This window comes from Eulemur rufifrons, chromosome 6 (genome assembly GCF_041146395.1).
Source record: "Eulemur rufifrons isolate Redbay chromosome 6, OSU_ERuf_1, whole genome shotgun sequence".
Lineage (NCBI taxonomy): Eukaryota > Metazoa > Chordata > Mammalia > Primates > Lemuridae > Eulemur > Eulemur rufifrons.
The window spans coordinates 61375526-61447011 of record NC_090988.1 but is presented as its reverse complement, the minus strand read 5'-3'; the positions used below and the strand labels follow the sequence as shown (position 1 = coordinate 61447011).

Genomic DNA, 71486 nt, shown 5'->3' with positions numbered 1-71486 from the left:
GTCACAGCTGTGGAGAATATTGCTACTTGATCTAGTAGGTGGAACCCAGGGATCCTCTAAACATCCTAAAATGCACAGGACAGGCTCCCATAACAAGGAAGTACTTGGCCCAAAATGTCAATAGTATTGAGGTCGAGGAATCCTAGCCTAATTTTAGACCCAAGTCTTGTACACTTAGCCCTGTGTTAGAATGTCATAACTCACCAATAAGTTCTAAAATAGGACAACTCTATCAAGACATCATCCTTTATTATTTCTGCCAATAGAAATCTCTTTCTCTGCCTTCATTAAAGCTATATTCATTTATAGTCTCCTAACAGACCTCTTTTTTTATATACATTTATACATTGTCTCTCCAGCAAGGCTATGAGCTCTTTGGGAACAGTAAACCCATCTCACATATTCTGTAGCCCTGTTGTGTATAACAGTATTAACCTATCCATAAAAATAATAAAAGAACCTTGATTCAGACAAAATCTTTCAGAATGCCCCCACTTTCTGGACAAAGGTCCAAAAAGAAAAACGATAGGATGTTTCCCTAACTGCAATATTCAACCTACTTGAAGTCAAGCAAGTCAAATCTTGGCTTCCTGGATCTCCATACATCCCCACCCATTCCTAAGCGTTCCTGGTTTTTATCTTGGCTTTTGATTTCTTTCCATTGACACCTTCTCTTCTGTTCATCTTTAACTGCTCTCTTTACTAATACCCGTAGCACCTTGTTCTTCCTCATTCATAACACATCACACTTGAATTTTTTTTTTCAGTGTCTTTCTTCCCCAAAAGACTTTTAGTTACATGAAAGCAGAGACCATTTCTACCTTCTTCCTTATTATATTCCCAACATCTTAGCACAATGGCTAGCACATAGTAGACAGTCAGTATATATCTATGGAACGAATACAGCAACTCTGTCTGGCCCCAAGTTATACTGTCTCACATTTCCCTCTGACCTATGGTAGTAAGTAACAAAATTTACTTCCCTTGTTGTTAGTGCATTTGAAATTTTTTTTTCAAAGTAAGTTTTATTAAAACATACTGGATTCCAAAAGGAAGTTCGATAAAGAAACTACAAAAAGGAAAATTCAAATTTCCAAAGTATAGCTTTCTATTCTAACACAGACTGATTAACGCCTAGGCTCCTGAGATCTGTTTCACAGCCTACTTGACTGTGCCACTCGCCTATCATATTCTTCCTTTGTCCCCTTTCTTACCTAAGGTCTCAGATAAATCCTGGGAAAAATTGCACATGAATGGGATAATGGGCCTTTTTTTGGATTAACTGCTGGTCTTATTCTCCTCCTGGTGCCTAATATCAGTTTGTCTTTCTGTGCCTTTATCTGTCATAGTTGGACTAAGGGAGATAGCAAGACTCTTTAGTCAATGAGAAAAAATAATTGTGTACTATTTTTGTCTAATCAGAATCATTTCTTACTAATTGTCTTCCCTAGAGAGATCATTATGCCACATAAAACTGAAAACTTCATTCAAGTCAAGCTAAATTTCATATATCACTTCCCCTTCTAGTCTTTCTATTATAAAGGATTGGTTTGAAAGCATATTATACTGTTCAGTCATATTATATTGTTATATATATATCATATTATATTATACTGTTCAGTCATATTATACCGTAAACTGGGTAGCCTTTAAACTACAAAAATTTACTTTCAGTCTGGAGGCTGGAAAATCCAAAATCAAGGCACCAGCAGATTCAGTGTCTTGTGAGGGCCTTTGCTTTGATTCATAGATGGTGCCTTCTCACTGCATCTTCATATGGTGGAAGGGGCGAACAAGCTCCCTTGGTCCTCTTTCATAAGGGGCCAAGGGAAAGCTCCCCTTTGCCCTCTGAAGATTTGTTGAAAAAGCAACTCACAAAAGGCAGATTAAATGGAGAAAAAAATATAAAAAATTGTATTAACGTGTACATGGGAAGAACCACAAAGTAATTACCTCCCCCACCAAAACGGTTCAGACGCTTAAATACCATCCTGTCAAAACAGGTCATGGGAGTAAGGAGAAGAGGAATTCCATTGAAGGAATTACTAAGGAGAATGAATGGATCAAGGAACAAAGATTAATTTGTAAATAGTTCTCTTTAGAATTTGAATGAGCCCAAGAGACAGACATTATCTTGTGAAAGGGTCTGTTCAGGTGTAATTACATTCTTGGTCTTACAGAGAGGGGAAGAAAAAAACAGTTCCCTTTGGTGGGTCTGGATCTTAGGCGCATAAAGGAACTTCAGCTTCATCTTGTACTTTGGGAGAGACTGTATAGGGGCTGGGGGAAGATCAGAGAGACCTTGAGGCTTCTTTGGTTCAGCATATCAAAGTGCCATATTTGGGGTATTGCCTTCGGAGCCCTAATAGGCACTAATCCCATTAATAAAGGCTCTGCCCCTCATGATTTAATCAGTTCCCCCTCAAGGAACCTCCACCTCCTAATACCATCACCTTGGGAGTTAGAATTTCACCATATGAATCTGACGGGGGACACAAACATTTAGACCATAGCAGAGAGGGATTTTTGTTTGTTTGTTTTTGTTTTTTCTCTGCTTCATCCATGTAGAGAATAGGGATTGTTTTTTAAATAGCTGTGTTCATTATTACTTGTCAGTATTTATATAATTCCTTTGATCAGAAGGAACTGTAAGGCTGGTGGCGGGCACCTCTCCCCTCCCTAATGAAAAAAAGCAGCCCACGAGACTTGCCGAAAACAATGCCTGCAGGGCCCAGCTAAGTTCAAGAATAGCCACACCTGGATGGTAACCCTGATAAGGGTCTCAGTTCCTGGAATCCATACATACCACCAGCCCCTCCTAGTTCTCAATACCCACCCTAAAACCATAACAGAACAGAAGACCCCCCACACCCCAGCTCTAAAACATATATAAGCCCACACAAAACTTCTGGGCGGTGCGACTTCTCATGCCCCTCTCTCTGGGGACCCGTGAACCTCGCCCAGGCCCCTCTCTTGAGACCCATTACCCTGGCCCGGGAGCACTCAAATAAAGCCTCGTTGCTTACCCCTTTCAACTCTGCTTGTCTTTCTTTCTCTGGCGCCAACCATCCAAAAACCTTACAGGAACAAGGTTTTTTAGCTAAGAGCAGGATTTGAGGGGTGGAGTTAGAGAGAAGCTTTAAAACTCCTTTAATTTAAGAATGTTGCCACTACAATTGGTTCATTAACTTCTGAGCTTGGGCCGGGTGTGGTGGCTCACGCCTGTAATCCTAGCACTCTGGGAGGCCAAGGCTGGAGGATTGTTTGAGCTCAGGTATTCGACACCATCTCTGAGCAAGAGTGAGACCCCATCTCTACTAAAAAATAGAAAAAAAAAAAAAAAAAACAGCCAGGCGTGGTGGTGCACCTGTAGTCCTAGCTACTTGGAAGGCTGAGGCAGGAGGATTGCTTGAGCCCAGGAGTTTGAGGTTGCTGTGAGCTAGGCTGAGGCCAGGGCACTCTAGCCCCGGCAACCGAGTGAGACTCTGTCTCAAAAATAAAATAAAATAAACTTCTGAGCTTAACCTCCTGGATCCATCTGTTCCCCATCCTATCCCCCATTTTGTCCTTGGCTTTTAATCTTTCTTTCTCTTCCTCCTCCTCCATATTTTCTCCATTTCTCTCTTGCTCTTGCTCTCTGCAATTTCTGCACAGCATAAAGAAACCCAAGGGTTTACGGTCTTCTGAAATCCATTGCTAGACAACCAAGTTGTCTAGTAACCAAGCTGTGGGTATAGGTGAGTGTGTTTGCCCCATTTTTTTTTTTTTTTTTTTTTTCTGAGACACAGTCTTGCTCTGTTGCCCGGGCTAGAGTGCTGTGGTGTCAGCCTAACTCACAGCAACTTCAAACTCCTGGGCTCAAGGGATCCTCCTCCCTCAGCCTCCCAAGTAGCTGGGACTACCTGGGTGGGCCACCAAGCCCAGCTAATTTTTCTATTTTTAGTAAAGACAGAGTCTTACTCTTGCTCAGGCTGGTCTTGAACTCTTGGCCTCAAGCAATCCTCCCACCTCAGCCTCCCAAAGTGCTAGTGCTAGGATTACAGGCATGAGCCACCGTGCCCGAGCCTTACCCATTCTATAGGCTGGCAAGGGCCCTTCCTGATTCCCAGGCTTAGTTTCAGCTAACTCTCACTATATATATGTATAGAAGTAACTCCTCACCTTGGTTTTTGAATCAGGCAGGTATCCAGCTCTGGTTTAATGTATTGTAACATATTGTGGAGTTACCCTGGGGCTCTTTCCTGTTTGACCTGAGATCAATGGTGGTATAGCATTTGGGCTCTAGACCCATACTGCCTAGTCTCAAATCCCAGTTCTGCTACTTACTTATTTCTCTGTGCCTCAGCTGCCTTGTCTATGAAAAACAGAATAATATTAATAATATTGAGAAAAGAAAAACAGCTCAGAGCGGTCTGAGCTATGTGAGGTATGCAGGCCCAGGGAAACATGAGTATGGAATTTCAGTTATTCACCATCACTTGTGCCTGGGGGCAATTGTTTAAAGTCATTTTGTTCCTGACTAACTACTTCACCCATTATCTTTATGTTCCTGGAATTTGTGATACCAAGAATAACGTATAGCTAATCAACAGCTTATTTTATTTTAATATAAATTCTTGGTAAACTCAGGAACTGCCACTTGAAACTATCCTCCTGAGTTTCAATCCTCAAGCTTTGCCCAAATAAACTCTCTACTTATGTTAATTTTGCCTCAGCTTCTTCCTCTTATGTTGACAATATCAATCATCAACTAAGGTTGGTGTACACATGTAAAACACATAGAACATACATGAAACATGGCAAGCACTTAGTGTTTGTTAATTATTATTATGAGTTCACCCATGCCCTTGTTGGGGAAAGACCCATGTTACTTCTACCATACTAACAATTCAGCAAATGTTTACTGAATGACCACAACATGCCAGACACTGCTAGGAAGAACATAGAGATGAAGCAGAAACTAATGTTGACTTCAATGAGCTATATTTGGTCTATTGATACTAATGATGGCAAAAGAGTAGCTGTTTATCTAGGTAGTCATTTACAGTTGCCTCTATTGACTCTTGAATACAAGAAAGAATGTTTAACCTTTGACTTCTAATATTAGCTTATATTCTGTTTTCTTCAAAAGGTTGGGAGCACATTTTGTAATCATAGATCATGATCCCCTTGTCTCTCTGTTAAATTTACCAGAGATAGTCAAAATTATATCTTTTCCAATTTTCCTATAATTATTAATAGAAAGAAACAATACCTTGTCTTTAGCTGTAAGCAGAAAGGCATCACTGAATTTACCACTGAACGTCTGTGCTAATTTAAGACACTTTCTCACTAGTTAATTCTCAGATTCAGTGGATTTTATCTCTGACTTGTGATCATAGTGAAAGAGTGCAGAAAAGAGACAAACTTTTTAAATGTTCTGTCCAGAAAAGAATAAGTGAAGAACCCTAATCTAAAAAAAAAAAATAAAAATAAATAAAAAAAATAATGAAGTTCTAATAAAGATTATGCTTGAGAGGGGGAAAAAAGGATTTTAAAAGTTCCACTGAATTAACTAAAAATAAAGGACAATTCTTTGTTCTGGTTTATCATTCTCCGTGAAAAACTGAGGCATTTTTTATTTGGTTTCTCTGACAGGTGCTTTCTCTTATAATCGAGGGAAGGAGTCATGGACAGGCCCTCAGCTCAGCTGTAGGAATGTGAAAACGGAGAGGTATAGAGTTCTGGGGCAAAGATTAGTCTCTGAGATAGCATTGGGTGACTGTGGGTCAGCATTGTTTTACCATAGTATGTTTGCTTTCTGTTTTGAGTTCCTTGGTGGTTCACAAATAATCCCTCTTTCTCCACTTTTTATCTAATCAGTCACAATAAAAAGTAACTGTCAACCAGAAAACCATGTATTTATTGCCAAGGAAAATACATTGGTATGAAACTAGAAATCAATAACAGGAGAAAATCGGAAAGTCTGCAAATATGTGGAAATTAAGCAACACACTCCCGAACAACCAATGAGTCAAAGAAGAAATGAGAAATATCTTGGGACAAATTAAAATGGAAACACAACATACTAAAACTTATGGTATGTAGCAAAAGCAGTTCTAAGAGAGAAGTCTACAGCAATAAGTGCCTACATTAAGAAAAAAGAAAGATCTCAAATAAACAACCTAACTTTACACCTCAAGGAACTAGAAAAAGAAGAACAAACTAAGCCCAAAGTTAACATAAGGCAGGAAATAATAAAGATTACAGCAGTTCTCTCTCACTCTCACTCTTTGTCTCTCCTTAAAAATTAAAAAAAAAAAAAAAAGATTAGAGCAGAAATAAATGAAATAGACTAGAAAAACAATAGAAAAGATCAGCAAAATAAGAGGTTTTTTTTTAAAGATAAACAAAATTGACAAACCATCAGCTAGACTAAAAAAAAAAGACAGAAGACTCAAATAAATGAAATGATAAATGAAAGGGGAGACATTACATGGATACCACAGAAACACAAAGGATCATCAGAGACTACTATGAACAATTATATGCCAACAAATTGGATAACCTAGAATAAATGGACAAATTCCTAGACACATACAAATTACCAAGAATGAACCATGAAAAAAAGTAGAAACTGAACAGACCAATAATGAATAAAGAAACTGAGTAATCAAAAATATTTCATGTCTGGTAGCATACACCAGTAAAGCTATCTGGTCCTGGGCTTTTTTTGATGGGAGGCTTTTTACTACTGATTGAATGTCCTTACTTGTTATTGCTGTATTTAAATTTTCTCTCTCTTCATAATTCAATCGTGGTAGGTTGTACATGTCAAGGAATTTATCCATTTCTTCTAGGTTATCAAATTTGTTGGATATATAATAGTTATATATTTGGTCACAGTAGAGTTGTTCATAGTAGTCTCTTAGGCTCTTTTGTGTTTCTATCAATTGTGATGTCTTCTTTTTCATTTCTGATTTTATTTATTTGTCTTCTCTCTTTTTTTCTCAGTGTAGCTAAAGGTTTATCAACCTTGTCTAACTTTAAAAAAAAACAACTCTTAGTTTCATTCATCTTTTCTATTGTTTTTCTAGTCTCTCATTATTTCTGCTTACTCTATTAAGAGATGAAGCATAAAGTCAAGGAAAGACCACTGGAATAAAAGTTTAAAAAATAGATATGGACAAGTGATTTCTACCAAACTTCAGTTTTCTCATCTATAAAATGGAAATAAGAATATTTCTCTTACATACAAAAGCACTCTTTAAAGTACAAACTTGATCATTTTATATATTATTACTGTGCATAATCTGTGCTGTGGACATGTACTTTCTGCCCTCCAAGCAAGATTAAAACTTGTTTTATTGCACTTAAATGTCTATATTTCAGTTCAATAATTTGGATTTTCTAGAATAATGATTCTTCAACTGTGTTGTTTCAGCACATTTTGTTCAATTTGGTTATATTATAAATAAGTATTGTCACTGATAAAAATTATACAGTACCAAAGTTTGAAAATGATTTTCTTTTTAATAAATGATAATATATGCAGTATTATCCCTATAGTAATATTCTCACTAACTGGCATTCATATATGCTTTATTACTTTGGAAAGAAAATAGTAGGAATTGCACATTACTTGAAGCCTAACTCATCTAAATTGCTGCCAGTAATTGTAGTCACCTTTCAGGAGTGTTTCTTACAGATGAACATCACCTATTCTCTACCTTAAGTTTTTTAAAATTAAATAAATTATGAAATACAGTTGACCCTTGAACAATGTGAGGGGTTGGGATGCTGACATCCTCCCCCCTACTCAGTCAAAAATTCACATATAACTTTTTCTTTTTCTTTTGGAGACAGGGCTAGAGTGCAGTGGCACAATCATAGCTCAGTGCAACCTCAAACTCCTGGGCTTAAGCAATCCTCCTGCCTCAGCCTCCAGAGTAGTCAGGATTATAGGAACACACCATGACACCTGGCTAATTTTTCTGTTTTTAGTAGAGATAGGGGTCTCACTTTTGCTCAGGCTGGTCTCGAACTCCTGATGTCAAGCAATCCTCCCACCTCAGCCTCCCACAATGCCAGGATTACAGGTGTGAGCCACCGTGTCCAGCCTATACCAAATTTTTAGTAGTATAAAAAGCATGTACTAGGTGCTCACCAAATATTTGTTAAATGAATGAATGAAAGAAACTGGCCCATTAGGTAGAGTTCTATAATAAGAATACTATGAGCACTATATTGGACTGAATGATGACCACCTGAAGATATGTCCATGTCCCAATCCCCATAATTTGTGAATATTATCTTAGATGGCAAAAGATGTGATTAAATTAAGGATCTTGAGAGGAGGACTTTATCCTGGATTATCTCAGTATAATCATGTATATCGTATAAGAGAGAGACAGAGGGAGTTTTGTGATGCACAACACACACAAACACACAGAAGAAGGCAATGTGAAGACAGCAGCAGAGATGCAGCCATAAGCCAAGGAATGCCGACAGCCACCAGAAGCTGGAAGAGGCAAGAGATGGATTCTACTCTAGAGCTTCTGTAGGAAGTAGGAAGTGAGGCCCTGCCAACACCTTGATTTTGGACTTCTGACCTACAGAACTGTGAGAAAATAAATTTCTGTCGTTTTAAGCTACCCACTTTGGAGCAATTTGTTATGGCAGCCAAAGGTAACTAATGCAAGCACCTTACACATGCAAAAGTGATTTTAAAAAAAGAAATATCTCCATTATCATTATTCATGTAGCTGTTGGGAGGGGGGAGACTGGTGTATTTGGGAAAGTATGAGATTCTGCCACATATTAACTGAGTTATGTTGGAAAAGTTACCTAACATTCAATTTCCCTATATATAAAATGGGGGAAATGACACATCCCTAATTTGCCCCAAATGGTTTGAAGTAAGACTCAACTGAAAGAATGCATATTCCTATATCATATAAATATTATTGCCTCATATATGCCAGGAACTATTCTAAGCTCTTCATCGCTTGTTCTCCAACACATTGCCTACCCAGAAGCCAGTCATCTTTTAAAAATCTAAGGGACACAACATGGCAAGGTTCCTGCTGTCATTAAGCTTACATCGTAATGCAGTGAGCAGACAATATACAAGAAAGAATGCAAAATATCATTTCAGATAGCAAGTAGGACAATGAAAAAAATTAAGTGGGGCAATGTGATAGAGTGCCTAGAAAAAAGAACATTATTACATAGGGTAATCAGGGAAGGCTTTTCTAAACAGGTGGTCATTCAAGCTGAAATCTAAATTATTTTTAAAAATGCGTCCATGTAAAAAACTGAGATAAGAGTTTTGGGCAGTGGCACTTGAAAAAGAAGTAGCCATAGCTTTTGCACATTTGAGAAATAGAAAGCCTTGCATAAGCTTGACATATTTGATGAATAGAAAGGGGCCAGTTGACTGAAGTACAGAGATCAAGGGAACCATGGTAGGAGATGAGGTCAGAGTGATATTCAAGGGTCAGATCATGTAAGGTCATGTAGGCCATGAGAAGGAGTTTGGATTTTATTGTGGATATAATGTATATCCATGATCAGAGGGTTTTAGGCATGGTAATGACATTATCTGATTTGTATTTTTTCCCTTTTATTTATTTATTTTACTGTTCCCAGGATCAGCTAGAAATGATATATATATTTGTTTTGTTTTTGGTTTTTTTTGAGACAGCGTCTCACTATATCATCCAGGCTAGAGTGCAGTGGTGTCATCATAGTTCACTACAACCTCAAACTCCTGGTCTCAAGCAATCCTCCTGCCTCAGCCTCCCAAGTTGCTGGGGCTACAGGCTTGTGCCACCATGCCCAGCTGATTTATATTTTTAAAAGATGACTGGCTTCTGGGTAGAGACTGTATCGGAGAGCAAAAGATGAAGTTGAGGGACCAGTTCTAGAAGGCTACTGTAGTAATTCAGGCTAGAGATAATGGTGGTTGGATTAAGGTGATAGCAACGTAGATCAAAAGAAGTGGGCCAATTTAAGACATATTTTGGAGACAGAACCAATAGAACTTCTGATGGATTGGATATGGAAAATTAAAGACAGAAGAGCTAAGAATGATTCATAGGCTTTGGGCCTTAGCAACTGGCAGATGGTGAACAATGGAGGAAAAACTGGAACATGTTAAATTTGAAATGCCTATTAGATATTCAACGGGAAATTTCAGTAGGCAACTCAATATAGATGATATACATCTATGGCTTGCATGGGAGGAAGGGTGGATCAGAGATAGAGATATGAATTTGGAAATCATCATAATATAAATGGTATATAAAGTCATAGGATGAATGAATTACCTAGGAGAAAACTACTCAGAGGGAAAAAAATAAGGCCCAGAATAAATCCTTGGTAGTACATCAATATTTAGAGGTCAAGGTCAAGCAGAGGAGAAGAATCTAGTTCAGACTGAACTGAATTGATGAAGGAGCCAATTGAGGTAGGAGGAAATCCTGAAGAAAAATGAATGAATAATGTCAGCAAAATAATATGCACAAATATTTTCTCAGTTCCTGTGTGTGCAAAGAACTCCACTGGTAATACAAGAGGAGTACCCCATCTCAAGAATCTTATGATTTTGGAAGGTAGATAAAAATAAGCCCCATTTAAAAAATGAATTATATAGCCTTCTAACTGATCTCCCTATCTCCAGATTTGCCTTTCAATCCATTCTACACAAGCTGCAAGGTTAACTTCCTTGAAACAGCACTCTGATCAATGAAACTTTAAACGAAAACTGATCTAAGTTTGGATCAGCAAAAGAATTTTCTTTGTCGGTATAGTCAAGCCCCAAATCATCATTCTAGCACTCAAGGAAGGATGGCCGCAGCCTCATCTCCCATTATTTTCTTTATGAAACCTCATAGCACTTTTTTCTTGGTTGTTCAGTTTAGCATTGCTTCTACCCTTCTCTTCCTTTGTATGTAATTGGTGTGTTTATCTTTTCTTTGTCTAGGTTGTGAGCTCTTTGAAAACAAAGATTATGCCCAACCTCCTTGCCTAGCTGTTGGTATATTCACTAACTTTATTTTTTTTTCTGCCAAGTGGACAAAGACCACCAAATTTTAGTCCTATGTACTATACACCACTGGTGTTAGTCAAATCTCCATTTCTGATCACCCTTCCCCCCATGCAAGCTATACATGTATATTATCTATATTGAGTTGCCTACTGAAATTTCCCCTTGGATATCTAATAGGCATTTCTAATGTAACATGTTCCAAACAGTTTTTCCTCCATTGTTCACCATCTGCCAGTTGCTAAGGCAAAAACCTATGAATCATTCTTAGTTCTGTCTTTAATCTTCCATATCTAATCCATCAGAAGTTCCATTAGCTCTATCTCTGAAATACATCTTAACTAAATGGAGCAAAATTTGAGTACCATACAACTAGATTAGGGATAACCACAGGAATGAAGGAGTGATATACCTAGGAATAGGGAACTAATCTAAAGCCAGATGACAAGGGCCTTTTATGCCAAACTAAGGAGTTCCATTGTTATTCTGGTAGAGGAGAACTACTGAGGTTTTTGAGTAGGGCTCTTATCTACTCATCCTATGCTTCAGGAATGAATTGGTAGATGGAATAAATGAGGCTATCCTCAAAATTGCAAGCAATAGAGTATTAGTAGCAGTGAATTTTTAGGGGCAGCAATATCAGCCTTACTAGTGCCATGAAAGAAGATTGGGTATCTGGCCAACAGAAAAGGTAGAGTAGGAACAGAATATAAAGGGCTTGAAAGCCAGGCAAAAGCATATGAACTGGGATTGTTGGGTTCTAATGCCTGTTTCCCTACTTGGGGAAAGTCCTTTATCTTTTCTATAACCCAGTTTCCTTTTCCTAGGTTTTACTTCAGCTGTAAATATTATAATTTTCTATAATACTCTGCACTAAAGTGGTTCTCAAAACTTGACTGCACATTGGAATCACCTAGAGACCTTTAAAAGCTATCAGTGGCTGGATCCCACTCCCAGAGATTCAGTTTTATCTGGTTCAGTTGGATGCAGCCTGGACATTGAGATATTTAAAAGGCCCCAGGTGATTCTAATGTGCAGCCAAGGTTGAGATCAAATGATATATATATTTTTTTTTTTTTTTTGAGACAGAGTCTCACTCTGTTGCCCAGGCTAGAGTGAGTGCCGTGGCCAAATGATATATTAAATAGAAAATACTGAAGCACTAAGATTCTTAAGCATGGTAATGATATGTTTAAAAGTGTTTTAAGCAAGCCTAACACGAATATACAGACTAAAAGGAGAAGAGTGTAGAAGACCAACTAGAATTTTTCAATATTTCAGAAGAAAAATATGCTAAGGCCTAGATTAGCATATACACAATGATGTTGCAGGGAAGAAGATGCATGCAAGAAACGTTTAGAGAGAAGTAACACCAGGACTCAGTAACTGATTGAATATTAAACCTGATCAAAAGGAAAGAGAAAATGTACAGTCAAGTTTCTAGCATAGAAGAATAGTGGGATCCTTAGCAAAACAAATAGTTCGAAATAGGTGGTTTATCAATATTATTGATAATATGGAAACTAACATTAACTGCTATGTCAGGGTCTATGCTATGTGCTTATCTCATTTGATCTTTACAACTCTATAAATACTGTTGTCATGCCCATTTTACAGATTTAGAAACTGAAGGAGAGAGAGCAATTAAATAACTTGCCCAGGCTGGGCACGGTGGCTCACACCTATAATCCTAGCACTCTGGGAAGCAGAGGTGGGAGGACCACTCAAGCTCAGGAGTTCGAGACCAGCCTGAGCAACACTGAGACCCGCCCCCATCTCTACTAAAACAGAAAAAATTAGCCAGGCGTGGTAGCCCATGCCTGTAGTCCCAGCTACTCGGGAGATTCAGGAGACTGAGGCAGGAGGATTGCTTGAGCCCAGGAGTTTGAAGTTACTGTGAACCAGGGTCACCACGGCACTCTAGCCCAGGCAACAGAGCAAGACTCTGTTTCTAAATAAATAGATAAATAACTTGCTGAAAGTTTCACAGTAAGTGGTAGAGAAGATATTTGAACTCACCTGGTCTAACTCCTTTTCCTTATAATAAATTTCCTTAATAAATCTGTTGAGTTTGAACAAACAACTTTAAACAGCAAAATGGCTGGAGGGGCCAGACTGGAACATAAATGAGTGAACTAAGTGAGATTTAACTGTGGAGAAATTAAGAGAAAACACCTAGAGGCAGTCCTACTCGGCTATACTTGAATGTTGCCCTATAAGAATTTCAGGCACAGTATTACCTATTTTAAGATTTTTCATGAAAAGTTGGAAATCTGGATTTGTATATAAAATCTCATAATATTTGAATTCAACTAATTCAAATGTCAAAACTACTGTGTGGCCCAAACTAAATATGGCTGCAAGTCTGCATCTCTGATCAATAAACTGTTGGAAGTTCAGAATTGGATTTAAAATGAGATATCTTGCCTGGAGATGTAGGATTAGGGAATCTTTAAGCACAGAAAGGATAGCAGATGCTCCAGGAGTAGTACGTGATAGAATAATAACTAGCATTTAACATTAGTTAAAATAATGCAAAAATGTATGAGTTAACAAGTCAGTCAAGACTCTTAAGAGTTTTTTAGTCTTATAAACTGATAAAATAGAAACTTATAAACTGCTGAAATAGAAGTGTAAAACTAGAAGGTTTAAGTGGGTATATTCAAATTCAATTTTCTGCGAACTAAAAGCTAAATTCTAGACAATGACTTGAATTTTCATGTCCATAATGTGATGCAAACATTGCAAAATTATGAAATGTTTATTTCTCCCACTGATTGGACGGTAATTGAGAGGATGTATTTTATGAATATTTTTATTTTTCCTCCCTGGGGTTACTCCCTCTCAGGCCAGTTTCTCACGTACACTCATACCTGCAAAGCCCATAGCAGAGGGAGGGGTTCACCATTAGCAAAGATTAAATAACACTTTTTAAATTTTTAATTATTGAATTTCAAGTTTCTTAATTATAAGAACATTCAGCTTTTAGAGTTAGGTGAATATTCTCTTTGAAGTCTAGGCCAGAGTAATGGGGTTTTTTTTTTTGTTTTTTTTTTGAGACAGAGTCTCACTGTGTTGCCCAGGCTAGAGTGAGTGCCGTGGCGTTAGCCTAGCTCACAGCAACCTCAAACTCCTGAGCTCAAGCGATCCTCCTGTCTCAGCCTCCCGAGTAGCTGGGACTACAGGCATGCACCACCATGCCCGGCTAATTTTTTCTATATATATTTTTAGCTGTCCATATAATTTCTTTCTATTTTTAGTAGAGATGGGGTCTCGCTCTTGCTCAGGCTGGTCTCGAACTTCTGAGTTCAAACGATCCGCCCACCTCGGCCTCCCAGAGTGCTAGGATTACAGGCGTGAGCCACCGCGCCCGGCCGAGTAATGGGTTTTTTAAAAAAATTTTTTTTTTATTTCCTTCCTCGTGCCACCTTGTCTAAGATAGAGTTTTTGAACTCCACTCTTCCTATAAGACTAATGTATTCATTATCAGACATAAGGAATGTAAACCACTTATGTAAAAATATTACATATATTAAAGCATTTTTGCAATTTGTAAAGCCCTACAGAAATTAGAAAGAAACATTATTCTGTTGTTATCTTGAAGCTAGAAGAGTCCTGAAATTACAATGTAAAACCTTTTGTATTTGAAACAAAATTTGTACCTTTCCCAAAAATAATCATTTCCTTTTTTAAAAAAACATGTAACTAACTCCAAGAGTGAGAATAAATTTTCTAGTTCTTAAAAATAAAGTTCAAGTGAAATTGATTTAGTAGCAATAATTGTAGTAATAATCAGGTGGGGGAATGATCAATCAATTCCAGCATCTTTAGGCAAAGACTTAAAAATGTTGGAATTGTGTTAGAAACCTTCAGAGTCACACCATATCCTTCTATTATCAGATTTAAATGTCCTAGGAAAAACTATGCAACTTTCCTGAAAATTGTCTCAAGGACTAGGTGATTTCAACACCAAGAGCTGTTTTGACATGTCAAACTTAAGTTTCAATCTTTGAAAATCATGCCCTTCATTGAAGACTTTCTTTAAAAGTCAAGCATGTTAAAACACACACACATACACTTTCTTGCTCTTGATTATACATTGTATCAAGAACAGTATGTTCAAAATGGAGATGGGGACATTTCTGTTAAGTATATGCAAACATGACTCCATTTTTTGTACTAAAAACGGCGCAAACGATGGAACACAGTATCTATCCTTTAAAATATTACCTGAGAAGTATAAATAGTTTGACTTGCGGCTTAGAAAAGCCTAATCCTACTTCCTATGATGGACCTTACATAAAATGAAAATACACAGCTGACAATGTTTAACGTGCTCTTTAAAAAAAAGAAAGAACAAACAAAACCCAGGAGCTAGCAATTTAAAATCCACCAAACGCCCGCGCTCTGCAAACACTTCTTCCAAAGAAGTCTAGCATATTCTGAGTATTCCTCGGTGACCGCTGGCCGGACATTCCTTTGGGGGAAACTGTTTCTAGTGTGAGGTACAAAGACAGACACTAAGCCCCTTCCTTTCATTCACCCTGCAGGAGGTGGATCAGTAAGGAGCTGAGTGAAGCTTCTTTTTCGCTTTGGGGCTCTCGTCTTTGCTCCTCAACCCTACTCTCTCGGTTCCCTCACCCTGAGGCTGGCCAAGCCAAGGACCTGCAGACAGGTAGTGATTCCCGGCGCTGCGCCCCGGGGGCGCCAGGCCTCAGCCCAACAGGCCAGTCCCAGGGAGCCCCAGGCACGCGACAGGCAATCACAGCTCCGTGGGGGCGCCAGGAAAATCAGTGCTCTGACACGCCACGGACGGAGGTCGGGTAACGTAGCAAAAGGGCGCGTTTTCTTCCCAAATTCCCGGTGGAGAAAACGAGGTAGAGGGAGAAGGGGTTTGGAGAACTCAAGCACGGGGTACAGACTCAGGGAACAAAGAGACTGTGGAGGAAGACGAAGCAGGCACTCCAACGCAGACTCAAAGGGGCTCTCTGACTTTACGCAAGCGGCCCGAAGCTTGACAGCTCTCAGCTTCCCTTACGCCACTGGCTTGGCCTCAGAGCCTTCGCGAATATGGCTTTGCGCACTGCGGCGGGGCTGCGCCGCAACCGAGCTTGGCCCTGTGGCTCCTCCCCGCCGCCCTGCGCGGATTGGTGGCGGACGACAGCCAGGCTGCTGATTGGGCGGCGAAGGAGCCATTCGGGGCGGCTCTGGTGGGTTCGGCTGCCCTAGAGTGATAAGTTCGGCTTCAGACACGCCTTAGCGCCAGCAGCGAGTCGGAGCTCTATGGAGGTGGCAGCGGTTACCGGGTGGTGGCTGCAGCAGTGACTCCTCTGAGCTGAGAGTTTCCAGCCGTCCCCGATTCCTTCCTCCCCCTTCCCTCCCCCTTTTTTGTTTTCCGTTCCCCTTTCCCCTCCCTTCCCCATCCCCGACGACCGGATCCTGAGGAGGCAGCTGCGGTAGCAGCTGCTGAGTTCTCGGTGAAGGTGAGTGGAGACGCCGCCGCAGCTGCCGCCGCCGCCGCCGCCGAGCGGAGCGCTCTAAAATGGCCGCCGTCCCTGGCCGCTTCTTTTTCAGCGGTACAAAATGGCGGCCGCAGGCGGAGCCGGGTGGGGCGACCCTTTTTTCGCGTTTCGTCTGCACTTCAGGCACCTGGAAAGTCTTGGTCTTTGTTCTCCCTTCACGCTGCTTACGGAGTAGAAGGGAAAGTGCGGCCTTGGCCCGGCCGCCGTCCAGCCATGGCTGGGTGGCCGTCCCCTGCGGGGCCGAGGCCGTGGCGGACCAAGGCGCGGGGGTGCCCGGAGCGCGAGGGAGCGTGGCGGGGGCCACGCGCGCCGCGACGGGAGGGACGCGGGTCGGCGGGGAGGGCCCGGCCGTTGGCGCGGGACCAGCGAAGCGCAGGAGTCCCGGAGCCCGGCCTCCAGGCGAGGAGGAGGTGTGTGGGGCCCGGTAGCGGCGGGGCTGCGTTTCGTGGGGAGGGAGGAGAGAGTGAGAGTTTCTGCCCCTTTTGTCAGTCTAGGAAGCAATGGCGAGGCCGCTGTCAGACCCGGGGGGATTTATGGGGTGGGAGGGGGCCGGCTTGGAGGCGGCCGGTGGGCAGGAGGCCGCCTTCCTGCCTGGAGAACAAAGAGCCAGGCGCTGGGCTGGCGGGGGCGGCCTCTGCTGCTCCTCCCCGCCGAGGGACCTGCGGCCTCGTGGGGCGGCTGTCGGAAGCACTTCCCTAACTCGAGCCTGGGTGGGAGGCATCCATCGCTCTTTTGTTCCCAGGAAGGGAAAAACGGGGTGGAGGTTCCTGCTGCCATGTTGTGGTCCCGGTCTTCCGCCTGCCTTGGTGCCAGCCGCTGCACACTCAAGCCCCTCTCTTGCTTGTCTCTACAAGCTGTCCATGGAGAGCGGTTACAAGGATGGAGAGTGGAGGAAACCACTGAACAGTCTTCAGTGATACCTTATCCACTCTGATGGCCTCATCGTTGAGGCAGTAAAAATTAGGGGAGACATTTTTCACATGATACTGCCCGTGTCGATAGAGTTAGATTTTTGTTTGTATTGAGCTCAGTGCTCAGTTTTAAAGGCGGTAGAGTGTGGCTTTTTCAGATTTGTTCTTAAAAGTTTGAGATGTTCTTGCATTTCTATGAAGGCTGTTCTTTGCATCTTTGAACACTAGGGAATTTCTAGGTGGCTAAACAAAATGAAATTTTATTGTCTGTCTGTGTTTTGAGTACATTTTAGTTTATTCTTAGGAGATCTGCAATGCAGTGAAAGTTCAATCAACTGCAGTGCCAGGATCTGATATAAATCATAATTGAATGAAGGTTTGTAGATCTCTATGTTAGCAGTATCTAATTTTGGTGCTCTTTCTCATTCTAGGTTTTTCATTTCTCCCATACCCTCCCCTCCCCACCCCATCCAATAATATTATTCTTTTGAAGATTCTTCGTTGTCAAGCCGCCAAAGTGGAGAGTGCGATTGCAGAAGGGGGTGCTTCTCGTTTCAGGTATACATAAATTTAATTTTGGGAGTCCTTTTGAAAAGGTCGGTCCTAAAACCAAGAGTCACCAGGCCAAGTAATTCTTAATGGGCTGCGATTTCAATTTTTAAAGTTCTTAAATTTTCGCTGGCAGTCTTCATAAATAATTGCCATCTGACAAATGGAATCACTTGTTTGGCTTTCCTTTAGGCCCAAGTTCAGTCTTCATTTGTGGTGTGATATCTAAAATACAAAATAAAGAAACCCTTTATTCGAGTGACATGTAAGTGGAGTATAGTAAAAAAAAATTTCTTTTAAATAGTGCTTCTTCGGGCGGAGGAGGAAGTAGGGGTGCACCTCAGCACTATCCCAAGACTGCTGGCAACAGGTATGGTAAACAAGTAAAAACAATGTGTTTTATGAATAGTAGATTTAAGTTAAAAGTTTTCCCCATAGACGACAGTATAGTTGTGGCAATAGATTATTAGGAATCCTAGTCTTAAGGGGCACAGTTTTTGATAGATATCCAAAATACAAAATATCAACTTGGTTATTCCTTAGCCATATCGTCTAATATAAGTTGGGGCCCTCAAATTGTTACTTTTTTCCTCTTATTCTTGGGATTATTTTTACTGATTTTATTTCTGAAATCAGTTATTACCTCTACCAATTGGTTATTGAGTAAAGTGGTGTGCATGCAGCACGGTCATAAGACGTTAGAAAGTGTTGATTCTCAAGATGTGGTCCCTGGACCCACAGCATTGGCGTCACATGGGAATCTTTACTAGAAATGCAAATTCTCAGGCTCCACCCCAAACCTACTAAAGCAGAAACTGGGGGTGGGCCCAGCAGTCTGTTTTAGCAAGCCCTTCAGGTGATTCTGATACTACTGTTTATAATCAGCGAGTTCCTGGGGAAAACCCCAGGGCAAAACGCTCAGAAATGGATTCCTGCACGAAGCACTAGACGAGATGACAACTCCGCAGCAAACAACTCCGCAAATGAAAAAGAACGACATGATGCAATCTTCAGGAAAGTAAGAGGGTAAGTTTCAAAGACTGTTTTACTAAAAGGAGGGAAGAAATATGAATTAGCTGTATTTCTCCAGTCTAAGAATTATCTTAAAACTGAAGAGCTGCACATCAGTATTTTGGGGCTTACAGTTGCTTTCCACCATTGGGTTATAATCCACAAGCCTATTGTACTGGCACTTCCCCTGGCTTGGTTATCTAACCTGTCAAAGCATGGGATATAATGGTCTAGCCTTGATAATGAGGCACTTTGAGCTTCGAAAAAGTGAGGAAAGGCCGGGCGCGGTGGCTCACGCCTGTAATCCTAGCACTCTGGGAGGCCGAGGCGGGTGGATTGCTCAAGGTCAGGAGTTCGAGACCAGCCTGAGCGAGACTCCGTCTCTACTAAAAATAGAAAGACATTATATGGACACCTAAAAATCTATATAGAAAAAATTAGCCGGGCATAGTGGCGCATGCCTGTAGTCCCAGCTACTCGGGAGGCTGAGGCAGTAGGATCGCTTAAGCCCAGGAGTTTGAGGTTGCTGTGAGCTAAGCTGACGCCACGGCACTCACTCTAGCCTGGGCAACAAAGTGAGACTCTGTCTCAACAAAAAAAAAAAAAAAAGAAAAAGTGAGGAAAGTTTCTTGTCAAACAGCTGTGTACTCCCAGTCTGGAACAGGTGTTATCAAAATAATGGGTTTATTTCAACATCCCTTTGGTTAGATGAGTAAGAAGACATGTCTTGATATTAAAGGTAGCAAGTAGAAGGAAAAAATCAACGTAATTTAAGAGTTGTTTTTCAACTCAATTTTGTGTATTGTCTGACACTTAAAATGGGATTTCTTTTTCCCAGCATACTAAATAAGCTTACTCCTGAGAAGTTTGACAAGCTATGCCTTGAGCTCCTCAATGTGGGTGTAGAGTCTAAACTCATCCTTAAAGGGGTCATACTGCTGGTAAGTTTTAAATGTTGGCTTAACTCAAAGGGGGGAGGAAACTAACAAACTTAAATTTTGTTGTTTTTTTCTTTTTTTTTACACTTCCATTATTGCTTAAAACCCTGAGATGTGAGCTAGATACGTCTATGTTTTTGAATACTGATAGTTATAAAAACAGAACCACTAACTTTTAATAGCATCAGATTTAAGAGGTGAATTTTAAGTTCATACTATACTTTTTTTTAAGAGTTAAATGAGGCCAAATAGCAAACTATTTGTTTTCTTTTTGTAGAGAACACCATATTTTGGTCTTGAAAAGGAATTGTATGACAGTTGATAAAAGATTCCAGTGTCTTTTTAAAAAGTTTTGCTATCCAAGATGTTTTCTAACACCTGGGGGAGGGATGTTGACTAGATGAGATGTATAACTGGGACATTTTTGGGATACTGTAATGGCTAATTGTATTTTTCCAGTCTGTGCCCTAAGCACTTAACTTGTATTACCTAAATTAGTTTACACAATAAATTTTAAAATAGAAGTGTCTTATTTCCAAATTTCAGATGAGATATAAAGAACTGTCAAAGTTGATAAGAAATTTGTCATGAAATTTAAGATCCTTAAGACTACAAGAAAGTATTAAGTTACAAAGGAAGAGTTCTTTGAAAAAATTTTCGTATTTAGTTTTTAAAAAAAGACATTTTTTGTTATAGCAGCACAAAAAAATTTAAAAAATGACATTTTTCTGTAGATTGTGGACAAAGCGCTAGAAGAGCCAAAGTATAGCTCACTGTATGCTCAGCTATGTCTGCGATTGGCAGAAGATGCACCAAACTTTGATGGCCCAGCAGCAGAGGGTCAACCAGGACAGAAGCAAAGCACAGTAAGTGGTAGTTTTTGTTTGTTTTATTTATTTTTACACCTACTCTGTATCGTTTGCTTGTTTTAAAGTTGATTTGAAAGAATTAAAGTTTGGCAAATGTCTTACGTTTGCAGACATTCAGACGCCTCCTGATTTCCAAATTACAAGATGAATTTGAAAACCGAACCAGAAATGTTGATGGTGAGACTTTCTATTAATACTAAGTAGTACTGTGTATTTTCAGCTAAATTCTAAATGTTGACTTTGGTGTTCTGTTTTGTTTTGTTTTTTTCTCCAAGTCTATGATAAGCGTGAAAATCCCCTCCTCCCCGAGGAGGAGGAACAGAGAGCCATTGCTAAGATCAAGATGTTGGGGAACATCAAATTCATTGGAGAACTTGGCAAGCTTGATCTTATTCATGAATCTATCCTTCATAAGTGCATCAAAACAGTAAGTATGACTGGGAATTTAGACTTAGATGAATGTAATCGATGTGTACATCACTGAGGGAAATGAGTCGGTTGTCCATCTGAGTGGGTGTTGGCCAGTGGTCAGCAAAACTTAAAAAACGTTGATAGAACAGTATCTAATAAGGAAGTATGCAGTGTATCTTACAAAGTAAGGGTAGAACTGATTATACCTATGTTAAAATTGCTAAGTTTGGAGGGATTTTTTAAATACAGACCGGTAGAAAGCACTGTACTAGATGCTGTGAACTGAGTGAATGCAAATGTAAAAGAAAAGTACTACATCTAAACCAGAGTAACTGTAAAATATTGTCAGCACCTGGTATTTCTTTCTTTTGATAGCTTTTGGAAAAGAAGAAGAGAGTCCAACTCAAAGATATGGGAGAGGATTTGGAGTGCCTCTGTCAGATAATGAGGACAGTGGGACCTAGATTAGACCATGAACGAGCCAAGGTATGTATGTTGTGGAGAGAAGCGATATAAGCAGTTTGTCTTAACTTTGTATGATCAAGCAACTTATTTTTGTGATGTTATAGGGGATTGCTATATTTAGTCAATAACCTTGGTTTTAATCTAGAAGTCTTAAAAGCCTTAAATTTATACTTTTGCTTTAGCTCTTGCAGTTAATGTATTTTTCTCTTTTATCAGTCCTTAATGGATCAGTACTTTGCCCGAATGTGTTCCTTGATGTTAAGTAAGGAATTGCCAGCGAGGATTCGTTTCCTGCTGCAGGTAAAACTCATTTCTTTAAATGTGTTGGTAAACTGAGTTTTTTGTTTAGGAGTATTAAAATAAAATTTACATTATTTTTTAAATTAAAGGATACCGTAGAGTTGCGAGAACACCACTGGGTTCCTCGTAAGGCTTTTCTTGACAATGGACCAAAGACGATCAATCAAATCCGTCAAGATGCAGTAAAAGTAAGATAGTTTTTTTTTTTTTAATCAAGTGTTACTGTAGTAACACAGGATCCCCTATCCCCCTTAACACTTAAGACTGTCTCATCTTAACATGGAGCTTAATGTTTTTAGTGTCTTGTATGCCATTTTTGGAAGAAGCTATTTACAGAAATAATAATAGTCTATTGTAGAAGTTTTTGGTTTTCCCAGTATATAAATTTCAGTTTTAAGTAAAACAGTATACAGAGACAAAAGTTCTTGTTCATTTCTAAAGGATCTAGGAGTGTTTATTCCTGCTCCTATGGCTCAAGGGATGAGAAGTGACTTCTTTCTGGAGGGGCCATTCATGCCACCCAGGATGAAAATGGATAGGGACCCACTTGGAGGACTTGCTGATATGTTTGGACAAATGCCAGGTAATTTTGAACAAAGTGGTTTGTTCAAACTACAAAAATGAGCTTAGATTTTTAATTAGTAGAATTAAGAGTTGTCCATGTATGTATTTTAAGGTAGCGGAATTGGTACTGGTCCAGGAGTTATACAGGATAGATTTTCACCCACCATGGGACGTCATCGTTCAAATCAACTCTTCAATGGCCATGGGGGACACATCATGCCTCCCACGCAGTCGCAGTTCGGAGAGATGGGAGGCAAGTTTATGAAAAGCCAGGTAAAAAAAAAAATTTAAAAGTGTTCAGACAACAAAGTATTAAATTCTGTAATATATGTGATTTCATTTCCCTTTTTAAAAAATAAAACTTCTAGGGGTGTGTTTTTTTTTTTTTCCTAAACCACATTTACATCTGTGACAGTTATTTCAAACTGAGTGAATTGCTTATCCTTAAGATTAGTAAAGTATTAGTAAAATCACATCACTTTATTTGACAGGTTAGATTTTATTCTTCTCTGTTTCATCTTTTACTTTCTCTGGGCAATTCATTTGAGCTTTCCTATGGCTTGGCTCATCCCTTTGGTACTTGATTACCATAATTTGTGGACCCCCTTTTTATCTAGACTTTCTCTCTCCCTTTCTGAAATAGGGGCTAAGCCAGCTCTACCATAACCAGAGTCAGGGACTCTTATCCCAGCTGCAAGGACAGTCGAAGGATATGCCACCTCGGTTTTCTAAGAAAGGACAGCTTAATGCAGATGAGGTACATTTGCCTATGTTATTTATATACCATAGTTTGTCAATTCAGAAATTTATTGCCCGATGATTATAAAAAGACGTGTTATTAAGAGGACTAATGCTGGAATTCTTCACCCTTTTCTCTCTTTTTCTGTACTACTTTTTCTTGCTTTGGATATCCAGTGTCCTATGAGCGAAGATTATGAGATATGAGGGCAAATCTCTTAAAGTCTTTATTAGTTAGAGCAAGGAAAATGGTTGTCAAGATATTGTTGCAGTTTCTCTGTAAGTAAGATGATTTAACTAAGACATTTTCTAAACTCTAAATTTGCTTTTTATTTGAATATTTTAGTCATGCTGATCCTAGGAGAATTCTCATAAATGCAAGATTTATAGCAGTTATCTTGTGGATCAGATCTTTGATTTTCTTGGCAGAAATTACACCTTTAAACTTTGTTAGTTTCTAGAGAAACTTATCCTCTAGATTCTATCATGTTTGTATAGAATTTTTAGGATGTTAGAATGTTATATTTAAAAATGTTAGCCAATTGCACGCTGTTAATCTGGATATCTGTTTTGATTTGTTTTCAATTCCAGATTAGTCTGAGGCCTGCTCAGTCGTTCCTAATGAATAAAAATCAAGTGCCAAAGCTTCAGCCCCAGATAACTATGATTCCTCCTAGTGCACAACCACCACGCACTCAAACACCACCGCTGGGACAGGTATGGACCATCAGGACATTTTCTGTGGTTCCAGTACGTTCTAAAGATGAGTGAAGACTTTGGTGTTCTCTTCCCTCTAATCTCACATGCTTCTTTAAAAAAAAAAAAAAAAATTAATAACCGTATCTGTAATGTTGCTTATTTTTAGACACCTCAGCTTGGTCTCAAAACTAATCCACCACTTATCCAGGAAAAGCCTGCCAAGACCAGCAAAAAGCCACCACCATCAAAGGAAGAACTACTTAAACTCACTGTAAGTTTTAAGTAATCCCATTTTAGTCTCTAATTTTTAGAGTATATTTGGGATAGAGAAAATGCTAAAGATAACTTTGATTGTGTTCTTTGCAGGAAACTGTCATGACTGAGTATCTGAATAGTGGAAATGCCAATGAGGCTGTCAATGGTGTAAGAGAAATGAGGGCTCCTAAACATTTCCTACCTGAGATGTTAAGCAAAGTAATCATCTTGTCACTAGATAGAAGTGATGAAGATAAAGAAAAAGCAAGTTCTTTGATCAGTTTACTCAAACAGGAAGGGATAGCCACAAGTGACAACTTCATGCAGGTAGAACATTTTCCTTATTCTGTGATAAGAATTCTTACCACTCAAATTTGAAAACTAATAAATTGTTGTCTATTTCTTCTAAGGCTTTCCTGAATGTATTGGACCAGTGCCCCAAACTGGAGGTTGACATCCCCTTGGTGAAATCATATTTAGCACAGTTTGCAGCTCGTGCCATCATTTCAGAGCTGGTGAGCATTTCAGAACTAGCTCAACCACTGGAAAGTGGCACCCATTTTCCTCTATTCTTACTTTGTCTTCAGCAATTGGCTAAATTACAAGATCGAGAATGGTTAACAGAACTTTTTCAACAAAGCAAGGTCAATATGCAGAAAATGCTCCCAGGTAAGAGAACGCTGATTTGTTTTTTTATTCTATATCTAGAGATTTCTAGTACTTCGGATTTAAAATTGGTCAGGCTGATTATTCTGTCCAGGTAATGATAAACATTACCATGGATAGATAATACCAATTTTATGAAGAGATAGTTATGATTTAACTATTATTTGATCCTTATGTTGAGAGTTTTCATTTGCTGGGTTGGTTCTTTATTCTTTTATGTAAATCTTGTGTACTTGGGAAATCATTCATAAAGCTCTATTCTCTAGACAGGTCAGCTGGGTAAAATGAACTATTTGATAATGCAGAAATGGCTTTGTCTCTTCAGAAATTGATCAGAATAAGGACCGCATGTTGGAGATATTGGAAGGAAAGGGACTGAGTTTCTTATTCCCACTCCTCAAATTGGAGAAGGAACTGTTGAAGCAAATAAAGTTGGATCCATCCCCTCAAACCATATATAAATGGATTAAAGATAACATCTCTCCCAAACTTCATGTAGATAAAGGATTTGTGAACATCTTAATGACTAGGTAAGATGAGTGATGTTCTACATAAAGTTATGTTTTATTTACAAGAAAATAAGTCTACATGGCCAGAAGACTAAGAGTTTTCTGTTTCTTGAGCTAGAAAAACTTACTTTTGGGTTCTAACAAGGCCTCTTTCTGTCCAGCTTCTTACAGTATATTTCTAGTGAAGTAAACCCACCCAGCGATGAAACAGATTCTTCCTCTGCTCCTTCCAAAGAACAGTTAGAGCAGGAAAAACAACTGCTTCTTTCTTTCAAGCCAGTAATGCAGAAATTTCTTCATGATCATGTTGATCTACAAGTCAGTGCCCTGTATGCTCTTCAGGTGCACTGCTACAACAGCAACTTCCCAAAAGGTGAGGGCACCATTACCTAAGAATGATGAGTGTGGAACAGTTCGGCAGCACACTAAATAATGGGGTTACATTTTGTTTTTTAGGCATGTTACTCCGCTTTTTTGTGCACTTCTATGACATGGAAATTATTGAAGAAGAAGCTTTCTTGGCTTGGAAAGAAGATATAACCCAAGAGTTTCCAGGGAAAGGCAAGGCTTTGTTCCAGGTAAATCTTACATAAAAAATTTGGTCTGCTTATTTCAATTTGTTTATTACTTCAGATGAAAAACCTTCTTTTTAAAGGCTCTGAAATAAGGTGAGATAATGCTAATTAGTAGTTTGTCTTCACCCATATATCATTCTGCACTGTTTGAAACTATGGTTAATTAAGTAGGCAGTTAGCAAAATGTAATGCTATGAAATATAAAGTCATGTTGCAATTCTGGTTGTAAGATGTTAAATTAGAGGTAGCTAACATTTTGGGGAGTAAATTTACTTAGTAGATTGGGCAATTGTGCGTGTTTGGATTTAAGTGTTTTAAAAAACTTTAGTATAAAGAGATTGCTTCTAATTTCTCACAGTTTAATTTTCTATCATGAACTGGAATTAAAGTCCTAGGGGAAGAACATACATCAGTGCAACCTGAAATCAGTGTATATTAATTACCTGGAGAGAGTAGTTAAAAGTAAAAGTTGGTTCTAGGCCTGATTGCAAAGATTCTGATTTAGTAAGCATGTGGTACACATTCCAGATGATTCTCCTGTTTTCCAGAGGAACCAGGCTTTGAGAAACATGGTCATTTTACCTTTACTCCTCCTATGGTATACAAATTAGGTTCATGAGGGTCATCCTTACAGCATTTACCCCTGTCCTTGGAGAATCTGATCTAGTAGTTTTGAGGTGGGACTAGAAGTATCCTTTTTAGAAACACCCTACATACACATACTTGCTAATAACGTGCTTAGGCTTGGAGGAGCTGTTGTCCTAGACTAAAATAATTCTGAAATGTTAACTGGAAAAGTGTCGAAGAATGAAACAAGCTAACTGGCCATAAACAGCTTTTATGTTATCCCAGATCCAAATAAACCATTCTTTGTGTAAACTACTACATTTGCAGCATGTTCTGAGGTTGTGTTAAGAATTATGTGGTACAACTTAAAATTTTTGTCCTTGGATGGAATTGTAGTTATATCAAGCCCCAAACTTTGAGTTTCATTTTCTGTTAAGTACTTTAAGTTAACAAATCTAATTCACAGGTGAATCAGTGGCTAACCTGGCTAGAAACTGCTGAAGAAGAAGAATCGGAGGAAGAAGCTGACTAAAGAACCAGCCAAAGCCTTAAATTGTGCAAAACATACTGTTGCTATGATGTAACTGCATTTGACCTAACCACTGCGAAAATTCATTCCGCTGTAATGTTTTCACGATATTTAAAGCAGAAGCACGTCAGTTAGGATTTCCTTCTGCATAAGGTTTTTTTGTAGTGTAATGTCTTAATCATAGTCTACCATCAAATATTTTAGGAGTATCTTTAATGTTTAGATAGTATATTAGCAGCATGCAATAATTACATCATAAGTTCTCAAGCAGAGGCAGTCTATTGCAAGGACCTTCTTTGCTGCCAGTTATCATAGGCTGTTTTAAGTTAGAAAACTGAATAGCAACACTGAATACTGTAGAAATGCACTTTGCTCAGTAATACTTGAGTTGTTGCAATATTTGATTATCCATTTGGTTGTTACAGAAAAAATTCTTAACTGTAATTGATGGTTGTTGCCGTAATAGTATATTGCCTGTATTTCTACCTCTAGTAATGGGCTTTATGTGCTAGATTTTAATATCCTTGAGCCTGGGCAAGTGCACAAGTCTTTTTAAAAAGAAACATGGTTTACTTGCACAAAACTGATCAGTTTTGAGAGATCGTTAATGCCCTTGAAGTGGTTTTTGTGGGTGTGAAAAAAAAATGGTGAGAATTTGAATTGGTCCCTCTTATTATAGTATTGAAATTAAGTCTACTTAATTTATCAAGTCATGTTCATGCCCTGATTTTATATACTTGTATCTATCAATAAACATTGTGATACTTGATGTAATTGTATGTGACTGAAAAGAGCTTCCACAATTTATGGAGAGAGAATTACTAGCTTTTGTTTTGAGGTATAGGAAATTAGTCTTAGTTTGAAGATTTTAAGACTTTTAAATTCTTAAACTCCCTTTTCATCACGTAAGATTTAAGGTTATTCCTCAGGTTACTAGAAGTAAACAATGTGAGTAATTTCTATAATCTACAAAGATAAGTCTCATGAATTTGCAACATTGCATAGCAAAAAAAAAACTTGATGACATTTGTATCATACTAAAATACAGGGTGATCTCTAGACAAGCATAGCCATCTTGCAGGAATCATTCTAAATAGCTGCCCCTGAATTTCCAGGGAGATGGCCTGTTCTCTCTCAAGAAGTACTGGTGTCCCAGTAAAATTATCTGGATTCTTGATGCAACTAAAGCTCTGCATGGAGGTGAATATATTTTCAGAAGCCACTTAAAGGGAATTTGCACCACAACCCCTTGCTGACCAGATGTCCCCTCTGGAATATCTTGATGATCCTAGGTTTACTCAGCTAACATTGGCTTGGATAAGGGCTCTTGAGAAAGAGTGCTACTGGAGGTCCTGGTTGATGTCTTAACACCTAAGCAACCTGTTCTTGGTGGCTAGGGGCAACGCTCAAGGCAGACAGTCATGCTGCTGATCCTGATAGGACTTCTTTTGAAGCAGGGTCTTGCTCTGTTGCCTGGGCTAGAATGAAGTGGCATCGTCACAGCTCACTGCAGCCTCCAACTCCTGGGTCCAAGTGATCCTCCTGCTTCAGCCTCCCAGGTAGCTGGGACTACAGGTGTGTGCCACCGCCCCTGGCTAATTTTTATTTTTTTATACTTTGTTAGTATAATATTTAATTTTTGTAGAGAGATGGGTTCTTGCTGTGTTGCCCAGGCTGGTCTCCAGTGATCAGTCCTCCTGCTTCAGCCTCCTGAAGTGCTGGGATTATAGGCATGAGCCAACCTGGCTGGCCCTGATAGAACCTTTGATGTCAGAAGCTCTACCTGCTCATGCTCCAAGAAGGGGGTGGTCAGTAGAACTAGTATTTTTGTGCTTATTTGAGTCAAAAAAGCTAACACAAATTTTCTGTTCACTGAAACTTTAGATATCCACCCAAAGGTGTTATAAAGTACACCCGAATTAAGGCCAAGCAGAGGCTTGTATAAACCTAATAGAGATTTCAGGAGGCTGACTTTATTAAGACTCTAATACAGGAGCTATAGATTGTTCCTGAGCCTCTGCCCAGCCCTTCCCTCTAAGAGGGGAAAACTAATTTTTAACCTAGGAAAGGTAGCGTGTGATTAGGGAGGTGGTCAGCCATTCTGATAAGGATGGGGCTGGCATGCACCCTGCATGACGGACCTATAGTGATCTTAGTATCAGCATTTAAATAGCAACTTCTCTTAAAAATCAGATTGCTATTGAAGTTATTTACTTCTCTTCATATCTCTCCACTACCACCACCTCATCCAAACACCATCGTTTTCATGCCTCAACTATTGGCAACAGCCCATCAAAGTTCTCCCTTCCTCTCACCTTATAGCTGGAATTTTCCCAATTCAGCCAGGGTATTGGGCTTTGGGAAGTCTTAGAACTGAATCCTGGTGTGTAGGGGTTTGTCATTGCTAAGCAAGTGCTTTCGTTCTCCCACGGCATAAGCATAAAGCATCAAAATATTTCAGTGAGCCCTAGAGAAGATACAGTATTATCTTAATCCAAAAACAGTTTTATAACCTACCATACTATGAAACAACAGTAGTGGGATGTAACTGGCATGCACCCTGCATGACGGACCTATAGTGATCTTAGTATCAGCATTTAAATAGCAACTTCTCTTAAAAATCAGATTGCACATCTTTACTACCCCAAATTTCTGCTTTCCTTCATATACAGCAGAACTGAAAGAGCTATTATATTCACCAACTTTTTCCCATTCTCAAATCTCAGTAACCTTGCTCCCTTAAGTTAAAACTTCTCAAAGTCACCAATAACTCCAGTTCTGTAGCCAGTAAATTTTGACCATCCTGTAGGCAGCATTTGGGGTCGTCTTTACTTGAGAGTGTTTGCTTGTTTCCAAGACACCTCACCCTTTTCTACCTTGCTGACTTCCTTCTCAGTCTCCAATCGGAATGCCTGATCTCAGAAAACAAAAACAGTTTCAGTTGCTGTCAAAACCCTACGCTCTCATCAAATCCTGTTGACTGTATTTCAAACATTTTGGAAATTGGACAACTCCGCACTTCCAACTGCCACCCTCATTTCTCACCAAGGTACCACCATGGCCTTAACTGCCTCCCTGCTTAGCCCTTACTCCCCCATTTGATCTCAACACAGCACCACTCAGCTCAAGCCCACCAAATGGCTTTCTACCTAGTTAGACGTTTAAGTCAAAATACTAAATTTGGTCTAGATGGCCCATCTGATCTAGTCTCCCACCCTTGCTCTACACCCCATTCTCTGATCTAATTTCCTCCTGCTGGCCCTTGCTTGTTCTGCTCCCACCATGCTGGCCACCTTGCTCTTCTGGGACATGCCAAGCATCCTCTTAACCTTGGAGGTTTACAGTGTTCCTCACCCCACCACCCACCCCTAGATAACTGGATGACTGGCTTTCTTCCCTACCTCAGGTCTTGGCTGAAATGTCACCTTTATTAGTAAAGTCCTTATTGTCTACCTTGCTTAAAAATACAACCCTAAATACATACTCCCTATTCCTTTTTCCTGGTTTTTTTAGTCTCCTTGTCAACCATTTTATGACAGATTGCATAGTCACATCTGACTCCAGAATGTGAAGAGATGGAAGTGTTTGTTCTGTCCACTGCTATATCCCCAGCACCCAGAACAGTCCCTAGCACTCGTGAGTACGCATATGTGTTGAACCAAATCATGAGTTAATAAAATTACCCTATATGGCAGGACGTGGACAGAGAAGAAGGAAGTAGTAGAAAGAACTGACTGTCCTAGATAGATGCAGGGTTAATCTCTACTAGCAGTGTGGTCTTAGGCAAGATATTTCTCTGAGTCTTGATTTCTTTTGAAAATGGGGCTAATACTTCAAGATTGCTATGAGAGCTAAACAAGGTAATATTTGTGAAAGTCACTAGCAGAGAGCATCGCACATAGTAGTCCTTCAATTGATAGGAACCTCTTACCTTCTCAGGAGCTTTATCCAAGATTCCTCCCCAGGAGAACTTCCATCCTCTGAGCTCTCAAGACCACCAGCTAAATCTACTGGATGGATCTCAGTCTTACTTGATCAATCAAAAGCATTCACCAGTTGACTACTATCTCTTTCCTACTAAACTTGTTTTTCTCTCAGGCTTCTCCTCAGTCTCCTTTTAAGGCCGTCTTTTGTAGCCTGGTCCCTGAACCTTGCTGTTCTACTTCCCTCCCTCGACACTCACTCCTGCAGCTCCAGTTACCAGCAGTGCTGATGACATCTATATCTTGAGTCCAAACCTCTTTCTAGAATGTCAAACTCACCCAGCCAGCCCCTGGACCTTTTAAATGAATGTGCCACAAGCACTTCAAACTCAACATCACTAAACTCTTTCCCCCAAACCGACAGTCCCTCCTTTCCTAACCCTATGGGTGATACCCCCATCCAAGCCCAAAACACGAGTCATCCTTGACTCCTGCTTCTCCCTCTCAACCAACCCCCACATTCTACCCATTCTGTCCCCATTGTAGCTATTGAAGTTATTTACTTCTCTTCATATCTCTCCACTACCACCACCTCATCCAAACACCATCGTTTTCATGCCTCAACTATTGGCAACAGCCCATCAAAGTTCTCCCTTCCTCTCACCTCGCCCTTCTTTCAGTCCATTCTCCACATTACAGTTCAAGTGATCTTTCTTAAAAGTCTGTTTCTTCCTCCACCCTTCAATGGCTCTGAGTTTCCTCAGAATAAAGTCCAAATTCCCAATCATGGCCCCAAGTCCTCTGCTGTTTGCCCTCTTTCACCTTTCTCTTCATCTCCTTGTCTCTGGGCCTTTGCACATGCTGACTCCTCTGCCTGGAACATTTCTGTCCTGCTATTCCTGCCTCTTCATCTCCCTTCATCTGGCTCATCTTTCAGGTGTTAGCATAAATGTCCCACTCTTGGGAAGCTTGGCTTCCTCTGCCAAGACTGAGTTCAGAGTTTGCACCAATCAGGGTTCTTGGTTGCAAAGACGAAAAACATAATTTGGACAAACTAGATAGAAAGGAAGTACACTGGAACTCCACTTAAGGGACCTACAGGAAGCCCAGAGAACCAGGCTTGGAAATGAACAGGGACTAAGAAGCCAGGAGCCTGAGCCACAGAACTACCCTGACTAGGGCAGTGCTGAACCAGCCCAGCCCGTCAGATCCTGGAACATCCCCTGCCAGTGTCTGAACAAATGCCCAGTGATGCCAGGTCCAGGTTTGGGGCCCCAGGGAGAAGCCCACGGTGGACAGAACTTGGATTGTGCATTCACCCCTTGCTGCCTTGGCAGGATCTGGCCTTTGGGGCCCCTGTTGTGCCGAGCAGGCCCTGACTACCACCAAGGCTTACAATGTAGGAGAAAATTTGAGCTTTGGAAGGGATTTGGGTGGACAGCCCCCAGAAGATAATTTTCCACTGTGAGGTCCCTCTGCATCCACTTCCCCATCTCTGCACTTACTGCCTGCCTTTCCACTGTCCTGAGAAGAGCTCCAGGACGGTGAGGAGCTTGTCTCTCTTAGTCATTGCTCTATTCTCACATTAGGGATCAATAAATAGGTAGTGTGGCCGGGCGTGGTGGCTCACGCCTGTAATCCCAGCACTCTGGGAGGCCGAGGCAGGTGGATCATTTGAGCTCAGGAGTTTGAGACCAGCCTGAGCAAGAGTGAGACCCCATCTCTACTAAAAATAGAAATTATATGGACAACTAAAAATATATACAAAAAATTAGCCGGGCATGGTGGCACATACCTGTAGTCCCAGCTACTTGGGAGGCTGAGGCAGGAGGATCGCTTGAGCCCAGGAGTTTGAGGTTGCTGTGAGCTAGGCTGGTGCCGTGGCACTCTAGTCTGGGTAACAGTGAGACTCTGTCTCAAAAAAAAAAAAAATAAAAAATAAATAAATAAATAGGTAGTGAATGCAACAATGAACCCAGATTTTGTGGAACCTGAGTTTTATACAATTGCATGGAATACAAAATTAGGTTCAGGGGCCAGAAAGAATCCTATGTAAGAGGGTGGCCTTGAAACTTAAACTTCATTGACTTCATAGTAGCTCTGAATGAGTTACTATAGTTAATACAGTCAGTTGTAATAATTTTTGTACATACCTGCCCCAGCCCACTAGACAGAAACTAAAGACAGGGTCGTTATCAATGAATGCTTGTTGAAATGACTTGAATGGTCCTTGTCATTTGTGACCGCCTCCACCTTACCATTTCCCAGAGCTTCCAATCCCGTTACAGTGCACCCAGTTCCCCACGTTAAATTAGCGTGTTGAGTGCGCATGCACAAGTGAGCACCTCCGCTGTGCCAGCCTGCGCTAGGGGCTGGGGATACAGCAGTGAGACTCAGTCTCCTCCCTCAGTGGGAAGGCAGACACCAGAACGGCTCAGATGGCAACGGGAACAAGGTGCTGGGGCCACACGGAGATGTGCCAAGGTGCCATGTGAACTGAGAGCAGGGAACATCCCAGAGAAGCTGAGCCCTGCAGGAAAGGCGGTTTTCCCTGCAAACGTGCCAGGGAGGGCTTTCCAGTCTTTCCTGCGTGGCAACCAGACTTGGCCTTCCTCCTGGCTCCGCAGAGCCCCGCTCTCCTCCACTCTGCACCAGGACAGATTCCACCCGACACCTCTGAGCAAGGGGGTGGCTCAGGCCAGCTGTGGCTCTCAGCTGTCCAGTGGGGCCAGGAGGACAGAGGTTTACAAAGCTAGTTCCCACTTGTCTCACTAGCTTGAGAATTTCCCCAGCAGAATCCTCCAAGGAAAAGCTAGGGCTGTGGACAAGGAGGCACCTGAGCACAGAGCGGAGAGCGGCAGGCACAGGACACTGGACGTGATGTGGGGGGATGGGCTAGATCAGCCGGGCCCCCAGGAGACCACCCTGGCAGGCAGGGTGCAAGGCTCTTGTCCTGCACACCCTGAGGGGAGGCAAGACCAAGACCCCCTGGTCACGCTCACAGAGAGGGGAGAGTGGGAATCTTGCCCTCGGCTCAGTCTCCTTCCCATGGTGGATGACACGACGATGTGACTGATAGGCAGTGAATCCTCCAGGGCTGCCCAGGTCCGCAGTGGAACACGCAGAGTCACGGGCCAGAGCCCGAACCCCAGCTTCCCCATTATCAGTTCTGGGAGTTCAGGCCAATCACTCCACCCGTCTGGGCTTCCTTAGACTGACCTGGGAGATGATCCTCGGTCTGCCCACCTCCTCGGGTCGCTGCGAGGGCCGACACACAGGTGCTGGGTCGCCAGGCAGCTGTGGGACTCTCCGCAAGTCCAGGCGTCGCACAGATACGTATTGAGAACCTGCCACGTGCCAGGCGCCGCGCCGGTGCTAGAGACAGAACAGTGAGGGAGGCAAAGTCTGCTTTTGGAGCCAACATTCTGAGTGGCAGGACAGAGAGACAATAAATACACAGAGTCGGGTAGTAAAAAGTGCTGTAAGCAGAGAAAAAAAGCAGAGTGAGGGATAGGGAGTGATGTGACTGCGCCTGGCCTGGCGTAGGGTGTGCGGGGACAGCTTTAGGAGGACGTGGCCTTCAGCGAAGAGCCGCGGACGTGCAGCTCCGGGAGGAGAGCGCGCCAGGCAGAGGGAGCCGAGCTCAGGGCCTTGGGGAGGGACAGCCCGGAGGCCAGTGTGGCCCCGCAGAGAGGGGCTGACACAGAGAACTAGTCAGACCTAGTAAGGACTTTGGCTTTTATGCTGACGGAATGGGCTGTCTCTGAAGGATTGCTATTATCACTTGTTGGCATTAATCCCTCATTAAGACTACCCCGTGCCTGCACCGTGTCCTGTGCTGTGCTGTGCCATATCATCGTGATTATTCTAGCTAATGTTTATAGAGGATTAAGTATTGATAACGCCAGGCTGGACCAGACAGATTAGATTAAATCACCCCTGTTAATCTTCCCAACATCCTCGAGGCAGGTACTTTGCTATCTCCATTTTACTGATGGGGAAACTGAGGCTTGGAGAAGTTAAGCACTTTGGCCAAGAACTTTCATTCATTTGGCAGGTGGTTATAAGCACCTTCTGCCTGCTCTTTTTGAAGCTCTAGGTCACACGTCTATTACATCACAGGGTGGTGACGCCAACCTGCTCTGTACCTCAAGAGCCAGTGCTCATAACCAGTGCACCAAAGTGCATGTTGAGGGGGACAGAAAAAGAGGAGAGAAAGTCAAGGACCCATCCCAGAGGTAGTGAGCTCCTTGTGCCTGGAGATGTGTGACCAGAGCTGGATGAGCACACGGAAGTGTCAGAGCCTCTGAGGGTTGGGCCGCACGATGTGAGGTGAGGGATAATCAGCCCCCAAATCCCTCTGTTATGAGCTGAATTTTTGTCTCTCCCCCACTCCCTCCCCAATTCCCCTCCCAAGCCAGCCTCCAACCTTCCCCAAAAGATATGCTGGAGTCCTAACTCCAGGTAACTGTGAATGTGACCTTATTTGGAAATAGGATCTTTGCAGATGTAATCAAGTTGAGATAAAGTCATTAGGGTAGGCCCTGATCCAATACGATGGAAGAAGAGGAGAAGAGACACACGGACAGCCAGGGAGAATGCCATTTGATGACAGAGACAGAGACTGTCACCAAATTACCCCTCAGAAATGAAGGAGTGGCCTGACATTTTAGCTCTCTTTCTTTCTTTTTTTTTTTTTTTTTTGTAGAGAAACATCATCTTTCCTATGTTATCTTCCAATCCATAAACATGATTTATCTCTTTAAGTCTTCTTTGATATTGTTTTCATCATAAATTTGTAATTTTTAGGACACGTATCTTATACATGTGCTGTTAGGTTTGTTTGTTTGTTTATTATTTTAGAGATGGGTCTTGCTCTGTCACCCAGGCTGGCATGCAGTGAGTGGTCCGATTATAGCTCACTGCAGCCTCAAACTCCTGGGCTCAATCCTCCTGCCTCAGCCTCTCGAGTAGCTGGGGCTACAGATCTGTGCCACCTCACCTGGCTATTATTTTTAATTGAAACATAATAATTTATTTCCAATTTCAAGAGATCCTCTCAATTACTTTTTTTTTTGAACAATGATTCACAGTTTGAGGAAGACACATTAACCTCACCCCAACCAACGCTAGTTTTCCATGTTTGTGGAGACCCTCGATGGGCTTGGTGTCAAAGAAATTGAACACAGATTTAATCATTGTTCCTGAGGACATGAGTGTACTATCTCAAGAGCTGGCAAAAGTTATAAACAAGCATTTTAAGGATTGCTTTAAAAAGCAGTACATTAAATGGAGACGGAAAATATCCACCTCTGTGACAAATGGAAAAGCCAGCTGTCCTGATGTGACACAGACAAGTGCTGGCAGCTCGGGACAGCACTTCCAGCGGCAGCAGAGACTCGATTCTCAAGGCCTGCATCACGGTGGGGGGGGGGGGGTCCCTCTCTTGAAAACCCTGTTAGGTGATTCAGAGAGTGACTTGAGAGGAAGACACTGGCCACAGATCTTGTGATGAATTTGAATAAAATTATTTTATGAAATGCGAACGGAGAAAAGCACTAGTTCTCAATATTTTATTTTGTGTAGCATGTGATCTAAATGTGTATTTAATTAAATTAATAAATTAAAGGCCGGGCGCGGTGGCTCACGCCTGTAATCCTAGCACTCTGGGAGGCCGAGGCGGGTGGATTGCTCAAGGTCAGGAGTTCGATACCAGCCTGAGCGAGACCCCGTCTCTACTAAAAATAGAAAGACATTATATGGACAACTAAAAATCTATATAGAAAAAAATTAGCCGGGCATAGTGGTGCATGCCTGTAGTCCCAGCTACTCGGGAGGCTGAGGCAATAGGATCGCTTAAGCCGAGGAGTCTGAGGTTGCTGTGAGCTAAGCTGACGCCACGGCACTCACTCTAGCCCGGGCAACAAAGTGAGACTGTGTCTCAACAAAAAAAAAAAAAAAAAAAAAAAATTAATAAATTAAATATTATTAGTAGACATCAAACCACTTCACCTACATCCCCAAAGTTTATAAATTTAAGTTAATAAGAAAATTTTTGGCCAGAGAGAGAACCTATGCAGTGTGCTTGGGGTCACGTTATATTCAGGACACCTTATACTCAGGCATATACGGTATTTGGGGCTCAAAACACAACTATTGCTTTGTCTTTGGACATGCTGAGCCGTGACTACCAAGTCACCAGTATAACGTGGGCCCTGCAACGTCTAACCGCATTGCTTTAGGGAGGCAACCTGCATAACGACGCACCGCGGAGAGGCAAGGTCACATGCACGTGCCTCATGCCCCAGCGCCAATGTGCCAGGGCCCTGGAGAGGGGCACCCCCAGGCTCCTGTCCCAGGGCTGATACCTCTGCTGAAGTTCTTACGCCCCTACCTCATCTCTGCAGGAAAAGGAGCGGGCACCGGAGCTGCAGGAGACAGCACCCCCGGCAGCCCCACTCTGCAGCTGGAACTTGTCACCGTTTTCCCAGCAGGCCTCACTCCCGCCTCAGCCCACCAGAAGCCTAAGTGCCCCCAGTCATCCACCTGGATCCTCACACCAAACTTCTCCATATATTGGAGAACTGTCCCAATTCCCCCACCCTCTGCCCCCCAAACGTTCCTCCACACCCTCTGGGCCCACAGTCTATCACCGGCAAACTCTCCACGTCCCCAGTCTCTTCTCTGAACATTCCTGCTGTCCTTGCTGTAAAGGGGGGCCTGGCTGTCCCCTGATGCATCACTTCCCCTGCTGTCTCCTTCTTATGACTAATGGCCTTGGTGTGGCCACTGTCCCCTCTGCTCTCCCCGCTAGCACTTTCTTACCACTTCTTTCTTCCAAAGGCCCAGGTGCTTTGAAATTTGAGCCATCAGACTTTACTGCTGCCAGCTGTGCTCACTTCTCTCCAAAATAACCTTTTCCTCTCTCCTTAAGCCTCTGACTCCTCCCTCCCCTTCCCTTGAGACACCCCTGTCTCTCCACACCGCACCCCCAGCTGATGAAATCGCCTCATCAGGCCTTTAAGCTCCAGTGAAAAAAAAATGTGGGTGTCCCCCCAGCAGGGGCATATTCGTAATGTTCTACAACCTTGCTACTCAAAGTGTAGTCTTCGGACTCATCTCACCTGGAGGCTTGTTAGAAACGTAGAATGTTTGGTCTCACTCCAGACCCATGGAGTCAGAATCCCTAGGTCATTCATTAGCCCTTAAAACTTGATGACCCCTGATATCCAACCTAATCAACCCAGGCCCCTTGCTCAACCCCACCAAGGATTGTGCTGCCTTCCCAGCCACGGTAACCCTGGGCCTCAGCTCCTACTTAATTGAGATGTAATCCTAAACCCTACACACTTCTATCATGCAAACTACTGACTTGCCAATAATCGCACTAACATATGACTTCCTTTGATGTGAACAAAGGGACCCAGCTCTTTCCAAAGGCCAAATCCTCTCCTTGTGTTCTGACCCAGTTCCCTAACACTAGATATCTACAGGGCATTTGTCATCCCCACGCCAGGGAATGAGGGCCCACTGGCCAGAGCACAGCTGTCACCGGAGCACACTGCCAGCTCATGGGACAGCTGCCTTGAAGAGGGGTTTTGAACATGATCAGCTGTTTGCAATGTGAGGTTCCAGAAAGAAGGGTCCCTGAGTCTTGTTGGAGGATCAAAAGCATAGAAACATGAGTTCTGCAATTTTTGTGAACCATGAAAAAGAAGGATGTGTATGGTTTCAGTGCCAGAGAGTTCAGACTAGAAGAGATAAGAGGATCGCAGGCTGCAGAAGTAAGGCTTTAACATCCGTTAAACCAACCCCAGAATTTGTCCCTGACATAATTGCTTATGGCCAAGGAATGTGGTGGTGTTTCCTCCCCGCCGCCCGCCCCCCTGCCCCGCCTCCTTTGTCCATTCCTTTAGCTGCCACTCCAAGCTGGAAGCAGCAGGAGGTGAGTTAAGGAGGAGCGTGTCTGGTTCGGTGACTTCTGGATCAGACACGTGCAGGCCAGGACAACCCGCAGTGGGCTAAGGCAGGAAATGAAGTCTCCACTTCTCTCCGGTTAAGGAAATCAGAGCACCAGCTCCCATGGGAGAAATCAAAACAGTATTGTTTCAGAGAACAAAGCGGATCAGAAGAGAACAAAGGTTTTGGCATCAGTCCTTCTCTGGGGAATATACTATCACAGACACTCCACCCCACTTAGACAACTCCAGCCTGTCTGGGACTAAAGACCAACCTACAAGTTCGTTTGTTAGGATTAGGCTCAATAGTAGTGATCTTTCAGTAGTTCGAGTAACACTCAAGGCCTTCACAATTGCCCAAATGAGAACAAAATCTGGTGAGCAGTAAGAACAGTTTGTAAGAAATGGCAACCTCAGAATTCACAGCCATGTGGAGAGTTTGGTGGTGCGTTCGCTCGTGGCTACCATGTCTCTGAAAGAGCACCTGGGCTCATGCCAAATGGCCGCCATTGGCGCCATTGACAGTGCAAGCATAAACATGACTCCAACAAAACAAATTTGCTGAAACACATGCTAGAAGAAAAGGATGGTTCTACCAGAGACCTCAGGGCATAGAGTCCACCTGTTTCCACAATCTCCATTTTAAGATAAGAAATGGAGTTTTAAATTGCTATTCAAAATACAAATTAGCACCTACTTCTTGCCAAGTCATATGATTGGCCCTTGGAAAATAGATGAACAAGATATAAGCCCTGTCCTAAAGCTCACTGTCTGGTGGGAACAAACAGATAATTTCATATCAACAGTCTGGGGTCGTGCTTGGCAGAGGCCAGGAGCCCGACACACCCCAGTTTCTACGGTGGCACACAGTGACAGCCAGTGTCCCAGTGAGCACCCTGCACCATGGAAAGAAGGTCAGACCCCCAGACTGGTTTAAGCTGTTTACTCAAAAGTAAAGAGCTTCATGGTTGGAAAGGAGAGGGGTGCAGTTGAGAAAGGTAGGGGTGTGGGTGTGCTATTTTTATTTTTTTTTACATCATGTATTCATCTATATGATGATAAAAAGAATGAATGAAGTTGAGTCTTTGACAATATTGAGATTTCTGATCAAACTGTATCTTTTGCCAATACCCCCCAGTTACAGGATATACTCATCTTTTTTTTCTTGTTAAATCAATTTGAAATAGAGTTTTATGTGGTTGTCACCAAAAGCTTTCTAGTTACTGTAGCATTTTCATAACTTACTTGACTATGGAATTCTTTTTTAAGGCGTAGCTTTTGGGATTAGTGTGTCTTGGTAAACACTCTGGGAACACACAGGATTTCAAGATCTGTTTAGGAGATAGAATTGATAAGAAAGTGAATTCACAAATTTACTGACTTCTAGATGAGACACCCGAAAACCCAGCCCCAGATGCCTTGTATCTAAGCGTTTCCTTTATTATTTAGCTGTGGGCTTCATGAACAAATACAGATTTGCCCTCCACTCTCCCAGGGAGTGTTACAACAGTGGCAATCTAGAATTGAGCAGTTATATCAAGGCAAATGCATAAAAAGTTGAGATATTTTCCAAAACTCAAATTTTAAAAATGAAAAATGTTATCAAAAACCCTTCTGCTATAAAGCAGAATAAAGAAAAGCAAAAAACAAGAGCCAATTGTAGATCACGAAGATTCCTAAAAGAAAAAAGAAAAAAAACAAAAGCCAAATAAACACATAGTTCATAAGCAAAAATATATCTGTTTGTATGAAAAATTAGGTCTGAAATAGCAGACGTGGTTTTCAAGTACTTGAAACAGAAACGTGGGCCGGGCATGGTGGCTCAAGCCTGTAATCCCAGCATTCCGGGAGGCCAAGGCAGGAGGAATCGCTTGAGCTCAGGAGTTCAAGACCAGCCTGAACAAGAGTGAGACCCCTGACTCTACTAAAAATAGAAAAAATTAGCCGGGTGGATGTTGTGGCGCATGCCTAAAGTCCCAGCTGCTTGGGAGACTGAGGCAGGAGGATCACTTGAGCCCAGGAGTTTGAGGTTGCATGAACAATGATGATACCACAGCACTCTAGCTAGGGGACAGAGTGAGATTCTGTCTTGGAAAAAAAAAAAAAAAAAAGAAACAGAAACATCTCGAATTACTAATTCAGTTGAGGTAGAGACACTCTATTTAAAAGCTCTGGAATGTTAAAAAGGATCACAAACAACCTTGTTTTATAGATAGGGAGACTGAGGTTGAAAAGCGAAGCATTTTGTCACATCAATGTGAGTGTCGGAGTTGGGCCAGGGCAGTCGACCACCAGGGCCCGATGCAAAGTGAGAACCTCTACAGCAGCTGCCGTCTGTTGATTTGCTCGACCCCAAATCAGAGGATGCACTGGGATCTAAATGCATTTGATTTGCTGGTAGCATATACCCTTTCCTGTGTCCCTAATGCTATCACGAGAAGCATTGCCACTGACCTGTACTATTTGACACACCCGAAGAGACCAGGACATCAGAAACTACCTTTAGGAAAAAAGCTGCACCCAAATTCCAGTTTTAGAAGAGGTTATTATTCTCCTTTAAAAGGTCTTTCTTGCCTCTTCTGGCTACTTATACTCCCAGGGATGGAAATTGTTCATTAGTGGAATCAAAACAAGGGATACTTTAAAAGCTCCAGGAAAGTCATATTTCCTGGAGATTGAAAATATTTTTCTGAAAAGCAACTAGGAAGAAGCAAGACTTTTTAAAAGGATACCCTATGAAAGAATAACTGACCTAGATGCCAATTGATCCAAACAAGCCGAGCTTGATCAATAGTGCCAGACATTCAGAATCAATCCAAGTCACACGGATAATTTGACTGCTAATTAACAATGTGTTCGTCACTTAACCTATCTTAACTCAGAATTCTTGCAACAATCCTTTGAGTTAGGTATATGGTCTTTTGCTAAAATGAATTAGCTGTCTGCTTAAAAAAACCTTTTGTAATCATTTCAGTAGGGAAAAGGTTTAAAGTTTCAGATTCAGAATAATTAAGTGGTTTTTCTTGCATAAATTTCAACAAATTTTTAAACTCAATGGTTCCAATTTTATGGTTGCAGTGACAGTTCTGAATTAACATCAAAGACAAATCATATTCTCTAATTGTGACAGATTCAATTGAGGTTTTCAAAACTTACAGCGTAAGAGCAAAGGCTTGATTTAGATGAGGAAAGTGACCTGTCTAGGGGAAATAATGTGCCTAAGGGTCACGTGCTGGTCAGTGTCACAAAGCGAGATTCTAATCCAGGACTCCTGGATTCCCGTATCTGCTGTTAACCAGCTATGCTACTCTGCCTTCTCCTGTTGGCAACTCCACTGAGAAATGGAAGGTCGATCCTGATGAGCTTGTGTGAGTTCCCGGAGGCAGCAGCAGAGCAAAGGCAACAGGCTGGTTAAGACTCCTTTGTCAGAATATTGCTCTTCAATATTGCACTTCCCACACCTGGGTCACTCTGTAGGGCGCAGGCTCCGAACGGCAGCCATGGGAGGACGCTGCTTCTGAAGAGAGCCCACAGTGGCTTCTGATGTGGGCAAGCTGGCTAGGGGAAAATATTGCTATTCTGTGAATCTGGGGACACACCTGGGAGAAATATTCATACAAAGGCAGAAGTGACTCAAAAATTGTAACTGGGGACACGTACTCAAAAACATCTTTGTAGCCAAAACCTGGAGCAAATTATCGGAGAAATCATGACACACGTTAGGTTGAAACCCTCCGTAAATAGCTTTCCAAAGGACTGTCTGTGAATGTACTTTTGTTTAGTTACTGCTTGAAGTGAGTCATCAGTTGGGAAATGCTTTTTAAATTAGATAGATTCTTGTCACTTGGGGATTAACTACTTTGCCTCGAATATGAAGTGTGACATACTGGAAAAAGCAGGTTGAAAGAGGAGATAGAAGACCTGGAGTCTAGCCTGAACCTCACCATTGCTAGCTGCGTGACACACACGTTCAACAAACCTCAGAATTTCAGGCTCCTCACCTTTCAAAGCAGGGTACCTGCCTGGCCTCCCTTACGTTGTTACAGTTCTTAGAGCTGCACATGTGACTCCCTCTGCCTGAAACACCCTTTCTGGAATTCTCTATCCGGCCGGGCCTTTGAGTCCTCTCTCGGGACTCCTGTCCTTCAAGAAACCTTGCCCGACTGCTCCCTCCAACTGGGAGCTGTTTGGCAACCTCCCTCGTGCCGCCACAACCTGTGCAAACACAACCACCCCTCCGGGACAACAAACTTATCTTCACTTGATTTTATTTTATTTTATTTTATTTTTTTTTTTTTTGTTGAGACAGAGTCTCACTTTGTTGCCCAGGCTAGAGTGAGTGCCGTGGCGTCAGCTTAGCTCACAGCAACCTCAAACTCCTGGGCTTAAGCAATCCTACTGCCTCAGCCTCCCGAGTAGCTGGGACTACAGGCATGCGCCACTATGCCCGGCTAATTTTTTCTATATAGATTTTTAGGTGTCCATATAATGTCTTTCTATTTTTAGTAGAGACGGGGTCTCGCTCAGGCTGGTCTCGAACTCCTGACCTTGAGCAATCCACCCGCCTCGGCCTCCCAGAGTGCTAGGATTACAGGCGTGAGCCACCGCGCCCGGCCTCTTCACTTGATTTTTAAGGACAGAAAGGGCATTTCATCTTTGCATTCTCCACTCAATGCCTAGTATAGTACACTTAATAATACTTGTTGAATAGCAAAGATATGGAATCAACCTAAGTGTCCATCAGTGGAGGATCGGATAAAGAAAAGGTGGTAAACATACACAATGGAATACTATTTGTCTTTGTAGCAACATGGATGGAACTGGAGGCTGTTATCTTAAGAAAAACAACTCAGACACAGAAAAGACAAATATTGCATGTTCTCACTTATAAGTGGGAGCTAAATAACATGTACACGTGGAAGCAGACAGTGGAATGATAGTGGAGACTCGGAGGGGTGGATGATGGGAGGTTGCTTGGTGGGTACGATGTGTGTTGCGTCAGTGACGCCTGCACTAAAGGCTTTGCCTTCACCACAATGCGATATGTCAATGTAGCAAAATTGCATCTGTACCCTATGAATATATACAAATAAAACAATAAATGGAAAAAAATACTTGACTATGTTAAAGCTCTTACAAACTGCTACATAAAAATATTACTCTTACTAGTTACTTAATTATTGAAAATAAAAATAGATATTAGTACTTTCGTTTTCCTGCATCTTTAAAAACCTCCAAATGTGCAAAGAATTACAAGTTTTGAGGAAACAACCTTCTGCCTAACGCAGGTTTTTCCAAATATTTATATTACTTCTGTTACATTGTCATATACAAATGTATCAAGTAAAAAAGGACACAAAATTACACATAAAAGTTGGTAAAAGAATTTTATTATGTGGCTTAGGTAGATTTTTGCATTCTACTAACAGAAAAGCATTTTCCCACACCTTATTTAACCTAACAAATTATATACTTGTGATTTTATCTACATGGCTGCAGTTTACACTATTGAAAACCTTCCTTTCATGTACTTTGGTGCAATTATACAGTAGATACCTCTTCCTCCAGAAAACAAAAATATTCAATCTAAACTCAAAATGGAATAAAGACATTAATACCAAGTTTGTGCACCAGTTGGTAAAAGGTTGCAATAAAAATCAAAACAGAATGCTGCTTAACATACAAAGAAGATGAGACATCTGCCACAGTTTCAGTCAGACCTTTGTAGGAATGATTTAGCATCTGGGTGTATTTTTACTGCAGTTTTCACATACGACAGGTGGGATTGTACCACAATGAAGATTAGTCTCGTTCGCAAAAGAGACTCAAAAACTGGACTCTAGCACGGGAAATGTCTCTTGGGGCTTAGTAATATACAAATGGATAGAAAACAAAATTGTCTTAAGAAAAGTTTCACAATTGACTAAACATCTGAAACGTTTTTATCACAGCTTCCATATATTAAAAAAGTTTCCTCCAGAGATGAAATAAATCCTAGTCACTATCATCTGACCCATGTTCTGAGCCTCTGTCCGAGGCCTCGTTGTTGGATCCCTCTGGTTCTGATTCATTCCCAGAACCCTGGCCGGAGCCCTCGTTGTCAGATCCTCTCTCGGACTCGCGCTCGGACTCGGCACTGGGAGAAGCTGGGCGAGAGTCATTCTCAGAACCTCCTGAGCGGCTTCTCCCCGACTGCACAGACTCGTTGTCAGACTGCTCGGAACCCGAGGGCCTTCTCTTTCTCGATGGCTGGTCGCTGTCTGAATCCTCATCGGACTGCCGTCTTCGAGGACTCTGGGGACTGCCGGCCTCGCTGTCAGACTTGTCCTGGTTGTCATCAGAATCACTCTCTGACGAGGCACGTTTCCGAGGCGGCTCATCGTCATCGGAGTCGCTGTTGCTGTTGCTGTTGCTGTGCCTGGGATGGCTGGCGAAGATAAGCACGCGTTAGAAACTGACGGCTCTGGCTGACGGGGCCTCGACCAGCAGAGATAATGTGCTTTTAACAAATAAGGGCATTTAATAGTGGTGGTTACACAGGTATTCATTTTGTGATGCTTGTTTTGTGTACTAGTCCGTAAATTTAATATATTTCACAATAAAAAAAAGGATGAAAAAGGAAAAAAGAGTAAGGCATTTTAGTGACAAGTCAGAATATAAACAGAAGGTGATTCTCACTGGGTACTTTTCATCAAAATGAAACATTTCCCAATTTCATACATAAAATTGTGAAAAAGAAGGGAAATATTTATCTTTATACACAAAATAACGGCAACAAAGATCAAACCCAGGATCTCAGTTGGCTGTCGACTCTGAAGAACTGACCCTCTGCCAAGGCTGCAAGAGTGAGAGTTCCTGTCCTAGTACCATCTGTGCTAACAGATACCTGAAGAAGAGTGAAGCCACTGTTTCTAGCATTTGCTACTGGACTAGGTCCCCTCAACCGTGCCTAGACTTACTCAAGATCGGAGGCTGGGGCTGAGAGGGTCCTTTGGCTTGTTTACCTTTCCTCCTGAGTGCCCCCTCCACTGGTCAGTTGCGTGTAAAGGGAAGGGGAAGACATGTTTATACTTAGAGTGGTGGTGGCACCTTGGGAGTCTCGGCTTCCTGGAGGCTCTAGGGCAAAGAGCATTCCCTAACCACTGTGACAGCTGCTTCACAGCAGACATACCACTCTGGCATATTCCTTAGTTTTGGTTTCCATGACAGATATTCCAAGAAAGGAATACTGAATCCTACAGGGTTCAGTCTAGGAAGGATGAGGGAGGTGAAATGTATTATTCTCTTCAGAAACTAATATATCCCTGTAGATTGGAGAAAGATTCTTTGTGCCTCAACCTGAAACAAGACTGAAGCACATTATATACCCCAGGTTACTCTGAGAGAACATGAAGAGTGACTAACGAGGAGACACCGCGTATTTATTGTGTATACCTTTTAAAGGTCAGTGAGATCCAATTCATTTCACTCCATCTGGCCAAATAAGCAAACACATTTTATGATGGTCAGGACAAAGTTTACTGATGCAAATAGCTCAAATAAACTTGGCCTTGACCTCAGGTACAGGCTTGGCAGCAGCTCATCTTCTAACAATGGACCTTTCTGCCTACACGTTCATTCCTTGAAAATCACACATTTCATTACACCGATCATGCTTGCCTCTAACCAGAGGACCAGGGTAACACTGTGGGGGCAAAGGGCAAAACAGTGTTTCAGGGAAAAAAAATCCAAATTTGTGTCAGCTAGTGTCTTCAGAGAAAAAGGGAACTGCAAATCTTTATAGACGGTTCTCTACAGATCTCTACCCTATGAGGACCTCCTTAACACGCTAACCCCTGCCTCACCTCTAACCAACAAGGCCTCCCTATTCTTCCTTTAAGACTCAAATCAAATACCCCCCCTTTTTTTTTTGACAAAAAAACCCATCTCTCGCAACTCCCACCACCACCCAAACTCCATTAGGTGTGGTCCCTGGAGAGCAATAAATCCGAAACTTAAGCGATAACACTTACCCCACCACAAGGTGGTTTTGGTTTGTTATTCTCCACTACCTCTGAAGTAAAGATCCCTTGGGGGAATTTATAGGTCTATGTCCTTTTTCCCTGTGTCCCTAGCACTTAAACACTATCGTACAAGATGCATGTTCAAATGTCTGTTGAATGCATGACTGAAACAATGGCTATAGAAGAACTTGGTGTAGTATGGTATGAAGAGTCCTAGTCTAAGAATCCAAATGGGGGGCAACTTGAACTCAGGCGGCAAGTTTAGGACAAATAAAATCAAGTATTGCTTCACCAGGTGGGCCATGTACTAAAGGAGAGTACTATATAAGCAGTCTGGAATAGGCCATCCATGGAGCAGGCAGAGTTGATACATTTAGGAGGATGTCATCTACGAAATTTCAGCTAATATCCATGAAGAAATGAGATTTCAAAATAGGTTTTCTTCTTTGAGGGAGAAGCATGTAACAGGACATGTCTGCTGAAGTTTTTTCCAACTGTAAGATTCTAAGAAACTAGATAGAAGACATCTTGGCCCAGTGGCCACTCCTAGTTATCTATTTCCTCCAATTTTCAAGAGTCTGTTGTTTCCCCCTTTGGAAAAAGAAGAAAAGAAAAAAGAGGGAGAGGAGGAGAGGGGAGGGGAGGGAAAAGAAAAGAAAAAAGAAAAGAAGAAGAAGAAAAGAAAAGAAACGAAACGAAACGAAACGAAACGAAACTGTATTTTTCCTAGTAGAGAAAGGCTGATTAGCCACCACTTTTGGTTTATCTACAGCATTAGAAGAGTTTATCAAGGGAAAAATTCCTACCCTTCATCAGCAATTTTAAGTTTATCCTCATCTGAAGAATCATCACTTGATGATATTATGGCTTTGGATTTTATTTTTCCCTTCATTGAAGGAGGCAGACGTTCTGGCTTGGGCTAAAGAAAGAATGTCAAACATAATAGATTAGTCAAGAGCCTTATATTAGGACATCTTGTTAAACTGAGTTTGCACTATAATAATAATATAATCAAACAGCCACCAATAAACTTTGAAAAGCATTTGTGCTTGAGGAAGCTGCAGAGAAAGAATGTATTCTATTGTATGCAATCTTTGTCTACCAGCGCACAGAAAAACACAGTACTATAAACTTACAGCCTTTTTCTTCTCTGCTCTTGGTGGACGGCGCTTTTTCGATTTGGGGCCATTTTCTGTTTCATCATCATCAGATCCTTCTTCTCCCTTTGTAGGTCTTACACAGTGAACACCAAGAGAGCTTGTTAAGACTCACTCATGCCTATAAAGTCCAAGGCTATTTTGGCATTAAATTATTACTCATTTTAAATATCCTTCTATGTGGGTGCTGTCCTCAACCATATTGTACTTAAGGGCAGACTCCATAACTTACTCTTGCTGCACATAACTCAGGTAAAAAACATGTATTTAAGCAATGTCTGCTGACTAATTTAGTCACTGTTGAGCTCTCTCATTAATCTACATTTGAATCTTGCACTTGGTGGAGGGTGGAGTAATAGAGAAGGTGAGAAAATACCCAGGCTCCAGACCCCAACATCTTTCCCCTCCTCTTCCTTCCTTCCCAACTGCTGATCCCAGGCCTGCTACTAATGCCCTCAGCATAGCTTCAATTCCATAGGTCTGTGTTCGAAGAAATTCATCAGGTTCTTTCCCAAGTATTGTCAGCCAAGAGCCGGGAAAGGCAGTTCTAGGTAAGCTAGCCAAGTGGAGGTTCCCGGACAGGGAAGTACCATGAGATAGGAATGGGACAGTTTAGGGGGCACCTCCATGTGAGAGAGGGCAGGGCACCCTTGATCTTAACAGCAGATGGTACCGGGTGGTTTAAAAGGCACTTTTACACATATTCGCATCTTAAGCATTGAGCAAAACCATGAGGTGGGCGTTGCTGTTAACCATTTTACAGAGAAGAAACTGAGACTGAGTGACTATTCCAAGATTGCACATGCATAGATAGTGTGGACACAATCCAGGTCTTCTCATCCTAAATCACATCCATTTTTGCAATAAATATAATTTTAGAGACACAAGAAAGGCAATTATGAGTAACTTGTAGATCTCAGAAGGAAAGCTGTGTAGAAGTATGGAAATTCCAAGTACTCAGAGGATTTTGTAATGGGGTCTATTTTAGGATTAAAGTAGGAAGTAGGGGCACAAAAGGGGTTCACTGTTTGGAAAGATGAAGTGATTACCAGGGGCTCATAAATTCTAAACATAAAAAGATTCAGAAGGTGAAAGGTCTTTTGCCACTTTTATAAGGTTATTTAAAACACATTAGTGATTACACTACCTTCTCCGCTTTTTCTTCTTTCTCTCGCCACCCTCCTCCTCTTCGCCTTCTTGTTCACTACCACTGCCCTTTCTTCTCTTCTTCTTTTTGGATATAGGTAGGTCATCATCAGTGTCATCATTGACAAATTCATCAAACTCTCCTCCCTTCTTAGAACGCTAAAATCGAAACAAAACGACAGTCACTTATTTCCTGGCTGGTGGAACATGGCTGGAATGATAAGCTATAGAAAGAGGCTATATTCTATCAGTCATCTGAAATTTGAGTCACATGGAAGAGGTACTTAGCTAGGCCCATATTTTAAACACTTCTACTTGGGATAAATGTGTCAATTGGTTAAAACTTTGCAAATATCATCAACTACTTAAAAGGTCACTACAAGGTAAAATGTACTTAGCTAACCTTGGAATGCATTTCTACATACTGGATACCACTTAAATTATTCTCTGTGTTAAAAGACTGTCTCTTAGCAAAGGAGGAAGTCACAGCCAATAACTAAGTATAGACTGAATTTAACCAATTATCTTCATTTCTGACAGCCAAAAGACAGGGGCTGACGTCATCGGCACTACCAGGAATCATCTTACCCGTCCACCACCACCACCTCTTTTCTTCTCTTTTGTTGCTTCAGTCTCGCCAGTAAACATAAGAATATTTTTGGTCTTCTCCACGTACTGGGCCCGCTGTTCCAAAAGTTTCTTTTGTTCTTCCTTTTCTCTGAGACGTTTCTCTTCCTATGAGAGAAAAATAAGTAGACAAAAACCCCATCAAAATGTACTTTTCTTTTTTTTTGAGACAGAGTCTCACTCTGTTGCCCAGGCTAGAGTGCCGCGGCGTCAGCCTAGCTCACAGCAACCTCAAACTCCTGGGCTCAAGCAATCCTTCTGCCTCAGCCTCCCGAGTAGCTGAGACTACAGGCATGTGCCACCATGCCTGGCTAATTTTTTCTATATATATTTTTAGTTGTACATATAATTTCTTTCTATTTTTAGCAGAGACAGGGTCTGGCTCTTGCTCAGGCTGGTCTCGAACTCCTGAGCTCAAATGATCCACCCGCCTTGACCTCCCAGAGTGCTAGGATTACAGGCGTGAGCCACCGTGCCCGGCAGAAAATGTTCTTACAATGAAAAATTCATGGCCACCACCATAAGCAGACAACTTTTCAAAAAACACACAAAATGTATATATGTACATAATTCTTTAACTCTAGTATAACTGGGAAATACAATAGGTACCTGTTCTTTTAGAAGTTTTTGCCTTAATAGTTCCTTTTCTTGCTCTTGCTTAGCCCGCAACTCCCGTTCTTCTTCGTCCTGTTTGCGGGCCCGGGCCACATGGTACTGGGCCTGGCTCAGTAAGTCAGAGCATTGCCTAGAACATTTCAGTTTAAAGAAATATGAATGCAGCTAGTATATTTTGTTCAGAAATGTAGCGCATGTGTTTTCCTTACACCAACTGAAAAATTTAAAGCAGCACCATTAGCTGATATCTATGTGAAGTCTTAATTTGCAAAATTAACTAATTTTATCATAATCCAATACTGTCAATTATGTTCAGTTTCCAAACTATAAATGTGCTCCCAAGCACGCTAAAAAGATTTCCAACATTATCTTCACATATGACTCAGAGCCAGGAATCATATCTTGACTCTGGTGACAAAGTTAACGTTAGTGAAATACAAAAGTATCTTTCCCCCACAACCTACGTACTTGTACTAAATAAATTTTGCCAAATTTCCAGAAAGGAAAAAGCCTTGGTAGAGGTTAGAAAGTCCCCAAGAGGCGTATGAAAGACCAACCCCTGTTTAGTACTGTGTCAGTCTCCCGGCCCCAACTGATATCGCCGCCTCGCTCAAAGTCACTTTCCATAAATAGTAACATTACCTGGCTTCTGTAGCAGCAAGGGCCAAATCAAATCTCATTTTATCGCCCACTTTACTCAAGTAACTGAAGTATCTAAATGGAATAAGAAAATAAAATACTTTACTTAAAAAAAATTCTAGTGAAATAAGGGCCTTTATATATTGAATCTGTTCTACAAATAGTCTGAGAAAAGGTTTACATATTGACTGACTTACATGAATTTATTTAATGCATAAAGGCTATCATCTTAATAGGAAAATTACATATGCAACTAATTTAAAAAAAATTCTCATCAATATGCCATATGTTTAATAAAAGACAAGTTCATCAAGATAATCTGTTATATTTAATATTATCAGTAAATTCAAAAATAGCCAAAAAATAAATTAAAGCAATGAATATTTACTAAATATATGGAGGTTAGGGGGCTCAGGCCATGAAAACACTTTTAATTTACCAGGCAAGACAAGAAATGTTAAATAATTCAAATAAGGTTGGACAAAACTTGAAGAAATGTCATGTTTTAACTTCACTACACATTGAATTACCAAATAAATACTATAAAGTTAAATAAATTTTGAGCTGAGCTAAATAAACCAATTAAGCAATATTTAAGAAGACTTTAATCCCTAGCTCAACGAAAATCAACATTCCATGAACAGATACACTGGTGTAAAAAGGAAAACTAACATAAATGGAGTCTAAAAATTTCACAAGTATAAAATGCTGAGTCATATTATCATCAGATTAATGAAAAATCTAGCACAAGGCTGCAAAGCTAGCCAGCCAATTCTAGAGGTCAGGCCATATGATCCAAATCTGGCAGATTGTGGCTACGGTTTGGTGCCACCTGGTGGCAGCAGCTGTCTGCTTTGGCTTAAATATCACTGGAATGATTCTAGTAAGTGATCTTTTGAGGGAAGTGATTTTCAGCACCTTGAGATAAACAGCTTTAAAGAAACAAAGCATTTATTTATTTATTTATTTTTAAAAGATAGGGTCTCGCTGTGTCACCCAGGCTGGAGTGCAGCAGCACCATCATAGCTCACTGCAACCTTGAACTCCTGGGCTCAAGCAATCCTCCTACCTCAGCCTCCTGAGTAGCTGGGACTACAGGTGTGCACCACCACACCCAGATGGTTTTTCTTACTTTTTGTAGAGACAGAGTCTCACTGTGTTGCTCAGGCTGGTCAGGAACTCCTGGCCTCAAGTGATCCTCCCCTCTCAGCCTCCTGAAGTGCTAGGATTCCACAAGCGTGAGCTACTATGCCCAGCCCAAACAAAACATTTGAAAGGTTGTTTCTACTAAATCTTTACCTATGTGCAAGCTCCAGTTCTTTCACAGCATTAAGTACTTCCTTCAGATTGCTTTTTTCATCTTTCAGGACAGAGGTAGCTAATCTTTGCAGGACCAAGGCCACATTAAACATAAGAACTGTATCACTAGGTGCCACATGTCTGGCCTGTAAATAAAAAACAAAGCAAATATTCCATATGGCCAAATGACATGAAAACGATTTTAGTCAGTAGAGTGTTAGCAGTTACGTTAACATGCATAAAAAATTAAAAAATACAATGCAGCATAGAAATGGATGGGAGTAATACTGAGTTCTCCCTTTTACCTTCAGCAAAGTCTGCTTGCATTCCTGTAACTTGCCACACTTGAAGAGGGCCCGGGCCAAATAGAGCACAACTTCAGTGTTTTGGTGCTTATAGAATTTCCTGAGGCAGTTTTCATACTACCAAAAAAAAAGAAAAAGTTAAATACAACAGGGACTAAATGATATTTTCATTTTGTAGCAAAATTTCAAGCAATTTTAAAGCTTGTGAAAAGGTATCTTATCCTTTGAATGGTTAATTTCAGAGAAAAATTTGAGAAATGATTTTTGACATTTATCAGGATACACATTTTTACAACATAAAAATCTGATCATTAGAAAAACCAGATGCAGAAATAGTTTTTTTTCCATTTGAAATTTGGACCAACACTGAAAGAGAGGGTAAACAGATTGGAAAGCCTTTTTCTTATCTTTAGCAATACTACCTAGAATCAGTTATTGAACACATATTTGAAGTCAGACACCTGGCTCCTTTGTTTATACCCCCTAGCATCTTTCTTAAGGATTGGTGGGACCTATTGGCAATGAGAAGTCTTACAGTTCTGACTAACTTCTTGGTCAAAACAATATAATACCAGTGTTAGTTTTGACATGAACATAGCACTTTTTGACCACGGACTACATCTTGTCATAGCTAAGATCTTTTTCATGTAAAATGATTAGATAGTTTTCCCCTGAATATCTCTAGTAATTAATCTGCATTTATAAAAGGCGACATTATCATTCTGCAGATAGGAAGGCCAACCTCAAAGAACCACCTCTGAGGCTACCATATGCAATCTGGGTTCTGTGAGTACCCATGACTAACCAGCATCTTTCCAATATTCTGAATCCTGATGATAACCCATTGTTTTAAGAAAAAGGTAAACCACTTCCCAGTTCTTTCTGGCCATAATACATCCCAAAGAGCCCACGAGCCTTTTTACGGTTTAATGTTATAGATTCTGAGTACGACTTTTATTTCAAGTTCAAGCACTCAACAAATACAATCAGCAGAATAAAATTCTACAGTCATGAAAAATTATCCCCATGGAATTTTTGTTTTTTAAATAAGTCATTTAACCTTTCTGAAACTCAGTTTAGTTTCAGAAACTGACTGAACAAATACTAAATCCTACTATTACTGGGTATTTACTATTATGCTAGCCTTGTTAGCGTCAAGTACTTTTCATACTGGATCCTCATCAAATTCTATGAGGTTAAGGTACAATTATCTCCATTTTACAGATAGGAAAACTGGCTCAGAGAGGATATCCTTTGCCCAAGGCATGCAATTAATGGTGGAACTAGGACTCGCATCTCTGTCTGGACACCAAAACCTGGCCTTAACATTATATAATTATAAACCTCTGAATAGATACAGTATTATAAGAGACAGCATACAGCTCCACAACAGGACCAGAATGGTTAAGAAAACATCTGCTCAACAATGAACGTGATATAAAAATATCTTGAAAGACAAGACATTACCATTTGAACAGCACTGATATACTGCTTTTGCTCCACATAGATGTGTGCTAAGTTCAACCACACATCACTGATATCTGCTGTTGCTTCTCTGACTTGGGCAAATACATCACGAGCTTCACGAAAATATCCTTTGTGGGCCAAAACAGCTCCTAAGGTTATAAAAAAGTTCACATTTAAGAATTTTCTAATTGTAGCCAGAAAAAAATAACTACAAGTCCTATTTTAAAATAAGTACATTTATTACATTTGGAGAAAAATTCTAATCTATAAACATTCCTCCAAGAACATTCATTTTACAAATCACTATGGACACTCAAGTTGTATAATCACCTATGCCATTAGCAGCATACAGATTCTTTGCATCATTTCTGAGTACTTGTTTGTAGATGGCCAGAGCACGATCTTGATGACGCTTTTCCTATAAAAAGAAACAAGCATTATTAAAAAAAAAAAATTCAAACAAGAATGCAGATTATTCGTTATTTAAAAAGACAAAAAGAGATTACCTTCTCTCGGTCTCGGGTGGGCTGATGCAAAGTTTGGAGCCACACGTTGCCAAGGGCTAGCATAGAATACGTGTCACTCTGTGTGGAAGGCTGTTTTAATATCCTCTCAAACTTCTTCTGGCCTGGACCCCATTCTTGTTTCGCCAAATGAAGATTACCAATCAAAGACCAAGCATCTGGATGATCCTGAAACACATGTATAAAGAATCAAAATCTATGATTTAGACTGAGAGAGATCGATCATCTTTCCATAATAGCTGATTAGTGAAGAGCTGAGCTACATTACAACAGTGGTTTTCAAACCGAGAGTTGAGACCAATTAGTGAGTTGTAAAATCAATTTAATGTGTGGTTATCAGCATAATAAATGCAACAGAATGGAATAAAGTAAAAATATCACTGTATTGGCAAGAACAAATAATGATTTGTGAAACTTTCATTTCAGTTGTTTGTATACACACATATATGTGTGTACTAGGCTATGATGTGAAATCTATTCCTTACTGTGGTCCATAATCAAAAAGTTTAGATGGCCTCTATGGTTCCATTCAAAATTCCAAGATACCATTATTCTATAAATTTTTCTCATATGGTACTAACTAAATCACAAGTGAGGTAAACTAGAGAAGGTAAAAGACACAACAGCCAAGTCACATTTGCTGAAGTGCAGGTGAAGGGACAGGATGGGGGAAGGGATGAAGGAATAAGGAGGAGGAAAATAGAAGGGATTTATATTAAAAATATATTTCCTATTTATTACATGATTAAAATACAACCTACTATACTCTTTAGTATCTTTAACAACTAAATAGAAAAAGAAACCAGGAAGATGCCAAGGTTACTAGTAACATGAAAGCCATTAAAAGGAAAACTGATTTACAAGGAGAAAAAAGTGAAAGTAATTATTTCTTAAATCTAAGAATTAACATTACCAACCTGATTAATCTGAAGAGCTTCCTTAAACCAATCTGAAGCCTCATAAAAGTTTCCTTTATCTCTGGCCATGGCTCCTAGGCGCAAATAGCCTGAAAACATACATTTAAAAGTTTTTATGTTCAAAATATTAGATATAAACAATCATAATTTGAAAGTCATACTTTTGAAACAATTGGTTTTTGTTAATACATCCATAAAAGGAACAGAAAAGTCCCACAGGTAAAAAAAAAATATATATATCAAACATCAATCCAACAAGTTAAATAGTAATTTTGTCGCCATCAAGTCTTCCTGTTTGAAATCTAAGATTGATCTCTTCCACTCCATTCTCTTGGTCTAAGTCCTTATCTCAAAGTAAGATATTTAAGAAACTTGCAGCTGGTCTCCGTTTCCAATTTCTCTCCAATGCACACCACTGTCAGTTACCTTTTTTAAAAAAACTGCTTGTCACGGCAAAATAGTGAAAGCATGATTACTAGTAAAAGACCAGGGCTCTAACCTCAGTTTTTCCACTTAAATAAGAATAGTGTGCCATACAAATGTAAGTTGTTGTTTTCTCTAGAAAATGTCACCTTCCTCCAGAAACCAATAATGGCTCACTACTGCCTATCAAATCAATTCAAATTAAGTCCGGCCTTCAACTAAAATCTTACTTATTTTAAATCACTTTCGCATCCCACAACAGCATGACAGATGCCAAGATAATGGCTCCTGATTTGACTAGAGACAACATCACGTTTTAGGTTGTTTCAAAGAAAGTACAATATGTAAGTTATATTTTAATTAAAAACTTTGCACATTTCACAACGTATAGATTGCAAAAAGTCATACTAGGACATTTTAGTAATAATTGTTTCAAAGAAAAATGTACCTCTTTCTCACTATTATAAACAATGTAAAAATGTTTATATGAAATCAAAGCAGGACAGTTACAAAGGTAAATCTGTTAGCTAATATGCCAAGGAACTGTCAAGAGCCTAATAAAGGTAGCTGGCTCACTGAAGATAGCCTAGTCATTGAAATATGGTCCAATTGGTTTGAGTTGTTCCTTTTATTTTCTGACATAAGTAAAGCTGCACCTTTTACTTTTAAGGATATAAATTTGCCTTGAAGAAAAAGGGGACATCAGAACCTTCCGATTTTTAAAGTATTGGTTCTAAGAAAGATTTTTTTTTCAGGCTAGATTTTTACTGCTATTGTGGGAATTAAGAAATATTATACAAAAAATTTTAAAATTCTTACAGTCAACATAATTAGGATGTTCTCGTAAGATGTTTTTATACAGTTTTTCTGCTTCATGGAATTCACACATTGCCTCATACAGCCTGGCTAAATTGTATGACGTTGTAACTGATATGGCATTATAATAATGCTCATCATGCTCAGCTTCTGCCTTTGCACGATCCAGTGATGCCAAAAAATATTTCTACGAGAAAGAAAAATCACATTGTTAAAAGACTAAGAAAGGTGTGTATTCAACTTGATCAACCATAAAAGAAGGGAATATTTCTATTTTCCTACCTTTGCCTCCCCTAGGTTTCCAAGTCTAAAATGGAGGGCACCCACATTATTCAGAATCTCTGGGGGGACATCAGCCTGCACTTTCTCCTGAAGGATTCGTGTTGCTGTTCCATAGGCTGAAAGGGCACCCTGTATTTGCAGGGTCAGCAGAATATGGTATAAGTGAAAATGGAAGAGAAACACTATACCAGGCTTACAAAAAACACATTATGTAGGAGATGAACAGCATTACTAAAATACCTGTATATCAGTCTGTTCTAAGATTTGTGCCAATTCAATCCAAGCTTCAACATCATCAGGATACTGTTCTGTGACCTTCTTCAAATGGCCCTAGAATAAAAGATCATTAAACTAAATCATTCCATCTGTAGTCTGTCAAAGTAAAAAATGGTGGTGGCTATTTAAACCTACTTAATAAGTCAACTGTTTGTTACCTAAACTGGAACAAGCTTAGCTAACAAAACTGCTTCTGTCATATCTCTACTAGCAATAACAAGAAATGAGGAACGGGAGTCTCAGGATAGCTAACAGAATATAGCCACGACTTAAAATGTACCTTGGCAATATCTCGTTTTTCTTGATCTTCTGAGGCAGCATATAGAGAGCCAAGAATTTTCATGGTTTCATAATTATTAGGGTAAGCTTTCAAAACTTTCTCAAAGCACTGAGATGCATTTTCCTTGTCACCTCGATAAATATACATTTGTCCCAAACCAAAAAATGGTAGCACGAAAGAGGATGAGGCAAACTGTGTGGCTTGATAGTAGTACTGAAAAGCTTGGTCATAATCTTCCTACAAAATGAAAACAAAACAAGACCAACAATATGTACAAAGCGTTAAAAAGACTTAAAAAACTACACACAAAAGGATTAGATATTTAGAGAAGTTATCAAGTCATCTTACCTGAACATGGAATGATCTAGCCAGCTGATAGCAGCTTTCTGCTTGCATAGCTTCCACTTCTGTATTATGGAATGCATGGAGAGCCAGGTGCTGGACTTTACTGTAATCCTGAATATTGTGGGAATTAAGGAGTTTTATTACATAAAAAAGTTTAAAATTCTTACAGTCAACATAATTAGGATGTTCTCATAAGATGTTTTTATACAGTTTTTCTGTTTCATGGAATTCACACATCGCCTGATATGGCCTGGCTAAACTGTATGATCAGAAAATCAACTGAGTGAATCATAAGATTAGCTTGCATGGCTGTTTTACCTTAAATAGTCACACTTCATTTACTTGCAAGATACATTTCCATCTTCTCCCTAAATAGTTGCCTCTTAGTACTATCCCAGTTATAGCCTAATCGATAATGCATTATGAAGGGGGAGTATGCTTCTACAGCCAGAGAACAGTAAAGCACTGTAGTTAATAGCTGTGTAACCTTAGAATCTAAGGCCTAGATTATTAACTCTGCCTCCATTTACTCATCCACAAAACAGGGATAACATTGCCTATGTTATAGGATTGTTGTGAAGATTATGTAAGTAAATACATGGAGTACACTCTTAACGGTGCTTAGCATTTAGTAAGCACTGGATGCACACTAACAATAGTAACATTGTTGCTATTACTCATATATTCATTGTAGCTATTATTCAAAAGTTTACTTTTGTGAACTTTTACCTAGATTGCTATTTAACTAGTTTAAAGTTCTTAGTACAATTTAGTATCTGGTTTTGATATGGCAGATTAAACCTTCATGTTTATTATATACAGACTTTGCCAGTGAAATCTTGGATTTAGGATTTTAATAAACCTAAAAAATACCATCATTTTGCTGTCTTGGTGAAAACCCTCCTTAGCCACTTGATCACTTCCTCATTTCTCTATCATAATTGGGTGGAGACCTTTATTTTTACCTTTAAATTTGTTTACATGTCTGTTTTTTTCTATGAAACGGAAATCCTTGAGTGCAAAAACCATGTCTTACTCATCTTCAGAACCCGACTGCAATGTTGGGTACAGTGTAAAAGGGTCAGTAAGTATTAAGTGAATGAATGAACAAATACACTCCCGCGCCCCCGTAACTAATACAAACTCTAATTTGGAGGGAAAAAAAAAATGACATTTTCAAATTTTCTTTCCAAGTTAAAAAAAGTAAAGTATCAATGAAGTACAGAAAAACAAAACACAGACTTTAAAAATAAATGACTTCTACCTTTTTGAAGAAAAAGTGATTTGCCAAATGGTTCAATACCATAGGGTTGCTAGGATCAATAGTATAGGCTCTGGAAAGAAGCTGGACACCATTTTTGATGGAATCAGCCTAAAAGAAAACATTGCAGCAAGGTGGAGTGAAAACATTTACTTAATTAACACTTTTCCTAAGTTTTCTTTATAGTCACAAGAACTAAGGTTATATAACCCTAAGTTCAGATACCAAAATATAGCTCTTGTTTTAGTTAATTTTCACTGGAGATGAAAACTTTCAAACAGTGTATTACCAAATTGTTAGAATTTAGTTTTCTTAACAAAACTTAATTGTAGAAGCACCCCTACTATAAAGAACTCCCTGTCCTCTGATATTTGGCACATATAATAAATATATTTGATATCACAGCCTTAAATAATTTACTGCTGACCTCTAAGGCAAATAATAGAAATTATACTACAAAAAATTACCATTTTCAACAGCTTCATTGACCTTTACTGAATTGTACATTTTAAGTGGATGATTAATATATATGTTAAGAGAGATAGCAGCTTGTGCCACTTCGCCACTGTGACAGGAATTAGAAGGCTCTTATGGTTTTTCCTATATTGCATCTGTAATTAAATATTCCTTTTAATTCTTAATAGTGGGGTTTTTTTTGTGTCACTTTTTCCTTCTTTTTATTTTCTCATTCAGATCTTGCTTGAGAGTTACTTACTTTATTAGTCCCTACCACCTCCCTCCCTCTCCCCCACAAAGAGCCACCCTTGGTTTTTACTGACCCTAGCTGTTGTCTTGGTATGGCAGACATTTGTGAATTACCTAACAGCTATTTTACCCCTATTACCCTGCTAACTGAATCCAGAATTTGTGGCCTGTGGAAATCTTTTGATTTCAGAAGGGAAAGCTCCCTTCCTCTCTTCCCAACCCCAGGGGATGAATTATGATTAATCTACACCAGTCCAGATAAACTATTCTCCTTTTCTAGAGAATGGCCTAAGGCAGCAGTTCTCAACTGGAGAAGATATTATTTTTGGTTATCACAACTAGGGAGATACTACTGGCATTTAGTGGGTAGAGGCCAGGGATGTTACCAAATATCCTACAATGGATGGGACTGTTGCCCACAAAAAAGAATTATCCAGCCTAAAATATCAATAGTGCTATGATCCCATTTTGGACAATTGTACATAAGGGGAAGCATGATGGGGAGCTTCCTTCTTAATATTATATAAGATAGAGCTTCTCTAAGAGAAAGCCTTTTATCTTCTCCCTTTCCTCCCTCTTTATAAGACTGACGTAATAATGAGATGCCTGGAGGTGCAGCAGCCATCTTGTGACTATGAGGTGACCGACATGACAACGAAAGGCCACATGTTAAGGAAGGGAGGACAGAAAAATATAAATCCTAGTTTTGAGGGCATTGAGATATCAAATCTGAAATTTTAGACATCTAGTTTAGTGAACAATAAAAACGCTTATGTTTAAGGCACTGGAGTGTGTTTTTTGTTACTTGCAAATGAAAGCATTCCAAACTGATATACAGATCTATGAGTCTTTATCTGAGATTCTAAAATCCAAAAAGCTCTAAAAAAGCAAGTTTTTTTTTTGTAATCTTAAAGCAAACTCATTTGGTGGCAAAACTTTACATGAATTGTGAGACTATCTTATTAGTGTGAACAGTCACTCATTTTGCCAGAGAAATGTAAGTTTGCTTTCAGGATGGTACCCCAAATAAATCTTGATTTCTAAGACATAGCTGGTCCCAAGAGTTTTTAGATAAGGGGCTATGGGCCTGACAGATCGATTAGGAACTAGATAATTTTTTCACTTACATACCTCTTTATTGTTGAGTTCTAGAACAGCCAGTCCAACCAATGCTCCTACACACTTGGAATTGAGTTCCAGGGCCCTGCTGAATGCCAGGCGAGCTTTCTCTAGTTTGTTAAGTTTCACAAAGCAGTGACCCATTCCTAAACGAACTTCCGCTAGGGGGAAAAATGAAGTCATTCAATCTAGGGCATTTTTTAGGGTTCAATTCGATTACAAAAATGCTTAAACATTTTCTATTTATGGGTTGCAAAACCCCTCAGTATAACTATACTATAAAATCTTTTGGCCTATCACAAACTTGGTTTCACTGGGGGTTAGAGCATACCATTCCCCACCCCCTCCCCCTATCACAGACACCTTTCTCACCATAGAACAGAACACCTATAACACTGGTATTTTTATTGTCTTCTAACACCCTTGCTACATTGTACCTTCAACTTCTCATTTTTGAGGAGCATTTTTTAAACAGAAAACAAAATTGGTGTTAAGACTTTATAAATATTGTGACTGATTACATGCACATACTGTCATGCGCTTTAGAGCTATCCTTATACATGCTGTCTCATTTCAAGGTCATGCCAAAATACAAACCTGTTCCTATTTCAGGCCAAGCTCTCCACTGGCCCTGCTTATCTATTCCAGGACACTGCTCCAGCAACCCTCCCCTATTTTTCCTGTATTACAAAATTTTTCCTTTCTACTGGATCATTCTCATTTACATTCTCCCACCTTAGAAAAATCTTCCCTTAATTCCATTTCCCTTTCCAGTTGCCCATCATTCCTGTTCTTCCCTTGATAGAAAACTTCTTGAAAGATTTAGCTACACTTGCTGCCTCTAATTCCTTTCCTTCCATTTTCTCTTGAATCCATGCCAATGAGGCTCTCATCTCCACCATTCCAATAAAACTGTTTTTATCAAGGTCTCTAATGATTTGTATGCTGTGAAATCCAATGATCCATTCTCTATCCCTATTTTACTTGGCCTAACAACAGAATTTGACACTGCTGGTAACCACCTTCTTCTGGAAACATTTTACATTTGGCTTCAAAGACATTGAATTTACCCTGTTTTCCTCCTATGTTTCTGGCCATTATTGTCCCTGGCTCCTTTATTGATTCTTCATTTTCCTAACTTCTAAATGTCAGAGTGCTCTAGGGTTCCATCTCTGGCCCTCTTTTCTATCTATACCCACTCCCCTGGTGACCTCACATAGTCTCACGGCTTTATACATCATCTATACGTTGATGACTTCAAAATTGATTACTTACTTTAGCCCAGACCTCTTTCCTGAGATCCAGCCCTTCTGATCTCTTCACCTGTATGTCTAAACAGCATTTCAAACTTTTATGTGTAAAATAATTCCTCTTGAACTATTTCTTAAATGTAGTAGAACGTTTACTCCACTTTTCCAATTGCTTATGTATAGGAGTTACTTTTGACTCTTCTTCTCTTTGTCTCACAAATCATATCCACTCTATCAGCTCTCCCTTCAAAATGTACTTAGAACTGACCACTTGTACCACCTCCACTACTACCACTCTAGTGAGAGCCACAGTCATCTCTGACCTGTGTGACTCCAAAGCCTTCTCCCTGGTCTCCTGACTTCTGTCCTTGGTGCTGGCCCCCCTCTAGTCTCAACCCAGAAGCTCAAATGATCCTTTTAAATATAAGTCAGATCATGTTACTCCTTTGTCCACAGCCCTCCAGTGGCTTCCTATCTGTGTCAGTAAATGTTGAAGTCCTTATAATAATCTATGATGCCCTATGTTACTAGTCCCTGGTTATGTCTTTGACCCCATTTCTAACTACTTTTCTCACTCACTCTTTCTCCCTCCATTCCAGATACACTGTCCTCACTCTTCCTCAAATTTGCCAGACACATTCTTTCCTCAGGACCTTTGTACCTTCTATGTTCTCTTTTTCTGGGAATGATCTTCCCCCACATATCTGCAGTTTTTTTTAGGTCTTTTCTCAAATGTCACCATCTCTGATAGTTTCCCAGGTCATCCTTTCTGAGCAACTCCCAATGCATCTCATACTCTTTTTCTGCTTTATTCTCCTCCTTAGCCCTTACCCATCGTAAATAGCATATATTTTACTCATTTATTGTCCCCACTAGAAAGTGAATTCCATGAGGGCAGGAACTTTTGTCTTTTTGGTCCTTGCTGCATTCTCGGAATTTAGAGCAGTGCCTGGCACATAGTTGGTACTCAATAAAAATTTGCCAAATGAATGAGATTTTGGAAAAAAAATAGTATAGGGAAAAAAGATTATAATATGATCTATTATCCAGCTTTTGAATCAAACTAAAAAAAAAATTCAATTTTGCCATTTTAATAATCCAACAGTTATCATTTCACAACTAACTTTATAATCAACTGCCAAATCCCCAATGTTTTAGTGTTTTAGTCGGGTCATACACAGCTTAGACCTAAAATAAAGTTTTCCTCTTACCTGGACATCCAGGATTAGTGCGCAATGCTTTCTTATAGTAAGCAAGAGCTCCTCTGTAATCCTTCTTGTTGAATGAAATGCAAGCTTTACCTGTAATGATTTTAAAAAATAAATGCATACCGTCTGATTAAAGAATGTAAGTCTACTATGCTTTACACTAACTCACCTAAACACATCCCTCAGTAAGAAATAATTGGAAATAGTGAACACAATTTCATAATAAAAATTTGTTTCTCATAAGGGCATATTAATTCATGTCTACAAATAGAAAATCTTGTCTTTTTTAAAATTTTCTTTTAGAGACAGGGTTGCCCAGGCTGGAGTACACTGGCCCAATCATAGCTCCCCGCAGCCTCGAACTCCTGGCCTCAAGTGATCTTCTCACCTCGGCCTCCCAAAGAAAATCCTATCTTTATGTTAACATGTTATAAAGTAATAACAGCTTGAAGTTGTCTAAGTAGAGACTGTTTATTCACTCTTTGGACATGAATAATAAATTATTCTTAACTAATATATACATTTTATTTCTGCAATTTGAACAATAATTTTCATTTTTAACACAATAAAGCTCTTCTACTTTGTTGTTGAGCTGAGTTATCAGGGAGCTATCACAAAGAGATATATTCTAGGTATATGCTGGAAAACAAAAGATTCCTAAGAGATCACTTACCAAGAAGAGCTGGAATATTATTTGGAGACTGGTTGAGTACAAAATGAAACTGTGCATCAGCCTGATCCATTTTGTCACCTTCAAGTAGGCAGAAGCAGGCTCTTCCCAACAAATGGTTCTATAAAGCAATGTATCATCTTAGACTTTACCCCCAATTTACCATGCATGTCTAACACTAAAATGAAAACCATACAGGAAGGAGGCCAAGCATAATGCAAATTCCTATATCAATGTAGTATGTTTAAACTTCCAATAAGCAATTCTTAATTACAAAATGAGACATTATCCTAAAATGCAAGTCTTCTGTGCCAGTAACAGAAAGATCAAATTCCTTAAAATATGCTTGAAATTCACCTGAAGATGTTGGAATTACTGACTCAATATGTGGGTAAGTTTTCTATGTTAAATTGCCCATATTACTTCAATAGTACAAGGACAAAGGAACTCCAATTTTAAAGAGGAACGCTTCTTTTGACTTTATCAACCATATCACTTAAAGAAAATCTTTTCAAAATATCTGCTATCACACACATTTTGCTTTCATGCAGTATTTTTCCCCTTTCATAAACTGAAATAAATTTGACTTATTATTTTACCTGATCATACATAATAATTTTATCAGCCATTGTATACAACAAGGTGGCCTGTGTAATAAGATCCTTCTTATTGTCCTTATTCTTTTCTTTCCGAGCCTGTTGTACATAATAGGCTGCCAATGTATCCAAGCAAGTCATCTGGTCTTTTTCATGGTCTCTATAGTCCAAATTGCCATCTATACGTGCTGCTTCCAACAACTTTACAAACTCTTCTGTTTTTCCTTGCTTGTAGTATTCCAGCTATAAGGTAAAGGACCAAATTAGAATCACTAAAGCATATGTCCATATAATAAGTTGTACGCAAATGTTTATAGCAGCTTTATTTGTAAGAGCAAAAAACTGGAATGATTCAAATATTGATTAACAGGTGAATGGATAAACAAGCTATGGTAACCATACAATGGATACCACTCTACAATAAAAGGGAATGAACTACTGATACATGCTACGACATGGATAAATAACAAAATAATTATGCTGAGGAACAGAAACCAGATCAAAAAACAGTACATATGGTGGATTCCATTTATATAAAACTCTAGAAAATGCAAACCCATCTTTAGTGGCAAAAAGCACATAAGTAGTTGCCTGGCACTGAGGGGGTGAGGGGAGAGGAGGGTACAGAGGAAATTTTGGGGGATGATGGATATATTCATTAATCTTGATTGTAGTGATGGTTTTGCAGGTACATACATATGACAAAACTTATCGAATGGTATGCTTCAAATATGTGCAGTTTACTTTAGACCCACTAGACTTTAACAAAGCTGTTAAAAAAAGTGGAATCATTAAAAAAGTTTTCAATCTAGGAAAGGAATAGTTGATTTCAAACTAAAATTTTTAAACAAACCCTGAGAGAGAAAGCAATAATGCAAGATATAAAGAATTCTAAATAGAAACTTGGGTTCTGGTTCTAGATCTACCAAAAATTGCCTGTGACTTTGGGCTTGCTGAATAATTTCCCTGGGCATCTGATTCACTTATAAATAATAAAAGAAATATCCATCATTTACTAACCACTAACTATGGGTCACATACCATGCCAGAAACTTCATTTACATTTTTTCTAATCTGTACAACCACCCTATGAAGTGGGTACTAACATCCCCATATTTTAGATGAGGAAACAAGCTCAGAAATTAGATCATTTGTTTAAGGTCACACAGCCACTTAGCAGCCAAGTTAGGATTTGAATAAAGGCCTCTCTAACTCCAAAGCCTACACTCTTTCTCCTATAAAAGCCTATCTCCCACAATGTTTCATCAGTTTATTCTACCACAGTGGCCATGCTAATCCACCATTACTCCAATTTTCATGTAAGTGCTGTTAAGGAAGGCATATGTACTAAAAAAAACAAACCTAAGTTACCTTCTGGTTTAAAAAAAAAAAATATGTGACAAGGATTAATGGCTTGGTTTCCATGGAATAAGAAAATCTGGCACTTCAAGTCAAGAAGGCACTGTTTACCACTGAAAGTTCTTCTCTGTAAACCCATATCCAAAGGGAAGACTGTCTTAGAATGGGCTTGCACACCGGATATAAACCCAATTCCAGACCTACTTCTCTGACCCTTCAAGACAGTATTAGGAGCCTCCTATGTATCTTTATATGAAAGCAACCTGTGGCACACCTGCTTAGGAATAATGATTATAGTATTTATATTACCTATAAAAACGAAACATTATTATTCAGCTGATGCTTGGGGGCAGAGGGTATAGAATTTTAGGCTTTCTGAGTGGGTTTTCCTGAGAATCTCCAGTAACATTCATATTATGGAGGAGACCAAACAGGACAAAAAACATAAGCCTGAAATAACTTTGCCCAAAGGGGCTTCTGTGGATTTGCCTGAAACCTAATCACTTTCTAGAGTATTTTAAGGGAAATGTTTTACTGTTACGGAAAATAATGTTAAGTAGCGAGGTTTACATCATAGCACTTTGTTTTCTCTCAGCTTACCTACAAACCATAAGCCAGTTTTACTGAATAATTACTAAATAATCAAATACTAAATATAGAGTACTATTTATCTTAAAGGAATTTTGCCTTTACCGACATCTACTAATTTACCAGTAGCGTAGTACATCATTTGGGAAAACTGACCTTATTGTTCCAAAAATGATAAAACTAACTTGCATACACATGGCATAATTAGTTTAATCATGCACCCAAGCTAGCTATTACTATATCTGAAAACAGAAACCACATATTTTCCTAGTCAACAGGTACAAAATACTTCCTACATAAATACTGACCGCCAAAGCAATCCATATGTGCAGCTGTGTGTGTTCCTGTTTCAGAATACTGATAACTTCATCTCCCTCTGGTAACTGATCGAAGTCAAGTTCAATGACCTAAAACACAAAATGTACGTTTTAACTCCTACTTCTTTCTAAAATTCACATTTCTTCTTTAACTACTATTTTTCTTGAATATACATCAATATACATATACATAGGGCATGTGTTCACTTTCAATAGGGTTGAGCTAATAAATGTTAATATTTAAGGAGCACATGACAAATAGGTTATACTACAATATTAAAGTAAAAGCATAGAGAACCAAACAAACCCTACTAGTTGTCCCCAAATCACTAGAACTATAAAATGCTACAAATGCTTTGCTTACTCAAAAATAACAAAACCAAACCCTGCTTAACATATAATTCAAGTACAGTGCAGATAAGCACCCTAGAGACTCTGATGCCATTGGTCTGGCTCCTTGAGAAGCTAGACCCTAGAGGCCATGCAAAGTTGAGTATCACTGTACACATTAATCATGAAGGCAGAATTTGTGTGTCACCGACACTCCTGAATGTGGGCACAAAAATAATAAAAGGAAAATGTTCTGGAATTAGATAGAGGTAACAGCTACACAACTGTGCAAATATATTAAAAACTACTGAATTTTATGGTAAGTGAATTATATTTCAATACTGTATCTCAAACAAACAAAAATATCCAAGTATGAAATACCCAAGAAGACTGAAGAGCAAAGCTGAGAGCTTTAATCAGACAAGCCATAGGCCACCCACGAATGAGGCAAAGGCAAGGGAGGGGAGGGTTAATTCTATCAGCACACAGTAGAGGCTAAATCTTGGGCTCCCCATTTTGCTGATGAACCTTTGTAGCGAGTTTCTAAGAAAGAAGAGGCGACCCCCTATATATTCCCAGGGAAAGATACTGAGTTTGAGCAGCATATAGACCACGGTGACATCAGCGCCCACCTCTGTAATCTGTGAGGTGTTTGACAGCTTATCGGGCACTCTGACACCTGCTCCCGCGTATTAGATAGGAAAAGAGCAGAGCACTGTCAAATACGAACAGGTTGGAAAGGAACTTTCAAGAACTCCTCAGAGTGGCCCCGGGACTGCAGGGACGCGGTGTTCCCAGCCTGGGAGGACACAGGGGCTGGGGAAGGAGGTGATCAAGAGCTTGGCCAGGGATTTCGATCTGGGCTCCTGGGGCAGGAAGGTGCTCTCGCTTCAGAAACGAAGTCGAGCGAAGTCGGTGGGGGGGATGTACAAGTTCACCGCCCCCACCCCCTCCATACTCGACACTTACCTCGTCAGTGTCCCGGAGGGGAATCTCGATGGAGCCCCGCGACATGATGGGATCAGAAGGCAAGCGGGCGTCTAATCCCGCCGCTCTGCAGCCGGTAGTCTTTGCTTTTGGCTTGTCCAGAGGTTAGCGACGGCTCCGGTTCTAGTCGTGACTGCCGCCCCGCGGCGCCGCCGGAGCTCTGGCTTCTCCTTCCCGTCAGCCGCTTAAACAACGAGCAGCGGACGGCGCCTGGCCCCTTCCGGCGGCCCCGCCCCTTGTCCCGGAAGCATTCCCCGGCGGAGGAGTGTCTGAGGTGAGTTTAGCTTTCGGCTTTGGTGTTTCCCTCTTTGGGATGACGGTTCCGAGGCTTTCGTTGGCGTGTCGGCTACAGGTGGCCGGAGAGCCTGCAGGACCTCAGGGAGCCTGCGGCTTCTGAGTCGGGCCCGAATAAAAAACTCGGGAGGCGTAACCGCTCGGTCCTGCGGTGGGCGGGGCTTCTGATGACGTTGACCTCTGTGGGACGGGCCCGGCCAATCTTGTTTTCGTCTCAAGATTGGTACCGATAATTCAATCATTCATTCCGTAACCCAATCATCGCTTCGTCTTTTAGCTCCCACTATGTTCGAGTCATACCTGTGATACCTTTGTGACTAATTTAAATAGAAATTTTTACAATGAATTGTGTAATTGTGATATTTCATGTCCCTTTTTTTATAGTTCTTTGAAGCGTATAAAAGGATCTGCGAGATTTGTGATTTTAATAAAGTTGTGCAAGAATTTGGTTAAACCTGTAATCAGTGTTTTGATTAAATTATAGAATTTTATTAAATGGGTTTTAATTAGTGATTACGCTAAACTGTAAAAGAATATGATTAAATTAGTTTGTGATCAGTTTTTGCTAAATCAGAGAAGAATCTGATTAAGTAAATTTGTAACAGTGTCAGTTTTACCTCTCAAGTGTTTGTCAGATGCATCCTTTATTCTTTTTCGTCTCTCTGTCACCTCCGTTCTAGCCCAAACCACTGTCATCACCTACTTGTACTACTGCAGTAGCAACTATTTTACCCACTGTGGCCCTAAACTCCAATCCAGCTTTAGCCATGTTACACACTTATTTAAAAATACCAATTTGATGTTTGTCTTTCCTCCCACCTCCCTTAAAACCTCTAAGCAGAAATTTCTGTTAAATTTACATTTTGATTTATTGATTGAATAGTTATTTCAATGTTTGGGGCAGTGCTGCCCAATATAAATATAATGCAATGTATGTAATTTAAAATTTTCTAGTAGCTACATTAAAAAAGTAAACACATTAATTTTAGTAATGTATTTTATTTAACTCAATATGTTCAAAATATCATTTCAACATGTAATCAGTATAAAAATTGAGATAATTTATATTTTTTCCATACTAAGCCTTGGAAATCCAGTATGTATTTTATGTGTATATACTCATCTCAGTTGCTTAATTTTAATTGGAAATATTGGATCTATATTTAGATTTCCTAAAATTGTAGTTGAACAAATAGATTCACATATTTTAGTTTTCCAAAATTTAAGTTAATTAAAAACAAATAAAATTTAAAATTAAATTCCTCAGTTGGACTAGCCATATTTCAAGTGCTCAATAGCCATTAATGTGGTTAGTGAATACTGTATTGGACATCATAGCACAGTATTCCAAGAAATACTGTTTAATACATTTTAAGGCTTATAAAGTGAGCATTAAATAAAAATCTGCATAGTGGTGATTGTTATTCTTCATGCCCAAAAGCTTCCCTGGTATTAAAAACCCTGTTGATTTGTTTGGTCGTTCATTTACTGGCTTCCAAAGGCATCATAACTGATAATGCAAGCAGTATGATTGAATAGCAGGGGCATTCAATTGAGATTGGGATTTGGAGGAAGTGACATTTAAGTTCAAATGGGAAAATGAGTAAGACTTGGCTGGGTAAAATATGTAGAAAAGTACATACCAGACAGAAGGGGCAGAATGCTGGAGAAGAGCTTGTGAACCTCAAAGAAGAATCTATGGCTGGAACAGAAAATGAGGAGAGAGTGGCATGAGTTTAAGTTGAAGTTGAACATATAAGACATACCCAGATCATGCTGGGCTTTATTAATATAAAGAAAAACTGACATCTTGTCCTGCTTCCAAAAAGAGTAAGTGTACATATTACATTTCACAGTTAGGAGAAACAAAACACATTGTGCTCCGAAATAAACTGTAAAAGAACAGTGTCATGCTATCTATGGTCTCCAAAGTGAATGAAACCTTCAGCATTTCCCGTATATTACTGACTCTCTAACAAAAGCAATTTAATTGTTGACTTTTGTAATGCTAAAGTCTAAAGATATACAATAGTTTGGGGGCATATGGAAATCATACTAGAAAATTTCTCTCTTCCCACCATGAACCAACTAACTATAGACCTTATAACGTTGGTTTGTGTATTTGATGAACCAGTCTTTCTAAAGCCTGAACTCACTCATAAACTTTTGCAAGTGTTTTCATAAGTAAACTTTTTTCCCTAAATGCTTTTGTCTCTGAGGATTTCTTTTGACATAGGGTATGTTAAGGATTTGCGGTTTTAGGTGCAATGCACTGAAAAGTTTTAAGTGATGTGTATGTGTCAATGAGAGAGGGAAAAAAAGAGAATAAAAGAGAATGAATTTTGTGGTTTTAAAAGATTGTTCTGGCTACATTGCAGAAAATGGATTGGAAAGTGTCTGAGAGGATGTGGGGAGACTGCCTAGGAAGCTGCTATCCAGGTGATAGATGATAAATCGCTAGGAATAGGTTTAAGATAGTGGAGGTGAAGAGAAGTGGATGGATTTAGGATTATCTATCTATCAATCTATTTATCATCTGATGATATCTTAATTACCAGGACTTACCAATGTACTGGATATTGGGGTCACTGAAAAGTAGTGTCAAGAAGGACTTCCAGTTTCTGGCACGAACAACTGGTGAATGATGTGTCCTTCCCTAAAATAGGAACAATTAGTGGAGGAGCACATTTGGG

At 40.2% G+C, this 71486-nt stretch overlaps 2 protein-coding genes and 1 non-coding gene across 6 annotated transcripts; 2 read left to right on the top strand and 1 right to left on the bottom strand.

Moving 5' to 3' along the window:
* The first annotated feature begins 16287 nt into the window (after positions 1–16287).
* EIF4G2 (eukaryotic translation initiation factor 4 gamma 2) lies at positions 16288–27446 on the top strand. Of its 3 annotated transcripts, none has more exons than XM_069471159.1 (22): positions 16288–16512; positions 17894–18020; positions 18316–18381; positions 18897–19037; positions 19861–19963; positions 20695–20826; positions 20940–21006; positions 21105–21256; positions 21616–21726; positions 21922–22005; positions 22095–22193; positions 22447–22588; positions 22682–22842; positions 23213–23326; positions 23899–24024; positions 24173–24277; positions 24373–24588; positions 24672–24930; positions 25253–25457; positions 25598–25809; positions 25893–26014; positions 27045–27446. In XM_069471159.1, exons 8-22 carry the CDS (start codon positions 21173–21175, stop codon positions 27108–27110), a joined length of 2106 nt encoding a protein of 701 aa, XP_069327260.1. In that variant the 5' UTR covers positions 16288–16512; positions 17894–18020; positions 18316–18381; positions 18897–19037; positions 19861–19963; positions 20695–20826; positions 20940–21006; positions 21105–21172; the 3' UTR covers positions 27111–27446. The 3 variants fall into 3 exon arrangements, with proteins under 3 accessions (XP_069327260.1, XP_069327262.1, XP_069327261.1); XM_069471160.1 differs by lacking the exon at positions 16288–16512 and adding an exon at positions 17241–17701; XM_069471161.1 differs by lacking the exon at positions 23213–23326.
* Positions 23379–23520, top strand: LOC138385649 (small nucleolar RNA SNORD97). Its single transcript, XR_011233861.1, has one exon. It is a non-coding gene; the product is annotated as a small nucleolar RNA SNORD97 (small nucleolar RNA).
* A 16912-nt stretch (positions 27447–44358) lies between the features above and the next one.
* Positions 44359–68693, bottom strand: CTR9 (CTR9 homolog, Paf1/RNA polymerase II complex component). 2 transcript variants are annotated; one of them, XM_069469575.1, is made up of 25 exons: positions 68482–68693; positions 67174–67272; positions 64922–65161; positions 64326–64443; positions 63656–63745; positions 61207–61355; positions 59374–59481; positions 58113–58220; positions 57765–58001; positions 57449–57538; positions 57209–57337; positions 56930–57113; positions 55688–55776; positions 54753–54938; positions 54577–54664; positions 54247–54395; positions 52780–52896; positions 52475–52620; positions 51179–51250; positions 50531–50666; positions 49883–50029; positions 49296–49453; positions 48128–48224; positions 47798–47910; positions 44359–45415 (listed from the first exon to the last, which is right to left on the bottom strand). In XM_069469575.1, exons 1-25 carry the CDS (start codon positions 68524–68526, stop codon positions 44983–44985), a joined length of 3528 nt encoding a protein of 1175 aa, XP_069325676.1. In that variant the 5' UTR covers positions 68527–68693; the 3' UTR covers positions 44359–44982. The 2 variants fall into 2 exon arrangements, with proteins under 2 accessions (XP_069325676.1, XP_069325677.1); XM_069469576.1 differs by lacking the exon at positions 51179–51250.
* Positions 68694–71486: the final 2793 nt, after the last annotated feature.

Bases quoted from the DNA above. Each gene is read 5' to 3' on its own strand.
- CTR9 (XM_069469575.1), bottom strand. From the start codon at position 68,526: ATGTCGCGGGGCTCCATCGAGATTCCCCTCCGGGACACTGACGAG. The intron at 61,356-63,655 runs GTAAGAGGAAAA...TTTTCCCCCTAG, and splicing joins CACTAATCCTGGATGTCCAG to CGGAAGTTCGTTTAGGAATG. The intron at 54,939-55,687 runs GTTGGTAATGTT...CATGTGTTTCAG, and splicing joins AAGCTCTTCAGATTAATCAG to GATCATCCAGATGCTTGGTC.
- EIF4G2 (XM_069471159.1), top strand. From the start codon at position 21,173: ATGTTGGGGAACATCAAATTCATTGGAGAACTTGGCAAGCTTGATCTT. The intron at 22,194-22,446 runs GTAAGATAGTTT...TCATTTCTAAAG, and splicing joins TCCGTCAAGATGCAGTAAAA to GATCTAGGAGTGTTTATTCC. The intron at 25,810-25,892 runs GTGAGGGCACCA...TTTGTTTTTTAG, and splicing joins CAACAGCAACTTCCCAAAAG to GCATGTTACTCCGCTTTTTT.